Source organism: Aplidium turbinatum, chromosome 5 (genome assembly GCF_918807975.1).
Source record: "Aplidium turbinatum chromosome 5, kaAplTurb1.1, whole genome shotgun sequence".
Lineage (NCBI taxonomy): Eukaryota > Metazoa > Chordata > Ascidiacea > Aplousobranchia > Polyclinidae > Aplidium > Aplidium turbinatum.
The window spans coordinates 37802511-37874599 of record NC_137476.1 but is presented as its reverse complement, the minus strand read 5'-3'; the positions used below and the strand labels follow the sequence as shown (position 1 = coordinate 37874599).

The following is a 72089-nucleotide window of genomic DNA, read 5'->3' as shown; positions in this document are numbered from 1 at the left end:
CATGGAATTTGGTTAATTTTAAGCGATCTAAGAACAGTGAAAAGGGCTATAAAAAGTGTGCAGGTTAAAATTTAACTGAAGGCCGATCTGTTAGTAGCAAAGTAATCGCAAGCATAAGTTGATAGTTCGAGTCGTAGTTAATAAATATAGCCTTTGTGCATATTTTGTGCAATTTTGAGTTACTTTTGTGCTTTTGTTACCATTCAAATAGCGTACTTTCGGCACTTGTGGTCGAAGTTTAAAAACTGTCTGGCAACACTGGTAGTTGGAAGAAAATTTAACGTAAAATTAAGAGTTTTGCACTGATTTAGATTTCAGTGATCATACTTTACCAAATTGGATTCTCAAAACTATCATTTCAAATGGATGTAAAGTTAAATTAGCTTCAAGTTCAAAGTCGAAACTACCTCGGCTTTCTGTCACGCCTCTAGTTCGCACGTAGGCAAGATAAATAACTTGACGAGTAAAGAATGAATTTGACATTAAGTGAGTTTTTTTCCTTTTTGCTTAAGACAAGTTTTCCTATGATAAAATCTAAGTCTAATCTACAGTATTTGTATGTTACTCCCTATGAGGATGAGCATTGTCATGGTGCGAGAAACGTCAGTGAAGCAATAAATCAACCTGTTTGTTGTTGTTTTTACTTTCACTTTCATCAAATCAACGTTGCGACTACTGCTACAAACGAAAATCTATGTCTGTAGCTTATTTGGCCCTACCTGGTTGGTTGTTTGGTTTTGAATCTTTATCCTGGGACCGACAAAGCCTTGATAGGTTATTCCTGGTAGTTTCGCATACTTTTAGAGGCTCTTGATGCAGGGCCGGTTACCGAGATAGACAGAGTGAAGTTTCCGATTGTTGAAGTATTGCTGCCGGAGAATTATTCAATTCACTAGGTGCCATTGAATGGAGAGCAGTCCTGAAATGCGTTGCTCAAGCGCACACCCCGAGAGTCGAACAAGTGCCGAGTGATCTTGAGCCAGGCGCGTAACCACTGAGCTAACGGGGCGGACAGTGTGACCTGTGATTTCTACTTCTAAAAGTGACTACAGTGACTACCTGTGATTTACACTTTTAAAAAAGTGTAACTGGAATAAATAGCAGCCTACGGAAAATGGAAATCACTACACACTACAAAAAGATTAAATATCATTGTAGAGCTCGGTCCACCTACAAGTAATGATTGACGTCCCCAGGTTAATAACCTCTGGATTAGAGCGAGGAACGACATACCGATTGGTCGGAATCGTCGTCAGAGTAGGCATTGGTTTAACAGCATGCAATAGTTAAATCATTCGATGAAGAATCATAATCGATTGTACAGAATTATTATACTCCTCTGTATTGTATTACTGTATTATCAAAATAATTTGCTGCAATTACTAAAAGAGTACAAAAAAGGATGCAATCATTGTATTTTCTGCTACAACATTTCAGGCAAAGATAGTTTTCAATAATTCAATTTTTTTTCCTGCACATTATCGCGGAAACAACACATATCAATTCAAGTATGCTAGAAAAAGGTAGAAGCAAGAAAACACAAACGGACGTGCTTGAAACCGCAAAAGGAAAGCAAGCTAACAATTTGGCCATTGTCCTAACACCTTCATCTAGTCTATTGTACACCACAATGCAAATGAATGTTACTGGGCTGCAAGTATAAACCTCAACTAACTCCGTTTACATGGTTATATACTTGGTGATTGCAGCATTTGTTATCTCATAACATTTTGTTGCATCAAATAGCTCAAACAATTCTTTGATACATGCTTTCAAATAACTTTAATAAAAAAACATCAGCGCAATCTCATTGCAAAGTTTATATTTATAAGATAAGATAAGCCACGCAACATATGATGGACATCGTTGAATGCGACACATCAATAGTGAATGGAGGCACGGAAGAAGTTACACACATCCAGACAAACAATGCGCCTGAAATTACAAGTTTTGTTTGCTGTTCCATAGTTAGTAACTTACTCATCCTTGTATTGACGTCTGGTAGACTGCTTATTCTAGGTTAAATATTCTAGTTGTTTGCAGAAATGGGCATTGGGCATCCCCTACCTTACTGTAAAGGTAGCGTGCTACCACCTACCGCTACTCGGTTAAAGTAGCTTCTACTACCGCTATCCGCTATTAATCAATAAAAGGTAGCGTGCTACCGCTACTTCTCCCGCTACTTTTGTCCCAAACTGACACATACAGTAGAAAACAGTTTATTGTGACGTCAAAATGACCTTGAAAATGAATGATATCATTCTTGTGCACTGCCATTTGAACCTCGTTATAGAAAACACGTTCTAGAAAAAGTTTATTGTTAACCATCTTTCGAAGACACGAGCATTTAGAAATGGGAGTCGCTGAGTTCTTCTGCATGGGCGTCAGCACGTCTTTTCCAGCAAAGAAAGGTCTCTAGACCACATCACTGGAAGGAATGGGGAGTTGCATTTAATGAAGAGACGTTTTAAATCAGCACTGGGAAAGCTCAAGGAATTGTTTCTGTCTCAAAAAAGCCTCCACAATTGACTTGTCTTTCCGTACCGACGGTTCATGCGATGGTACCAATACACCAAAAGTTCATCCTTGGATTCGTGACTGGTTGTGGACTAAGCATGGACAATTTTAAAATAGTGGCTTCGAATCTTAAACTATTTGAATAATTTGAATCTAAAAATAGGATCTGATATGTGGCCTATTTCTTCTTTTTCACATCACATTTACGTTATTTATCACTGATAGACTGAACCAGCTCAGTGGCTGAGTAGTTTTTCCATCAGCTCTGGTACTGGTAAATCTGAGATCGATTCCAGGTCGGGTCAAACCAAAGACTTTACAAAAGGTACCAATCTTGTTCTTTCTCGCATAACACAGTGACAATAAGTCGGGTAATAATGTGATGACATCGTACTGATATAAAATTAAAAATGAACCCTGTGGTTAAAAGACCTTAGCTGTTGTAGAGCGACAATAAATAAAACCACCCAGACAGCAAATCAACTGTTTTTTACATCTGCAAACGTTAAATCAATGAAAAAAATGGTTGGTTTACTGTATTCAGACGAAAACTACGTTTACTTTTAAAAAGATTAAAACAGAACTTTTTGGGAATCGCGAGTTAAACAAGCAACTAGCCAAGATATATCTTTTGCTAATTAATATAATACTGTTAATTTAATTAAATGAGACCAACATATGATTATCGTAATGTAACGTATAATATTTGGTCTGTCTGATCAACACCTCAGCTGCAATCATTGGTACAATAATCCAACATTGCGCAATTATTGGCATTGGTGCGATATAATCATTTGGTTCACTAACACTTTAACACCAAAATTAATCTGTATTTTTCTTAAGTGAGATCTTAGATAGCAAAAACTGTACTTTTTATCTTCTTCCAACGTTTGCAGGCGGTAAATCAACATGAAAACCGTTGTCTGTTGGTTGGTTTCACTTTGTTTTAATAACTAATTTAGGCCTATAAAAGCAAAAGAAAATCTTGTCAGTAGAGTCATCATGTTAATCGCAGGGATACTGAAACAGCGACTGCATTGCGTGAGTCTTCACATTGCTGGCTTCCACTGCAGAGTTAACCTCCATCACATTGAGACTACTTTTAACAGAAATACGTTTGGAAAGCTGTGAACACAGCACAGCATATATTTCACGTTTTAATGAACATAATTTGTGCTCCAAACAATACTTTGACTATATTTGGCGTTTGAACCATTTTCTTTGACAAAAATATTCTAAACTGCCATGGAATATAGAACTATTCTAGCCCTTTCATTCATCTTGTATCATATATGATACATTTTTCAAAGTCTTGTTCTGCAGCCCCTTATTATTTTTTATTTGTCAACTAACTTGGTATCATGCCTGAATGAGTGTGGGAATGAAATTCAATCAAGTGTGACGAGTGATTTCCTGCTTGGCAAGAATTACTGGTGGTCAAAGTACAAGGTTGTTGACTTAGGCTATGTGCATGTCAACTTAGCCCTGTATTTCCATCTGTACAGCTTGAAATGTTTCGATTTGTAGTGGGGGGACATTAGAGACTTCGTACCATGTTATTTAGCAGGTATTAGACTAGATTCTCATAAATTATTGGTACTTTTTGAGATGTGTATCAAATATGATACAGAATGACTCAATGGTTGTGGAAAATAAAATGAAAGATACTTGTTGCACATCAAAATTTTGCATAAAATACATGTTTGAGCTAAAATAGAAACTGTTTTCATCACTTCCATTCATTGTATATCTAATGTGTGTATGTAACATGTTTGTTAGGATCATTTTCTGCTATTTGCTTTTTTTTTGGGTAAGCCAAAGGCTTTTTAGCCAATGCTTGGTAAAATTTTGGGGGAGAGCTGTCTGCAGGGGGGGGTTGCAAAATGCAAAAAAACATGTTATAATGTCTTGCAATTTGGTAGTAAATGCAATGTAAGCTTTCTAAGCTATAAATATAAGCTAAAATGTTATCATTTCTTACATATCCTGTGTTTTGTTGTAAGACACAATTTTGTCATTTTGCACCCATGTAGTCATATTGTATCATATATGATACAAGCAATTTCTGCCAAAGTAAAAATTTTTGGAATACAAAATGTGGTTAATAATGTTCAGTGTACTCAATTTACCTAGAATTACACAAAAAATAATAAAAAAAGTGAAAAAAAATAATTCATGATTGAAAGGGCTAGCATAGATTCGAATCTTCAACTACCAAAAATGCCCATCTCTGAGTGTTGGTGTCACTCTTGTTGGTATCAACGTGGTTTGATATTTCCTGCAATAATCAAATGATTTCTGCTTTGATTTTTTCACGCTTTGTTTTCATGAAAAATTTCTAAAAACGAGTCATTTTTTTCGCTTTAAATTGGAAAGTATAGCGTGTAGCGGGAGTGCGATTGAAAGAAATGTAGCGCCTCTGCTCCATCGCTACATAGAAAAAAATTAGCGCCGCTACTGCAACCGCTACTTCAATAAAAATGTTGCTGCGCTACTTCTACCAAAGAAGTAGCGGCGAGTAGCGCGCTACTGCTCACCTCTGGTTGTTTGGCCATTTAATTTCGACTAACTTTTATATTTGGGCAAGTTTTCTAAGCAATGTTGTTGGCCTGGGCCGTCTCACACAATTCTAACTTCCAAACTGAAGTAGAACAAGTTGAGTCTTGTTCCATTTATAAGCAAACTACCGACACTAAGTCGCACGTTCATTGTTGACATCAACAAATATATTTTATTTGCTTTCACTTGAATATCAACTGATGAAAAGGCTTCCACATCTTTTTTAAAATAATTTAGATAAACATCCAAGCTTTCGCTACCGTTGCAGTTTATTTCAATGTTTCGACACCAAATCACAAAATAAATTTGCTTGTTGGTTTGGTCGAGTGTTTTGTTGTGGTGTATTTGTTTCAAAACGTTTCAACCATTCCACAGAAAACAGAAGCAAAACATTTAAAGTTATAAATTATTCTGTGCCTTGACTTGTGTTGCAATACCTAAAGTCGACTGCATGACACACAAAGTATTTGAGATTTACTTTTAAAGGAAATCATGTACATGTAGCCTATAGGAAATCGATCTAAATCTTAGATTCCACGTGCTGAAGCGTGGCGCTTCCGTTTGACAAGACATTAGCTTTAGAGTTTTATTGCGGTTTCATTGTTTATTTCAGAGGTTCACGTTTTTCAGTTGAACAAAATTAACATTTAGTAACAGCTGTTACCAATAACCTGACCAGTCGGCAAAGAAGAATTTTAGTTGGTTTTGAATCTTTGTTCTCGGACTGGCAAAGCCTTGATAGGTTATTCCTGGTAGTTTCACGTACTTGCAGAGGTTCTTGATGCAGGGCCGGTTACCGAGATTGGCAGAGTGAAGTTTTCCGATTGTTGAAGTGTTGCCAGGGAATAATTCCATCTACAGTATTAGGTGCCTCTGAATTGAGAGCAGTCCTTAGAATGCGTTGCTCAAGCGCATATCTGGAAAATCAAACTAGCGTCGCTTGATCTTGAAGCTTTTTCGTTCACGAAATCACGCGCTAACCCCTGAGCTACTGGGGCGGACCGATAGTTCATTTGGTTAACGCGATGGATGTGCAGAAATTGAACATGTAAATTATATTTGAAGCTTGAAAACGAAGACATGAACTAACCCGTCCAACGATGTTAGACACAAGATGCAGCACATTGATCAATTCAAAACTTGCTAGTAAAAAATGTATGGATTTAAAATTTACATTTCTAGTGATTGTGTTGGGTATGTTCCAGTGCTTTTAGTAATTCGCAACAAATGTTTGATTGAACAATGGGCGATCGATCGTTGTGGAGAATCACAGTAGCTGACACCTATTTAAGGTATAGGGCCGATGATGATGATGAAATGTTTGATAGCGCTGATGAAATCTCTCCAAGAATATTTCACCGTAAGGCGTAGGTTATATATAGTCAGGTTGTGTTCACAAAACTTTTGGATTTTATTTCGAGCTATCTAACTTTTTTTGGTTACTATTGCTCGCCGTTCCATACCAGTTGTGAAGCAATTCAAATGTTGAAAGTTTTTTTTTCATAAAAGAGCTGGAAATCACAGCCTGAAGGTTGGCTTACCGATTAAAAATATCTGGCGATTAAGCATGTTAATCCGAGGATAATTTTTTTTGTTTTGCATTAACCGTAATCCTCTGATTAGAATCCTTGATTATTGTTCCACCGATAAATTGATTCCCGATTAACTAATCAGATAATCAGCTTAATCGGCCGCTTAAGTGAAACGCTGCTGATGCAATCAACTCTTCGATCATAAACCTATTTTGTGGACTCGTCTCATCAGATTCTTGCTTTCATGCCATGGGTGTTGTTATCACAACAGCAGGACTGTCAATATCTGTTTATGAGGCCGCACTTTGTGGCTCATTGGAGGTTGGTGGATTTCATGCATAGCAATTTTTCATTTGCATAGTTAAATACATTAGGTCTAAATGTAGCGGCGATTACTCTTGAAATACTCTGAAGTTTTCCACTAGTAAATAATGTGACATGTTCGACTGTAATTTTATTTGCCTTTTACTATGTCGTTTCATCGTCTACAATCCTGTAAGTCAAACCAGTCCACTGAAATGCGTGTAAAATTTTAATATTCCGTAACAAACATACAAGTATGATGTACTTTCATCAGAACACTATGCACTGGAAAAAGTTATTTAAAGTCTTGTGAGCCTTGTCAGTGCTGAAATAATTTTTGTATGTTTAAAAATTCACACTTCTGAAAAATCGTGTGGGGTTTGATTATTATGAAACATTATTCTTCTACATTTTATTTTGGGGTTGTAGTTTCATCTCAACTTTCTTTATTGCAATCCCATGTCCTCCCCAGCCATTCCATATTATTCCTGAGTAATAAATAGTACCAACCCCTTTCGGAGCAGATCTTCCGTTCAAGCTGGATCTATAGCAATTTTTGTACCACCATGCTCCATTACTGTTCACCGCACAAGATCCATTGTCCGAGTCATTGTCTTGGTCTCTTGTACTGAATTGTTGATCATTGTGATAGGACAAGCCATCACCTGCGATCGGATTTATATTACATCTGTGACATCATAAACATTTATCAAGTAAATAGCTACAAACGAAAAATAAGCCTGCTGATAATGTCGCTTCATATGCTCTATTATCACTTGATGTGTCACAAACAAAAAGGCCCCTGTGTATTTAATGGTCACAATTTGCTTTCAACATGTTTCACCAAATAACATCATTTTTGTAATTTTTGCTTGATTATGCCTTAACTATTTGTTCTGTAAATGTTAACTTCAGCTACTACTTACTAATAAGATCATCAGAAAGTGCTTATTCAAATAGAATCCATAAATGTCTGTAAATGTAATTGATGCCACAATTATACTGACAGTAGCCCGTTAAGATGACTTGGAAATGTTTGTTTTGTACATTTTGATTAGAATATTTGGAGGAGCATTGTGATGACAAAAGTTAAATATAGCTTGGTGCATGGCGGTGGGATGGCGCAGCGTGTAAGGCGCTCCCTTTTCAATCATTCAATCCTGGTTCGACTCCCGGCTTATGCTGGTTGTTGACAAACACTGCTCAGTGCTCACCTCTACCCAGGGTGTAATAAATTGGGTAGGCGTAGTTGCTGAAGCAAAGGCGGCCGAGAGAAAGGAACTGGCCACCCTACTCTCCTTAGTGCCGAATACTTAGTATAATGAGAACCTTATCTTCTCATCCCCGGATCCTTGGATCAAGTATGGGACTCACCTTTACCTGGTGTATTGACAATAAGATTCAAGTAGACAAAAAGATTTCAGTGGGTAGAACATGCGTGTCATAGAACAACAAACAATTACTATTGTGACGCTATGAAAATATATATCAAATAACGAACCTGCTGTTCCGCTATACCCTCCAACGCTCAACCGAAAGTTAGAGTTGGAATTTCCAACAGAGAAGGTGCTGAAATGAACATTGTGTGATTTTAAAAAAGTCAGATATTTTGTGAGCCGCCCACAATTACTCCCAACACTCGATAGCACCAGAAAGCGAGCAAGCGAACTTCAATCAGTTTAACCGTACCTGTTACTGGCGTAGACCATATGGTCTCGCCTCTGCTAATTCAGCAATTTCACATAGAAGCAGTTACGCTAGAAACCTGAGATTTCTTGAATTTTACTTTTTTTCTTGCCCTAACTTTTAATCCCGATTATGTTGGTATCGGATAATTGTGAAGTTGACAATAAACCTTTTGTCACAGCCAGTTATGAAATGCAAGAAATTTCCTGATATTTAATAGCTTGATTGACAGTTTACTATTAATTTGCGGTTTCATTTTGTGTTTGTCACTGATATAATGATTGAGTTTATTTCCTTAGCTTGCGAAAAACGCTTTCAGCCATGCAAGTCAATGAAGAGGTTACGTTGATTTAACATCTATTAATGTCAAATTTACCTAAGCTGAGATTTTTGACTAAAGAATTTCGCTATCGCCTATCCAAGTCGAAAATAATTGCTACAGGGTTATGTACAATTATTCGACATTACTTCACGTGGAATCGACGTAAATATGTACACCAACCCATTAGTTACTTTCACATATGGCATTTTACGACAGTTCAGACGTGTGCACGCTGCATGAGGAGAGACCGCGCTTCGAATGAGTCATTTTTTGCTGGCAGACAATAATTAGGAAAGTAATTTGTTATTCGCGCAAATTGCTTTGTAGTGCAAAAAGTGCATGGAATACTGTTTGCACAGAAACGTAAATACAAAATTGATGAAATTCTGTGTTCAATGCAAGAAGACTTTCAAAATAAACTGTCAACTGAGAAATTTGACTAAGAAATGGCGAAAATAGGTCAAAAACCGAGTCTTTATCACCTATTCTACCTAAAATACACAATCACGAATATATTTTGCGAAATAAATTGATTGAAGTGATAGATAAGGCTTTTGACCAACGGCATACTTTTTCCCGTTGTTATTTGATATAAGCCGACGGAGTAATTAGCAATAAAAGAGACGTAGACCTGATGGTCTCGGCCAGTGACTCTTGCCTCTAAAAGGAAGCAGTAACAGATACGGTTAAAGACAATATAAACTTCTCATTTATCGCTTTATGCTTTGGCCAAATAGTATTTCTTTGGCTACGTGTCAAATTGTAGTAGAACACATCTGTTTGTATTGACTTCCAAGGCTTTAATAAACAGTTTGTAAACTTAACTCTACAGAACAAGGAAAGGTACAATAAAAATATTGCCCACTCTTTCAAACTACAGTATGTAACGCTTACAAACTAGTGCACAAAAGCACTACAGGGAGAATTAAATGTAGCAGGGTGCATTCAACCATTAAATTGGACAGAATTAAGCTGTAGCTAAACAGCTGTATGAATAGCAACAGAAACGCAATAACAACGCGATTCTACAATACGAAGTAAGCCCATTTATATTCCAATTTACACGTTGTTATATTTAACCATTAAGTTCATTGGTAGCCTGATTGGGCAAATATTATACTGTTTTATGGGATCATTGAGCAATTAACTTTACTAATTTTAGATACCGTACATTATTATTTGATATTAAAGCTATGGTAGAGAGTTTGCTATGTTGAACCATAGAGAAATAAAACAGAGTAATCTTAGCGGGTTTAACATACTTTTTTTACACACAAAAATATAACATCCTTAAAATGAACTCAAACGTTTTCGAAACGTACGTGTGTCCTCATCAGCAATTGAATCTGCAATATACATAAAATGAAAATCGCAAGATAAATTTGACTTTGCAGTACAACTGCAACGACACTCTGGACTGAAAAGCACAAACTGAACAAATGACACAAAAATGACCACGCCTAAACAATGCGGTGGAAAATAGATCACGTGAGGTGTAAACTACAGGCATTGGACAAACAATTAGAACACACACAAAAGAAACGATGAGCCACAGGCGAATAACTGCCGGTTAAGAGATGGATTGTTATGTTTGATTCTTATGGCTTTCATGATCTTAGTCTGAAAATCAGATCTGCCTCGAGAGATGATTTTAAATTGGTCGATCGAGACATTGTCTGCGCACGTTTCACAAGAGGCGATGTGCTCTTTAATTGCAATTTTAGTTGTTAGGTTTTTCAGACTAAGATCATGGAAGCCTTAAAGGTGCACTGCAACGAAAATACATTGCTTTTGTATTTGTAGATCTTTCTGAAATAAAACTTTTTTCAACAATTTTTTTATTTTTTGTGTTACCATTAATTAAAAAACCTAAAAAAAACTTTTTTAAATTGAATGATTCTGATTGGTCAAAATTATTGAGGACGTCATTGGCTGACAAAGGTCTACTGTTTTGCGTGCAAACACAAGGAACAAATCGCGTAGGTTCCGAAACAGCGAACAATTTTGTGCTAAGGGAGTTTTTAGGCCCTTAAAATAGTGGCTTCTTGTATGGCTCCCGTTTGTACTAACCGGGGAATCGTCAAAGGGATATCCTTTCATCGTTTACCTCTGAATAATGACGATAAGCTGAAGAAATGGATCTCGGCGATGAAACTCAAAAACCCACCTGTAAACAAGCACTGCCGTGCGTGCAGCAATCATTGTCTGGCCAGCGATTACCAACGTGATCTACAGACAGAGCTACAAGGCACCAAGTCCAGACACCTGCTCATCCCTGAAGCTGTTTCTTCTGTCTTTGATTTTTCAAGTTATGTGAAAACCACTGTCAATGCAGTACCCACAAAATTCGATCAACCTAGGTACAGGTCTGTGAGTACGATCGGGCGTTTGGATCGAATAGCAAAGCGAGAAAACAACAAGAATTTGAAACAGGTCAGTAGGACAGTAAAACATGGGCAGGGTAGGCAACTCTGAATACATAGGCTACTTTTAGTTGATATAAACCACTTGGTTCAAGCAAATTATTTTCCTGCATTTTTTTCAATGCAAATTTTCCATCCGACTGCTGTCCGAACTGGTGTTGTCAGAGCACAAATCAGAATGATGTTCTTCGCTGTCAAGTCGCCGTCTTTTTGGTTCAAAGAGAAATCCTTGTCTAGTTTCAGACATCTTGTTTGTGCTGACCTTCTATTACTCAATATACAATGACCTATGCTGCGTTTCTAAGGCAAATGCGTGAAGCTGTTTAGTTGGCTGCCCGCCTATGACGTCACAAGACACATAGCGCAATCAGTTGGCCGATTTTCAGTTGGTTTTATCTCCCAAACAAAAAGGCATATCAAAAATTTTTTTGAAAAATGTAATAGGCTACTTAAACACTAAAGAATCATCAAAAAAAATTTAATTTTTCATTACAGGTCCCCTTTAAGAATCCAACGTAACAATCCATCTCTCAACCGGCAGTTATTCGCCTGTGGCTCATCGTTTCTTTTGTGTGTGTTCTAATTGTTTTTCCAATGCCTGTAGTTTACACCTCATGTGGTCTGTATTCCACTGTATAATTTACTCGTAATCATTCTCGTATCATTTGTTCAGTTTGTGCTTTTCAGTCCAGAGTGTCGTTGCAGTTGTACTGCAAAGTCAAATTTATCTTACGATTTTCATTTTATGTATATTGCAGATTTAATTCCTGATGAGGATACACGTACGTGTCGAAAAGGTTTGAGTTTATTTCAATTATGCTTTATTTTTGTGTGTAAAAAAAGTATGTTAAACCCGCTAAGGTTACTCTGTTTTATTTCTCTATTTGATATTATACATTACATTGAGCATGCTGAAGGGATAAGCATCGCAGTAAAGTTAAATCAAATTTTGTTGATCGTTTAAGTTTGATACCTGTACTCAGCATAAGCAGTGTTGCCATTCCAATTTTCAAGATCAACACGAAGTTTATATGAAGCAGAATTTGTGATGGCGTGAATGTTTTCAAGTCCTTCAAAAAATGTTTATTTTAAAATCTATCCTGTTCCTCAACGCAGCTACACTTGCTATTAGTGTGTTAAACATAAGCTATTTTAAGACGTTTTACCTAACCAGAATTCGTTGTCTAAATTCCCAAATCCATTCCTGTACGCTTCCCAATCCAAATAAAAGTTAACTTCACCGGAAAATCGTTTTTGAAATACCTGAAATGAAACGTATGATCCCGAAGTTTGTCAAGTACGCCAAAACACGTTTATCTGTTTGTTATAACTGGTAGATTCACAACCATTTAAGATGTATACTTGGATTTATGAATTAGTTTTGGATTCATAATCTGATAACGACAAAATAACTTGTCAGTTGTCTGTCGAGATCAAATTCAAACCTGTTTATTTTGAACTTCAAGAGACATTACAAGCTTTTCGGACAAACATAAGCTGATATGTTTTATTTGCTATTTATCAACGAAGTGTAAGTTAGCACTTCAACTGATTTCAGTAAAACTACAAAACAACTTGTTTGTCTTTGTTTGCACTTTTGCAACGAGTGCTGGAAACGATACTTATCCTGATGAAGACCTAATTTTTTTTAGTATTCAAACTGAATATTTTCTCTATTTTATTTTCATGAATAAACCAGCTAATAATAGCTTCTTTACAGAATGTTGTTTTAAAATTTCACATTAGGAAGACAGTAATCAAAGAGGTGAGAATGAAATGCAGCTTATGTCACAATTTAATTAAATAAATTTAGAGCACTTCAAGCATCTGTACGAGGAACGTTGAGCACATTGCCAAGATATTTGCACCTAAAATTGATATCTAAGTCTCCAAATGCACATTTTGCGGTGTATATATTTTGCCAGGTTTACTAAGGTTCACGGTATAATTGCTGACAGAGCTCTGAATGTACAGTATGTTTTTCAAAATGACTACTGATTTGAGCACTTTCCGTTCTCGCCACTTCAATTGATACAGTATTGTTAAACTATCTTTGCATCTAGATAGGACAATTTGCTTGATAAAAAGCATATGCACGAGTGTATGTACACTGGTTCCTTACAAGCCATCTATCTTCGCCGTCAATTTCACAATAAACATTAATCAGCCTTCCATCTATAAACATTGGATTGATTCCTTCAGTCAAGCAGCCTTCCCATGATGTGCCGGTGCTACTGGAGTTGATTCGAGCTAAATTTTGTACTAGAAAGAAAAACAGAAAATAAGAACAGAACAAAAATCAAACTAACAAATCAGCGAGATCTCGCATTTGTCTGAAAAAAAAAAAGATAATTCAATTTCCACCATGGCCTTTAGAGTTACGGCTAGCTATGCCACATTTTGTGAGCAATTTCTACAAGGCCTACTTTTGTTTTCTTGATTTTTTCAAAAGTAAAGAGCTATAATATTTGTTGAGGTTACTAACAGTGTGCAAAAATAAAAAAATAAATTTTGTACACAACCAGCACCAATAGAGCGCTGCATGCAGCCGGAGCTCTGCAAACTCAAACAAACCTGAACACTATAATGCAAAACTATCAATTTACCGTACGTGGTTAAATAGAAATTTCAAAAGTTTTAGACGTAACTTTCAATTTTTTTCACCAGAAGTCTTAGAATATACCGTTGTATCATAAAAGCAGGGCTAAAGTTGCACTTAAAAAAAAAATACGATTAGGCTACCCTTCTTACTTTAAGTGTAGATTCACTAAAAATTGATGCGGTCTTTAATTCATAAAACTGATGCCGTATCCTAATATTTAAGTGCGATATAACATAAGCATGACATAAAACTAAAATGCTACAACAAGTTTCCCAAACTGTTTGCAACCTCAACAAACACTACAGTTCTTTACTTCTGGAAAAATCAAGAAAACAAAAGTAGACGTTTGAGACATTGCTCGCCAAAAGTGACATAGCTAGCCATTACTCTAAAGGACATGTTTCCACTCACATTACTTCATAGCAAACTAACACGTTATTATAACGAAGTCTTATATATAAACTAGGTTAAACAGGTTTTTACAGTAATTGTTAGGTTACACCCAAATTGACAAAATATGATTTAATATAAAACACAAAACAAACATATTTGATTCATTTTTTCGTCGAGGTTAGTCACTCGTTCTGACAAGTTGGAGATTTCCTTTGTACTTTTGGTTTGGTTGTCGCATCTTCCTGTCTCTCCCATTTCACCTACAAGTAGAAAATTTCAATTAATCGACTGTCTATGGTCAATGTATCTAAATCACTCCACATCCGCATGTGCGCATGACCAAAAACTGTAAAGGAAGTGAAGCAAACGGAAATGTTCTTTAGAGGCTAGAGCAAAAAAGTTTGCATCAGATGCCAGAAAGTGGTTCCAGATGAACAGATGACCTCTGTTCTGTTGAACATCCACGGTAATGACATGGCAACACATTACAAAGATGCAGGTTAGTAGAACCGCCAAAAACACGAAGACTGATGCAAAATTCAATTGTCTTAGTGTCAAAAAAAATCCACTGCATGCTCATCCTGTTGTTGATTCGGCGTAGTCTTTATGACATCACCAACGAAGCATACTCACACCGAAGGTTGGGCAATTGGGCATACCAACATTGCATTATTTAGTGATAAAACAAATCATCCGATGAAGCAGCTAATTTTGGTGACTAATACTTCCAAATGCACTAGCCGTATCCCACTGATTAGAAATCTTTATTGGTGATCTGCCATAAACTATGCGCAAGCTGATCTTTGTTTATCTAATGAGACGATTTCCTTCACCGGTTGTTTTAAAAATCTTTCGTTTGTGTATTTGACCTCTAATTACAAGCTTCAATGTTGAAAGTGAAAAAAAGCATTCATTTTAAACATTTCATGTGTTTAGGTTTAAAAGCAATAATACCAAAGTAAAGTAAAGAGGTGAGCTTGTCAACAACCAGCTTAAGTGGTATCGAACCAGATTATCATTACCGGAAAGCCATTGCATTATCCGCTGCTTTCCACCGACAATTTTAAAGTGTTTGTACCACACAAAATACACAAGAAAATTCTGCTCCTGCAAGTCACAAAACCACCTCAACTTCACCTTTCATTCCGGTTGCTCCAAGTTTCCCAAGAATACCGGGAAGTCCCTTCTCCATGACGTCATTATTACCACATGATAACGTTACTTCATTTGAGCAATGCACAAATGCAAACGACAAAACTAACCAATAAAAAGAGATGTCCATCTATTCAAATGCAGTTGAAGCTTACTCAATAAAAGATTATATTGTTCTACAATAATATATGAAAAAAAGAAGATGAAATATCTTCTGACAGGTGTCAAACCCACAACGATGCTTGATATAAATGACTCGGTTACATGTCTAGTAATACAAACGAATTTATTTTCAAACGAATCAGTTCAATCATAAACAGCTAAAAATCGATTTCGATCAGCTAGCAGCTTGATCATTGTCACAATCAATGTGCAAGGTCTCGCGTCGGGCTGCTTTGTATCTTGACAGAGCGTGCTGTTTTCATTATAGGATTTTTCAGCGATGTGTTATTATCGGTTATTGACCTGAAGTAACTTTTGATTGCGAAGCTTGTATTATTATGTAACGTGTTTCCAGAGCATTCGGGGCATTCATTCAGAACAAATCTGGAATGTTCTGTTGTTTTTCACAATTGCCGAGTGACGTTTGTCATGACGTCATAAGGATGTTTACCAGTAGATGTCCGATTGCGAAATATTTATTATGTAAGAATCTTCTACCTACGTGACATTCTTTAAACTTCTGCTTGTTTACGTTTAATGCAGCTTGACAGAACAATGTGACATCACGTAACCTTCTCGATGTTACTAGACCCAACAACCTTCTATAAATAGTGGTGTAATTTGCGTAAATTATTATTATGAATTGATTATTATGAGAGTTGTGTTATGAGTTGTAGATTGGTAATAGGTGCAGATATTATTGTTGATTGAGAGTCGAAGTAATTGAATAAAAGTAGATGAAAATTGGTGCTGATATAAATTGTGTTCGAAATTAGAGTTATTTGAGAAGCCGTTCGTTAAAGTCCTTCAAGAAGTTTTATTATCATTTTGCTGGTAGAACTATCCGACTATTTAATTGGCTGCATTTCGGTTATATCCCATTAAACTACGTCATTGAACCTTTCCAAGCCTCTTTCCTGGTATGAGATATAAAGAAACTGTGACAATCATCTTCAGCTAAGCTTATTCAAATAGAAACAATAAATAAGCTTAACTGAAGATAATCCAGCTCAAGCAGCTGATCGAAATCGATTTTCAGCTATTTATGATTGAACTGACTAGTGTGGAAATAAATTCACTTCTAATACCGTATGTGTAGAACAAAGCAATCTTTATAAAGATTGAGACATAATATTCTCACCATCCTAATAAGCCGTTGGTTACTTTCTCAAAACAATTCTTTTTCTATCAAGTCTTCTAAAGTTCGTTGGCACACCATAGATCGACACATTCTCCCGCAACGGAGTTATACACTGACAGGTCCCACCTACTGCACCGAGTGGCACCTGCTGCGAATTCTACTAAAACTTCTAAAGAGAGATTATACTATCTCAAAACAATTGAAACTATCTAACGTTGCAGACTACAGACAAGATGATTGTAATCGATAAAATTGGAATATAAGTCTGTCGAGTTTGCAGTTCTGCTTGCAACTGAAATGTAAATCACCATGGCCACCTAAAGATACGGCCTGATTTGTCACATTTTGCAGAAATTTCCAGGTTTTTCTAACTTTGGGCAAACGTTTAAATAAATTTTTCTAAAATTTAGATTTTTACGCTTTCTTTTCTCTTTTCCCAGATGACACAATAGGTTTTAACATCCTCACATGTTAAAAAACAAAGAAAATTTGATTTCGAAGATTTTAGTCAGACTGTTAATTTTTCAATGACAGTCTGATTTAGCGTTTTTCAACTTACTTTTTCTCATTTGCTACTGCTTCCCCAAGGCAACAAAAAAGTATTATGCCATTAGGAAACCGCAAAAACTAAAAACATCTCAAAAAATGTCAGTCAAACACTAGCAGTAGCTGTAATCAAAATCTGCAAAATGTGACAAATCAGGCCGCATCTCCAGGTGGCCATGAAATCACTAACCATCTCTTAACATGATAAAAACTGCTAATCAGTAGGAGAGGAGCAAACTGGTAAAGCTTCTTTCGGCCAACAAATCTAACACTGTTCGTCTTCATGACGCCATTCTTAACAGCTTTCCTGTGTAGTCCAGGAACATCCTCGATGTGGGGTGGTGAAAGGATAGACTCTCGGCCCGAAAGGCTCACACAACGAAGAAGCACGTCATTTATTTTGAATTCTTGAGATGTCAAATGCATTTCAGCGTTTTGTAGTTTTCTGTGTTTTGCGAGAGAGTAGGTAATAGGTATGCCATAATCAATTTTTGTTACACAATCTTGAATGTAACGTAAATGTAACGTAAGTACACTTTCAAACTGTGCGTCTGGTGTTCACTATTACACAATTATGATAAAGTGGAACTGTCAATACAAGAACTTAGTTAGTCTTACTCAGGAATTGATAAGCTGACAACCAAGATACGATAAAAGAGACGATGACCAGTGTAAACCAGGTGCTTTCCGCTGTATTAAAGTTTCTTCATAAAAATTCAATATTTTTCAAGTGAATGTTCATCTTTCAAATTCATTGATAAACTTTAAAATGTGACTCAATTGCTGTAACCAAGACAACTTAATGCTTCGACAAAAGCTCTAATCTCTGTCGTATGTTTCTTTTCTGCCCAAATTTGCTATTTTGAGATTTATGTTTTGGTTTAGGCCTGGGGTGTCCAACCAGTGACCCGCGGGCCACATGTGGCCCGCGAGAAGATTCTTAGTGGCCCGCGTGGTATTTTTCGAAATGACATATATAATCAACTCAATCGTCTACGTAATTTATGGCGATCTTACATTTCGAGAACTTGGTATTTATTGTTTGCTTTCTTTGTCTATTATTCTATAGTCCCTAGTGCATGGGGTGCGCAATTGTTCAAGTTAATTTTATTGCATCACGATGCACATTGTTACGCATCACATTTTCCACACTGTTGCGTCCACATTTTTCCACACAATTGTAGTCGTGGTTCAAGAGTCAGTCAATCAGTAATATTTCTTGTTTTAAAGGGAGAAGTTCAAAACTTTCTTTTTCTAGAATTTTACGAAAAATTGTCTCTCAAGAAAAATATCAGAGAATCCATAGATTGATTGACATCATTATTCGGCAGCACATACTTGTGCGAGTAAGTTTTTTCGCGGATGAACCATGTCAAATCCACTGAGTGATCACTAATTTCTGACAGCCATATGGAAAACTCGCTTTGCATTGCTATATCGTCCATTTCACCGCACTTGGCCTAACTTGTTAGAGAAAAACAGTGCCAAACTTCACATGAAAATGTCGACGTGTAGTAAAAACTTTATTGACTTTACTATATCTTGGTTTGTCTATTGTTCTCATAACTGTAAAATAAAAATAGTAGACATTTCTAAGATTAAAATTTTGGTGTGAGAGTGTTAATTAGAAATTATAAGACAGTCATTTTTAAGATTACAAATTAGCAGTAAAAACTCAAGTGGCCCGCGCAATCATTCGTAAACTGCATGTGGCCCTTTGGCCAAAAAGGTTGGAAACCCCTGGAGGCCGATCTTATTGTTACTATAGTTTGTTGTAAACTCAATTTATTCGTACTGGGAGTTCTTTTAACAATAAATTATCAACTTTTTCTGTGGTTCTTTCTAAGGATAATTTCAACGTTATATGTGTTTAAATTGCTTTAAGTAAAGTAAAGGTCCCATACTCAGTTTTTAGCTTGAGATAATAAGCTTGAGGGAATGAGAAGATAAGCTTCCCATTATACTCAGCCTTCGGCACTAACTAGAGTAGGGTGGCCAGTTTCGTTCTCTCGGCCGCCTTTTCTTAATTTTATCATCTTTAGGGCCACCGTCAAGAAACGTTGAAAAAACATCAGACAAGACAGAAAAAATGGTAAATTTACGCTGTTGGAAAGTAGCCTGCTGGTTTTAGGCATTCACTGTATTCAGTTTAACCTCTAGGTATCTTGTTGCGTGTTTTAACTCTGATTCTTACTGCTTTACTTTATTCATTTTATCAGTACGTTTTTGTGTTATGCCATCATTGCTGAACAGTAGGGTGGAGTGAAAATAACTTTTTTGCGAAATTCAGAAACATAGCCCCCTAAAAAGTTGCTTTTGTTTATGAAAAACACATTTGTGAAAAAAAAAAATAAAAAAATAATGTCTTGATGAAGCTCAATCCACAAATCAAAGATGGCCGCCAACTTTGCTTGAAAATACACTAAATTCACGATAACTTTGCCAATACTTGCCCAATTTTCGTCATATTTCAACAAGCTTTCCTCATTCATGTCAGAAAACACTAGAAATACATATGATGACAGCGTGAGCAAATTATGACGTCACCAAATCCCATATGGCCGCCAAATTCAGTTTTTCACATTTCTTATCCAAGTTACACACTTCTTTTTCGATTTGCTCCAACGCTTGACAGTTATATGGTTATGTTGTCTTCTGTCGTGGGTACGATTGTTCCTCTTGATAGTAGTAAATACAGATGAAAGCTTTATTTAGTTTAGTATTCATCTAGAAATTAAAAACACCTTCAATAATTGCAACAGAGTAGGATAGGACGTTTAGCCGTTAAGCCCTTAGAATTAACGTTGACAGTTCACGCCACGTGGAGGCAGTCCTACAGGTGAACCTTTTAGCGGACAAACCGGGGATGGAATACGTTTGTCGCCCAAGGGCATTCTGGGAAGTCCAAGGGATATGAATTTCACCCCAGAATGACCTGTTCAATGTAACCTTCACTGAAATTCTAAACTTTGAAATCAGCCTTGCTCTCAAACTTTGACATTTTGCGCCTACAATTAATCAAGCCATCTTGCTTGATTAATTGTACCAGGGCATTTGAGTGAAAGGTCCAAGGAGCAACAACCTTTGCTAATAGCCAGATAGATTTCAAACAGATACTTCTGATCGGTGCTTAAAACCCATTCATGGCCGGTGTCCTTTTAAAAGGACATCGTTTTGAATGCATCAGTATTGCATCATCTTATTTTGATTGAATCATTTTGGACTTGCTAGTAGTTGTTTAGGGTCTGTTTTGGAAGGTGTTGATAAATATTTGCGAACAACGTACTTTTTCTGAATTTTGTGAAAGTTTGAAAATTGTTGAAAAATGAGAAGAGCCGGATGACGTGAAGTGATGAGGTACATGCATGTTTTATTGCCTATCAGTAATAGATATGAATTATGTCTCTTCATAGTTTGACACTCTATAGTATTGTGCTTCCTACTACACTCTAATTTGTGTAAAGTTATGCTTCTTTTATTTGTTTATTTTGCTTTATGTTTATTGTTGCCTTTTAAAAGGACACCGGCCACATGGCAACATTTTTTTGGCTGTTTGTAACACTGTCAAAGAATATTCAACATCGTGTAAAAGCAGCACATTGTGCCTATGGAAGACTTAACCATCGTGTTTTCAACAACCATGCTATATCTATTCGCACAAAAATTATGGTCCTCCGGGCAGTCGTTCTATCCACCCTTCTCTATGCTTGTGAAACCTGGACATTAGGCTATACCGCCGTGACATCAAACGTCTTGAAAATTTGCAGCAGAAGAAACTGAATCAAATGCTAGGCACTCGTTGGGAAGATTGTCTCACCAAAGATGCAATCCTTTATCGCGCTAGGTTGCCCAGTTCAAAAGCCACCATATTGCAACACTGCTTTCGCTGGCCAGGACATGTCATGAGAAGGGACAACGAGGAGGGACAGCTAGAGACAGGTAAAAGCCCCCCCAGAAGACCAAAAATGAGATACAAAGATCAGCTGAAAGTCTCCCTCAACCATGCAAACATTGATCTGGATTCATGGAAAAACCTTGCTAGTGACAAATTACTCTGGAGAAAAAGATCTAAGGAAGGCACGGAAATTTTCGAAAAAAAAAGATACAAAAAGCCCAAGAAAAACGAACACTAGATCTAGAAAAGCTAAAACTACACGTCCCTCCCTCCATACAATCCATACCCTCCATACAATGTGACTTTTGCCCACTTCTTTTCCATCATAGACTGGCCTCCAAAGCCATATATGACATCACCATCTAAAGCCAAATTCGATTTGATGACGAAACCAATGCTCGGTCACGAGCTGGAGCCGACGACTGTCAGTGGCGTATAGCTATGGTTTGTGCTGCCCGCAGCGGACCATGATTTTGCACCCCTGAACGCGTAAAGTGGGAATCAGCAAAATAAAATTCGAGCCAAATCCGTTTCAAAAAAGATTTTTACTATGCTTTTTCGTTTACGTTTAAAAATATTCTGCCACCACAAGCCGACAGGGGGGGGGGAGACTGCCTACTGGGGGGGTCACCCTCCCACTAGCTACGCCAATGGTTACCGTGAATATAATATGTTCATACAATAACTTTGAAGCGTCCTTCAAGAAAGATCTGACAAATTTCTACCGAAACAAACACCTTCTTATGTTAAGGTATGGCGAGATTTACATTTGACTATGTGGCCGGTGTCCTTTTAAAAGGCAAACAAAAAAATGCATTAAAAAAGCAAAAACCATCAAATTTTTTTAAACTAATTAAAAAGTTATGGCTTTACAACTTTGTGGCTGAAATATTTCCTAAAAAAAGCAATGGGAACTTGTGGCGGCTTTTAATGGGTTAAGTCTTTGGGTTGCAGTATGTGCTCTAAATCACAAGGTATTTTGTCAAAATTTACCAGTGGTTGACGGTCACAGGTATGAACGACTTTGCCGATTGGTCCTGCAAATCCATGGGGGCCAGTAGTTGGACCATCTATCTTCTGAAAAAGATACCTGAGAGGAATCTCATTTGCATGCAACAGGCAGATACACTATTGTAATGGTCTACCTAGTGACTCTTCAATTAATTGAATGACTCCCTTCTTTACACCAGTATTGATGACTGCTCCATCAGTACCAATTACATTGAGTTCATTTGCATCTACCCCCTTTTTTCTAAATAATCTAACAACTTTGAAGCTGTCTCAGCCCCTGTCCCATTACTTGCACAAACATGCCCACAGTAAGATGATCCTGGTTCTGCTATAATTGTTATGTGTTCCTCTGATATTATTTTACGGTGAAATTTGCCATCAATCTCTTTTGTATTAAACATTGTCTTATCTTTTCGGCCATCAAAATATAAACCTGTAATCTTTGTGCTGGCTTCACCTGACAAAGCTGTGCGTTTCTTTATCCTTTCCCTGCGAACTTTGCTTCTGTCGATCACCAAGGAGTTGCCGCCTTGAACATCAGAAAGAACAAAACTCGCTATGGCTGCTGCTGCCCTATCTGATACTCCATATCTGTCACAAATGGTTGCCATTGTTTGCAAAGATTTGAGGAAAACCTTTCTCTTCTTTAGACAGGAAGCATCTATATATGTACCACTATTGTTAGGACATTCCATGTCACTGTTACTGTCACTATGATAAACCTGAGATGATGCAGACGACTGAGTAGCACAACTTCTTGGGGTCACTTCACAATGCTTTAACAATGTTCTCCTTTTGTTTCTTTTTTCTAGCTTTTGTGTTTCTGCTTTATCAATACTACCAATAATCATTTGCCCGGCATTTCTTTAATCTATCAGAAATTCCTTTTCGACATTAGGCAATTTACACTCTTTCTCACACTTGCAGTTATACAAGTTAGCACACTTGCAAGCCGAAACGTCAAATAGATGGTCAGCTTTCTCCTTGAACTTGCAAAGTCTTTCTTTGTAACTATCCTTGTCTTTATCTCGCTTATAGTTCTTCAGAATAAGCCTGTATTCCTTGTAGATTGAGTCCATCACTTGTTCCATCCTAAGATACGTCACAATAGGGATTGATGCCTTGTGCCACAAGTAGAAGTGGAAAAAATGCAAAAAAGAACATAATTTGGCGGCCATATTGGATTTGGTGACGTCATGATTTGCTCACGCTGTCATCATATGTATTTCTAGTGTTTTATGACATGAACGAGGAAAGCTTGAGAGAGAGAGAGAGAGAGATGTTTGTTTATTTGCCTTTCTAATACGAGTCGAGAAAAAGAAACACAATTACATACAAATCAAAATATAGCAATAGAAAGGTCTGACAGCACCGAACAACCTTGCGGTTAACCAGTCAAGGTGCTGCCTGACATCATACATTGCAGCGTTGGACATTACAAGTTATACGTTAGCTAAATCAATAAACAGCATGATTGAACAGTAGCTTCGAAATCGAAATGAAACATATGAGATTTTGTAGGAAAATGAATCAAGACCAGCTAGGAAAACATAAGATTAATAAATGAATCATATCGGGTAATAACACAAAGTACACAAATACGAGGTTACATGTAGATAAAATAATTAAACTGAACAATTTTAACTATTTAATAAGAATTTAACAAGGTAATATTATAATGTTTTTTAAACAAAGCAAGGTTTTTGCTTTTTATACATTTATCCAATTCACTCCACAATCTAGTACCCCGATGTGCCAACAGATTGTGTGCCACGGATTCGTTTATTTGTGGAAGAAAATACTTCATTTTATCTAATTGTCGAGTGTTGTGCGAGTGAATATTATCAAGTTTTATAAAACGATCTTGCAATACAGGTGGTAGATTATTATTGGAAACTTTATGCATAAATTTGGCAATTTCGAGTTTGTAAATATCTTCACGTTGTAAAATATTCAAAGATTTGTATAAGTGAGTGACGTGACTGAATTTTGTACTTCTAGTGATTGCGCGAATAATATTATTGTGTCTGACGTCTACTTCCTTGATTAGCGTTTTACTTGCAGTACCCCATATAGTAATACCGTATTGAACACGACAATATACTAAACTATAATATAACATAAGCAATGTTTCTTCTAATACATAGTTACGAAGGCGATAAAAAATTCCAGAAGATCGAGCCAACTGCAGCGACAAATGTTTAATGTGTGACGACCAGGTTAGATTTTCATCGACATGGATTCCCAGATACTTAACTGTTTTAACTCTTTCTATCACTGTTTGGTTGATACACAACCTGAAATTAGTTTCAACAGTACGCTTTGGCACTTTGTTTATTAAAATGTAGCTTGTTTTAGAGTAGTTTAAGGAGAGTTTATTTCTTCGTAGCCAAGCATCAATTTTATGTAGTTCAGAATTGGTTACTGTTTGTAAAGAATCCAAATCTTCACCACGTAAAGCTAGATATGTGCCGTTCGCAAAAATCACGGTTGAAAACTTAGACATTAAGGGAAGATCGTTAATATACATTAAAAAGAGAAGAGGTCTCAATGTTGGACCTTGAGGGACTCCACAAAGGATTTTTTTCATGCTTGAAGCAGAATTAGACAATTTGGTATATTGGTATCGATTGGTAAGGTAACTTTTCATTAGGTCAAAAACAGTGCCACGTATTCCGTAGCAGTGTTGAAGTTTATTTATCAATAAGTTATGGTCATCTGTGTCAAACTCCTTTGACAAGACAAGAAATATGCAACAGGTATACAAATTTTGGTTCACATTGTTTAACAGATCGTCACACAGCGTGCTTATTGCCATTGCATTGGATGAAACAAGCTTGTTGAAATATGATGAAAATTGGGCAAGTATTGGCAAAGTTATGGTGAATTTAGTGTATTTTCAAGCAAAGTTGGCGGCCATCTTTGATTTGTGGATTGAGCTTTATCAAGACATTATTTTTTTATTTATTTTTTTTCACAAATGTGTTTTTCAGGAACAAAAGCAACTTTTTAGGGAGCTGTGTTTTTGAATTTCGCGAAAAAGTTATTTTCACTCCACCCTACTGAACAGGTTGTGTTAACCTATTTTAGCCACCTTGATAAAGTCAGTCATGCTGACTGACGAAACGTCGGAAATACAAAAAGCTAGTTATCATCTTTAACATCAGGAGGTAACCTAGTAAGTAGTCACCAGAAGAACGCAAATTACTTTAATTATCAAATGCCTGGTGAACAGTCTCTCTCTGTTTTTATGAACAAAATAATTTGATGTAATCACTAAAAGAGTACAAAAAAGATTGTTTTTGAGACGCAATCACCGTATTTCCTGTTACAACATTCCAGGCACAGATAGTTTTCAATAATTCAATTATTTTATTTCTGAACATTATAGCGGAAATAACACATGCCAACACAAATACGCTAGAAAAAGGTAGAAGCGGTAAAATACAAAGGTTAAGACGTGTTTGAGACCGAAATAGAATAGCAAGTTAAACAAGTGTTCTGGTTGTATAATTAGTGCTTGCAGCATATGTTATCTCATACCATTTTGTTGCCTCAAATCTCTCAAACACTTCTTTGATAAATGCTTTCAAAATAATGGTAAGCAAAAAACATCACTGCAATCACATTGCAAGGTTTATATTTTGTTTATATAGCATCCCCTGATATTATTTTAAATAGGTTGCAAAAGTACTTGAAAAAACTTCTAACGTCGTCATCGTAGTGTGAGAGTCTGGGGACCGAGGGTCTATCCTTTTACCACCTCAGATTCACGATGTTCCCCGATGATGAACTTCTAACGTGATAAAGTATCACGAAACACTTAGTCGTTTCATGTTTTCAGTGTTCATGCTTGTCCATCATGTTCCAAGTGGTAAAATATTATTGTTTGGGTTTTGTTGGTTGAATTTTCATTGTAGATTTCTTCATTGAATGATTGATCCCTCTCCATGAATACCATGTAATTCCTTTGTACGCCCTATGATTTTCCCCATTATTGAAGTATTTTCCATTCAAATTTGAGTAGCATCCCTTATACCACCATGCCCCGTGGTACTCTTCCGCATAATCTGCAAACCCTTGATCATTATCTCGATCCTTTGTGCTGAATTGGCTGCCATGGTGATGAGCCAACGAATCACCTGTAATGATCAGGAATTGCAAGTTAAGAGAAGACTGATTTGTCATGCAAAGGAAGCAGCATAGCGTGATATTAGAACCAGATAATAAAACGTTTTCAATAGTTGTTATGACATTTTGTTGAAAGAAAATACTGTGCAAAAAGCTAACAATAGAAATAATTGTGTGACTAAAACAAACATAATAACAAACCTGCTGTCCCACTGTATCCTCCAACGCTCAGCTGATAGTTAGAGCTGGAATTTCCAACCGAGAAGGTGCTGAAAAAGTTAATCGTTTAATTGCTAAGAAGTTGAGCGTTTTCTAGGATCCGCAGAATTATTTCTAACACTTGCATCACACATAAACCCACACATCAACTAACATTAGATTTTATTACCTGTACTCAGCATACTTAGTGGTCCCATCCCAGTCTTCAAGATCAACACGAAGTTTGTAGGAAGCGGAGCTTGTGATGGCATGAAGTTTGTCCAGTCCTTAAATGAAATAAGATTTTTGTGCTTTAACAATTTGCGAATGAATTACAGTAGATAAAAGTGGAATGGTGCGCACAGCTCATATGCGGTGGATTTGGCGCTTTAACCATTGTTTAAAAATGTTGTCACGTGCATGTAGGCCTACTGCTCCATATCCGCTACAGATTCTGATGGCTGGGCAATCTTTGACCAAGTGATCGACGTCGTGAATCCTGGATTCGCAGGATGAGCATCCAGGGCTGCTGAGTGCTGAAAGTGCTGCACCTCCTACGTAGTGTTTACAAAGTTGAGGCTTGTTTGCTGATGATCCTGTTAACTGTTTCCCACTCTTGTCTGTTGGTTGTATGGAATCCTGGAAGAGCTGTTGTTAAGTCAGTGATGACGTCTTCTCCTTTTGGCAGGTCTGCGTGCCAGTATTGATTCCATTCATGATGCGGATCGAAATTGTTGTAGTTGGTAATTTGAGTATAAATGGGATTTCGCGATATCAATGGATTGGTTTTGGGGGCTTGTGCATTTAACATGAAGTCTTTTGATTGTTATTGCTGTTGCGGCTTTTTTTCTGATATGCACTGGAATCGTATTGCTCATAGCAGAAGGCCATTGCATTGGTGTAGGATTGAGATTTGCAGATATAATAAGTTAATTTAATTTAAGTTAATTCAAATGATTTATTCTACAGATTAATGTAGATAAAAAAATATGTCTAGAGTGAAGATTTCAATGCAATACCACATTTCATTCTTCTTCCTACCTAACCAGAATTCTCCATTCAAATTCCCAAATCCAGTCTGGTATGCTTCCCAACCCAAGTAAAAGTCAACTTCACCCGAATATCGTTTTTGAAATATCTGAAATTTTTTAAATGCGCTATAAACGTTGACAAATAATACCAACTGCCTGGTGAGCATTTGAATCTGGTCATTGAAATCTTCTCCACTCGATCTTATAGATGAAAAGAAGGAACAACTTAAAATATGCTAAGAGCGAAACTCAATCTATCGCACAACTTAAAATAAATAAACTCAATAATAGTGTAATGTAATATGTAAACAGCCTGTTTTACAATACATTGAATCAAATTAAAACCTTTATATGTATACGCTTCATATTTGTTTTACATAAAAAGTACATTTTAAAAATTGTTTTATGATGAAACAGACGATTGAAGGCACAGGTTATATCTCTTAGATTGAGAGACAAATGTACACTGGTTCCATACCAGCCACCTATCTTCTCCATCAATTTCACAATACACTTCAATCAACCTCCCATCTATAGACATTGTGTTGATTCCTTCAGTCAAGCAGTGTTCCCATAATGCACCGGTGATGCTGGAGTTAATCCCGGCCAAATTTTGCACTTGTATGAAACAAAAGTATCTTTATTGCGAATCATCATAAGCATATCACTGTAGATAAGTTCCATAACTCTCAGCAGGGCAGTAGGCGCTTCTCTCTAGAGCAGCATACTGTTTATAATCATGAGAGAAAGCAAGGGTTATTAGAAAATTATTATTCAAGTGCTTTTAGATAAACGAACGTCATTAAGTAATGTACAATTTTTTTATATCTATTATCTGATGGTTACCTAGAGATATGGCCTGATTTGTCACATATTGCTGAATTTTCCACACTATTCCAACTTTCATGACTGTCTGAACATTTTTTTTTTAAATTATATTTTAACGTTTTTTTAATGTCTTCACCAGGTGACACAATAGGTTTTAACACTATCAGACGTTGAAAAAAAAAGACAATTTAATTTCAAGAACTTCAGTCAGACTGTGAAGCGATTTTAACATTCTGATTGATCGTTTTTCAACTTGATTTTTCTCAGTTTCTACTGCTTCCCTAAGACCACAAAAAGACTTTATGTGATTACGAGTGAGCAAAAAGTAAAAAAAAACTTAGGAAATTTCACTCAGACATTAGCGGTAATCAAAAATGTAAAATGTGACAAATCAGGCCACATCTTCAGGTGGCCATAATTATCTTGATTCAATGTTGGTTTTTATTATTTTCTTTTATCATGAAATGCTTTCTATTGACATAAAATAAGTCAATAAAAGTAAAGATTTATATCTTATCATTTTGTCTTGACATAGGATAACGTATGAAAACAAAACACACATAGTTGATTCATTTTTTCGTCGAGGCTGGTCACTCGTTCAGACATTTTGGAGATTTCGTTTGTGCTTTTGTTTTGGTTGTCACATCTTCCAGTTTCTCCCACTTCACCTACAAGTTGAGGTGTCAATCATTAATCAAATCCGCAATACCGTTACTGGTTGTCAGTACTTATTCATATTTTTTTCAGATGTAGTTAATTTGTATGTATATTATTCCTGAAGAGGACATCTTGTGATGTCGAAAACGTTCGATACTTAATTTGTTGCGTAGTTTTATGTTTATGTAAATGTAATAAACTTGAAAATGTTAAACTTGATCTCGTTGCTCGGCTTCGTATGCCTATGGTTCAACAGGACAAACTTTCTACCGAAGCTCTATTATTCATAACCACATAAAAATTGACATGAAACACCTTCAAAAGATAACATTGTACTCAACAGAAATTGTTGTAAACTTTTGTTGCTGAAATGTTTAATCATTCAGTTTGCTGATAGTCAGTTTTTTTTAACAAATAAATGATAAAATTAAGTATCAACTGCTGTAACGTTAACCTTGTACAGTCATTAAAGCACTCCATGTTTGACTTGATTAGTTAACTGTTATAGATGGTTAAGGGGAGGATAAAATGAAGTTTTACAACAAGAAAAAAAAAAAACTTTAAAGGATCAATTTCGAAACTCACCTTTTTCTCCAGTTTTTCCTAGTTTTCCTGGAATCCCGGGAGGTCCTCTATCTATTGCGTCATAATTATTGCACGACAATGTTACTTGATTTGAGCAATATGCAAGTGCCAACGATAACACTAAGATATAAAACGTGACACCCATCTGAACAAATCAAGTTGAACCACGTGATCCACTATTTTAAATGAGTCACCTTCTGGAACAATGCAACTTGCTGCTTGTACCATCAATGCATCTCAGTTGGATGATCATTGTCGTCTCCTACAAACTAATGCCATAACCGAATGTAAAATATTCCAAATATTCCATAATATAAAATATTCCACTACATTGGTTATTCTAACTCTCGATCTATCATAATATTATACTGGGTCTGTTATATTTGCAAATATAACTTAGTTTCTGGATCACCTGAATACAATATGAATGTTACAAAGTGAATAATCTATATCCAAGAGAACTTGTGTTGATTCTAACAATATTAAGCTTTGGTTTACACTCCAAGCACAACACGCATGGAAGACGAATAAGCGAGTGTCATTATCAATCAAGCACTTTAGCTATCAGACATTTTCAGCATGGAATTGATAAGCTGAATGGCTTTAAGCGACTAGAAAATTTTTAAGAATTTCAGTAGGTAGTTTCTTCCATATTTATGTTTTTGAAGAGTTTTTCCCAAAAGACTGTTTCTTCCCAAAAAAAAAATAATCCTTAAAATGAATCTTCTGATAGCATGAAGAACATGCAACAGAATAAAACAGAATTTTAAACAGGTGATGGGAAATTGTTGAATTGAATATTCTATATAAGGATTGGTTTAAACCATTCACAAGAGGTCATAGTCTTGACTAAGATTTTATACTTGTTCATTGTGACGGTGTCTTCTGTCACAGTATGATGCAAAATTGTGAGACCAACATTGATAAATGACAAAAATGTTGCGACGCGATTTCTAAGGAAACCAACCGCTCCAAGTTCTGTTTTGAATTAACGAAATTAACGAAATTAATTGTTATTAATTTATGTATTGTAGCTCTACAACAGCCAAGCTCTTTTAGCGACAGGGCTCATTTTTAGTTTTATATCAGGTTTACGATTTCATGACATTATTACCCGACTTGTTCTCACTGCATTATGCAAGAAAGAACACAATTGGTACCGCTTTTAAAGTCTCGGTATGACCATCCCTGGAATCGATCTCAGTAACCATTCGGTCACTGAGCTGATGAATTGACGTCATATCAGTGGTTCTGATCTTAACTGATTGAAACACCTTGTTACTGCTCAAAAGGCCTAATTTCGATTGCATAGCATGAACGGTCTAATTCATTTGTGATGCTTGAAACAAGGCAAAGCTTTTAATCATGAAAAACGACATTGCACAAACGTCGCAATAGTTAAATATCATTCATATAATGAGTAATAACCTTCATTCCCAACAATAATTACTGCGCTTAAAAAATAAAAATTGTACTTTTTGCATCGTTTCATCGCCACCAGACGTCTGCAAACTTGTGTTTGGTGCAAGATTATGCAGTGCTGGCATATCTCACCGTTCTTGATTGGGAGTGTTCATCCTGACAGCAGTGCTGCTTTTCATGTGCTGGTTGGAATATTTGCAGATTGCTAATCTGACCGAGGTATGTCCAACTTTCTTCACAGCTACTGCACTTCCGAAACTTCTCACGTATTTCTGCCAAACCATATCTGAAGAATTTTAAAAGAAGTTGCTACAAAGGAAAGCAAGAATCCAAATGCGTTATAATAAGTACATCGGCGTGGGAGTAGCCTGTTGCTCCTATGTCATTGATAACATATCGAGAAAAGTTCTTTTAGAATTTAAAAAAACGTAAAAAGAAACATTGTTATTCCAATACCACATTTTAAGTATATGATGTGTGTTTGTTCACTGAAAACCTTATCAGTCTGTTTCACCTAAATAAGATTCAGAAGGAACTTATCAGAAGGAATTTATTCAAATAGATTTTTTTTATGTTATTCGCTCTGTTTGGCTTTTCGCTTAGCATTGAGCCCTTTTGTAGTATTAATAGCATTTATTGTTTAATGTGCGTTTGTTATATCACGCTATGTTCACTGTGCTGCCTTCAGTGCTCTACAAAACAGACATTGTCAGTGCAGCCGTACAGTTGTACAGTTGAGTACATTATAATCCTGTGTTCATTCCTTTGCTGATCGGCTAGTAGAAATAGAAATCACTTTTTATAAAGTCTTGAATGAAGGTATCGCAGCGGCAGTAACGATCCAGAGCTGAATACTTCATCCACTGAGTCGTCAAGCGATATAAAATACTTGTTAAAATTGTAAATGTGACATTGTTCCGGCGGCAAATTAACTGACCATTTATTCAAACAATCACAAACAATCAAAATAAGTGTGTGCAACAGAGTTTTACCACATAAATAAAATCGATGGAAAAGAAGATAAAATCTGATGATTAAACAATAAAATACTATAGATAAGAGTATTCAAAATGTTTGACTTTTAAAGCAAATCACCAGCCCTTGTTATAAGAACACTGCACGACTGCGAAAGGACTGAAGAGAGAGAATAGATGCCAGCAGGCCCAGCATCGGAAGTTGCGTCGATTACAATGTAATCCATGACACCGACTACTCTACTGTGAAGTTGTCGAGTGAAAGGACGTGGGATCGACACCATGCTGCACGAAGCGTTCTTAACCTTGTGTAGCACCAACTGTTAATAGACAACCAGCCTTGGTATTGTTTCAGATGGAGGTGGTGTTGTGTATATTTGTGTTCACGTTTTTACTGGTTCAATCCTCGGATGTGACTTTGTCATGCTGTGGCAATGACGTCACAAACAGAGGAATTCAAGGCATTTCTGGAAAACATAGAAGAACAGGAGCAAAGGGTGAGTTTAGACAAAAAGCTTTGTTTGTGATCAGATGAAAGTCTTCATGTTTTTTGTCGCGATTTCCGAATTTTATGAGTAAGTGTAATAGTGCAACAACTTTAAGCAATTCCAATTGCAAGCTGCTAAATATAAATACTTTGCTGCAGCTCTGTATATTAAAACTGCTATTTTTTTGTAATGTTGCGAAAGCAACATGTGAACGTTTAAGATTACTGTAATTTAAATTAACTATCAACATTAAAATATGATAAAAGTAATTTGCGTTCTTCTGGTGACTATTTACTAGGTTACCTCCTGATGTTAAAGATGATAACTAGCTTTTGTATTTCCGACTTTGTATTTCCGACTTTTGTATTTCCGACGAACGTCGGAAATACAAAAGCTAGTTATCATCTTTAACATCAGGAGGTAACCTAGTAAATAGTCACCAGAAGAACGCAAATTACTTTTATTATAAAATGCCTGGTGAACAGTCTCTCTCTGTTTTTATTAAAATATGAATTGTCATTTTTCTGCAACACTTAATGAAAGTGACGTCACAATGTCAGGAGAACGAGGATTGAAAGGACGGTGCGACCAGTTCGAAGAAGATCGGAAAGGCATAAGAAGATTATTAGCTAGAACGAAGAACTTGAAAATTAATATAAAATTTTTAAGTTAGTTGTGAAAAGTTTTAGTCCAAATTATCGCTTTTGCAAAATAAGTTCCTTACAATAAATTTAATATTTAATTTTCCTTTTCCTTTTTTATCACGGAGCAAAGTCTTTCCCGAGTCAATTCCACAAGAACTGAGGTGTCATGGAAGAGTTGTGTAATCGAAGGAATTAATTTACTCTTGATCAATGGAAAATTAATTAAAGTTTACTGTGAAATTGATGGTGACGATAAATAGATGGTCAGTGACTTATTTAAATGTGTGATAAAACTTCGTAGACAATGCTAATTTTTAACAAAAAACATTGACGTCAACTAACCACAGAAAGAATACAAAACAATTGAAGCAGCAGAATATAGCTGTCATATCAAACGTGAAAGCCAGCGTTGATTATACATTTGATAAATATTTAACTCATAATCCTCCAAAATTTGTTTTTAAAATTAAGTTGTTTGGAGATTATTTATATGCAATGCATATTTTAAACTTTAAAGATAACTTAATTGATACTTGTGCAAAGTAGCAGTCAATACAGATGCAACTCAGCAGGCATGTGCGCTTGGCATGTGTCAACTATCGACATCAACTTCTACACTGCATTCAAGAAACATGTTGCAATGAAACTGAAAAATCAAAAGCCCTAAAATAATGCAATTCAATTGATATTGCATTATTGAAGCTTTACATACTTTTCTAGGTATTTCAAAAACGATATTCAGGTGAAGTTGACTTCTATTTGGGTTGGGAAGCATACAAAACTGGATTTGGGAATTTCAATGGGGAATTGTGGTTAGGTAAAATGTGCCATTGCAAAAGAACTTACACCATATACATATTTTTTGTCTAATCCGTAAATCTGTAAAATAACTTCTTCAGATTAATTCTCGTGATTTTCAAATGACTAAACTACAAGAATTTTATTTCATTCAAGGACTGGACAACATTTATGCCATCACAACTTCTGGTTCCTACAAACTTCGTGTTGATCTTGAAGACTGGGATGGAACTAAAAATTATGCTGAGTACAGGTAATAAAATCTAATGTTGGTTTATGTGTGGACTTATGTGTGATGCAAGTGTTTTGAAATAATTATCTGGGGTATAGCTTTAGGAAAGAAGTAATTTTTAAATACCATAAAGAGATGACTGACAGTAATCTCAATCCCATTAAGTTACTGTCAGTCATCTATTCATGGAATTATTTGTGGATCCTAGAATACACCCGCTATCTTGGCAGTGAAACTATTTACTTTTTCAGTGCCTTTTCAGTTGGAAATTCCAGCACTAACGATCTGTTGAGCGTTGGAGGATACAGCGGGACAGCAGGTTCGTTATTATGGTTGTTTTAGTCACACAATTATTTCCATTGTTTACTTCTTTGCCAAACAACACTTTTGTTCAACGAAATGTCATAACAAACTGTTGAAAGCACTGGTTTTAATATTTCGCTATGCTGCTTCCTTTAAATGACAAATTAGTTCCCACTTAACCTACATTTAATCATCATTTTAAAGGTGATTCGTTGATGTTTCACAATGGCCAGCAATTCAGCACAAAGGATCGAGATAATGACCAAACCAGTAAAAATTGTGCTGAGTACTACCACGGAGCAAAGTGGTATAAGGGATGTTACGAGTCGAATTTGAATGGGAACTACTTTAACCTATTTACGGCCGGTGTCCTTTTAAAAGGACATCGTATTGAATGCATCAGTATTGCATCATCTTATTTTGATTGAATCATTTTGGACTTGCTAGTAGTTATTTAGGGACTGTTTTGGAAGGTGTTGATAAATATTTGCGAACAACGTACTTTTTCTGAATTCTGTGAAAGTTTGAAAATTGTTGAAAAATAAGAAGAGCCCGATGAAGTGAAATGAGGAGGAACATGCACGTTTTATTGCCTATTGATAATAGATATGAATTATGTTTCTTCATAGTTTGACACTCTATAATATTGTGCTTCCTACTACACTCTAATTTGTGTAAGGTTTTGCTTCTTTTATTTGTTTATTTTGCTTTATATTTATTGTTGTATTTTAAAAGGACACCGCTCACATGGCCACATTTTTTTGGTTGTTTGTAACACTGTCAAAGAATATTGAACATCGTGTAAAAGCAGCAGATTGTGCCTATGGAAGACTTAACCATCGTGTTTTCAACAATCATGCTATATCTATCTGCACAAAAATTATGGTCCTCCGGGCAGTCGTTCTATCCACTCTTCTCTATGCTTGTGAAACCTGGACATTATACCGCCGTGACATCAAACGTCTTAAAAATTTTCAGCAGAGGAAACTGGGTCAAATGCATAGGCACTTGTTGGGAAGATTGTCTCACCAAAGATGCAATCCTTGATTGCGCTAGGTTGCCCAGTTTAGAAGCCACTTTATTGCAACATTGCCTTCGCTGGCCAGGACATGTCATAAGAAAGGACAACGAAGAGGGACAACTAGAGACAGGAACCCCCCCCCCCCAGAAGACCACAAATGAGATACAAAGATCAGCTGAAAGTCTCCCTCAACCATGCAAACATTGATCTAGATTCATGGGAAAACCTTGCTAGTGACAGATTACTCTGGAGAAAAAGATCTAAGAAAGACACGGAAATTTTCGAAAAAAAAGGATACAAAAAGCCCAAGAAAAAAGAAACACTACAAAAGCTAAAACTACCACGTCCCTCTCTCCATACAATCCATACCCCCCATACAATGTGACTTTTGCCCACGTCTTTTCCATCATACACTGGCCTCCAAAACCATATATGACATCACCATTCAAAGCCAAATTTGATTTGATGACGAAATCAATGCTCAGTCACGAGCTGGAGCCGATGACTGTCAGTGGCGTATCGCTATGGTTTGCGCCGCCCGCGGCGGACCATGATTTTGCACGCCTGAACGCGTAAAGTAGCAACCAGATAAATAGAATTCGAGCCAAATCCGTTTCAAAAAATATTTTTACTATGCTTTTTCGTTTAGGTTTAAAAATATTCTGCCGCCACAAGCTTTTGTCGGGCCTCTAGTTCGCACGTTGGCAAGATAAATAGTAAACAATTTTATGATTAAAGAATGAATTTGACATTGAGTGAATTTTTTCCCTTTTTGCTTAAAACAAGTTTTTCTATGACAAAACCTATGTCTAATCTACAGTATTTGTATGTTACTCGCTCTGAAGATGCGCATTGTCATGGTGCGCGAAACGTCAGTGAAGCAATAAATCAACCTGTTTGTTGTTGTTTTTACTTTCGTTTTCATCAGATGAATGTTGCAACTACTACTAGAAACAAAAATCTATGTCTGTAACTTATTTGGCCCTACCTCATTGGCTGGTTTGGTTGGTTTGAATCTTTATCCTCTGACTGACAAAGAATTGATAAGTTATTCCTGGTAGTTTTGCATACTTGTAGAGGCTCTTGATACAGGGGAGTTACCGAGATTGACAGAGTGAAGTTTTCCGATTGTTGAAGTGTTGTTGCCGGGAAATTAATCATTCACTAGGTGCCGCTGACTGGAGAGCAGTCCTGAAATGCGTTGCTCAAGCGCACACCAGGAGAGTCGAACCAGCGCCGAGTGAACTTGAGCCGGGCGCGTAACTACTGAGTTAACGGGGCGGACAGTGTGACCTGTGATTTCCACTTCTATAAAAATGTAAATGGAATAAATAGAAGCCTACGGAAAATTGAAATCAATGATTGACGCACTCCTAGGTTGATAACCACGGGAATAAAGCGAAGGAACGACAAAACGATTAGTCGGCATCTTAGTCGGAGTAGGCATCGGTTTAAAAGCATGTCATGGATAATAGGGTGGGCCGTCAATGCACTTTTTTTGTCAAATCACTTAGCAACTCGGCTCAGATAGGAGGCTTAGGTCACAAACAATTAATCTAAAAATTTTTTTTAGATCTGGCGGCGGGAAGACGCCGCACAAAAAAATCAATATCACCTAAATACAATAAAAAACGTTTTTTTTTTCCCAAAAAAAAAAAAAAAAAGTGCGGTAATTAAAAAAGTAAAAAATACACAAAACGACGTAAACACAGTCAAAAACAATCACAGAACGTAATCTTTCTTTGACTCAAAACGTGAACGCTGTGAGCGAGCAGCAGTTCGCGTCAGAATGAGTTCATGTCTGCGGTCATGGCCGATGACTTCATCGCTCACTTCGGTGACGAGTTTGATTGCGCGCTCAACTGCTTGTGTGCAGCACGGAAAACTGTCAATCGATGTAGGAAAATCGGTCTCGACGAAAAGCTCTGTGAGCTGTTGGATGCTGAAATCGCGTAAAATTGGTGGCTCAGTGAGCTTCTGCTCGCTCCACCGGAGCAACGAGTTTGTTGTCAAGTCTGTGTACTCAAAGTTTATTTTGGGAATTTCGAAACAACGTATCCCACCCGTGTAATCGTCCCTTGCTTTCTGGATCCGATGAACTGCGAGCTTACGCATTGGCTTAGACTCGTCATGCAGAAGAGCCAACACTACATTCTCCGGATGCGCAGCGAAGGCGTTTGTCTGTAGGCAACTGTCGACGACTTTTTTTAATTGGCCTGTCAGATAGCGAGTCAGCTTAACCAACCGAAGGAAAGACCGAGCAGCGAAGTGAATCTTATTGTTTCGCTTGATAGTAAACCACATGGGAGCGTAAACTTTAACGATGTACTTCGTCATTTCTATCAGCGTTGGTTCTGGCTCCGAGATATAAAGTCGGCATATCCTTGAAGCGAGAGTAAGCCATCGTGCATGACCCTGTTTTCCTGGATCACGGAATCGAATGCTTTCTGGAGGCAGACTTCCCTCGATGACCAACACGATATCGAGCAGATACTTTTGATCGCCGCTAATATCCATCACCTCATCGACTTCTGTCAGGTTGGATTTTATCTTCTCGAACTCGACGACTGCAAATTCTCCCATTTTGTACTTATCATTAGCGACGACACGGCCGATAAATCCTTTGAAGGTTTGCGGTCCTGATGATTTCCCGTCCAACTCGCCGAAGAGATGCCGAAGCGGGAGTTCGTTGAGGTGAAACTGGCAAATCGACCATTGTACCGCACTCCCGATATGTTGCTCAATGCTGGTGATGGCTCCTGTGTGCTTACCTGTATTGACGGCAGTTCCGTCGCAGCCAACGACCTGAATGCCTTTCACGTCAATTCCCTTGACTTCAAGAGCAGCCAACATCGTTTTGGCAATGTTGTTTCCAGTTGAACGCCCTTGAATGGAAACGTGGTCGATATATTCACCTCCTGGGTATTTCAGCATCACGTAGTGGTCTTCGATTGATTTTTGACGATAGCCAGTTATGCCATTCAATGTAAGGGCTTTATCCTTTCTGCCGTCAAAGTAAAGGCCTTCAACTATTGTGCCGAGCGAAATTGAAGCAAAGTGATTCATCTCTAAACGAAGCCGTTTTCGTGCACGAACGAGCTTGTTTTTATCCACTACCATCATCCGATTGAAATCATCTTTTGTGTCCAGTAATGTTGCGGTGGCGAGGGCAGCTGCTGCTCTACTCGAAATTCCATACCTTTCCGCCTCACGCGCAACTGTACGAAGATCGAAAGTACATCGCTCCTGCTCTTCTTCGATTTCTTCTCTGCCGATCGAGCACTCTGAAGGGAAGCGCCTTCTAGGAGTTTCTTCTGTATTGTCGTCATCCGAGTCTTGAGTACATTCTTCGCGTTCTTCCCGCTCTTTTTCTCGCTTCTCTCTCAAAAGCAATTGCTCCTTCCGCTCGTCCCTCTTCTTCTCAGATTTTTCCGCCTTCCAATCGACGTTTCCAATGAAACCAATGCGTGCACCGCGTTGGTCTTTAACAAAATCAACCTCGCGTGAATGCAGCGATTTGTCGTCAACGACGTCGAAAAGAGTGTCGAGGCAAAGACTGGCCTTCATTGAAGCTTTCCATTCAGCCGTCTTTCTCGCCGTGGGGATTTTATTCTTCATCTTAACCATGGCCCATTGCTTCAGAATCTTCTTGATCACTCCCTCACGCGTAATGATCGCCACTGTGGCGAAATTGTAGATGCTTGTTATCTTAGTCGCCACTGCTTCCGCCATTTCGCGCAGCCCCATTTCCTTCTTGCAATCTCCGGTGTCCTTCTTCTTCATGATTTTGTATTGTTCTTTCACTTGGGCGCAATATCGGAGAACGTCACCACTGGTGGGAAGAACCAGTTCATTCATTTCTTTGGCAAAGCCGAACACCGGATCAGCAGATCGAGTATATGCGGCCATGTTATAACTATTGCAGACCAATTAACTGCAATTAATTGGTAAACTGCCACCGGTAGCCTACTGATCACTTGTATTCAATCAATCAATGTAAAATTCGACGTAGGCTACCGCCACCACTACGAATTACTGTACTGAATACCTGTAATAAATTGCGAATTTTGTTTTAAATTTTCCTCCACTATTGTGAATAAACTTTTCACTGAAACAGAACCCAATTATACTTGCTTCAGTCAGTAGGCCAATACCCTACCTGTTTGCCTTCTCTGAGCACTAATATATACCTGATACCTGAGTACTGTGAGTAGTCCATATTACCTTGCCTTCACTTTTATATCTACCTTACCTGCAATGCTCATACCATGCCTTCACCTTTTATATAGGCTACCAAGTAGCCTACTTACTTGCATACCCTGCCATCACCTTTTATGTAGGCTACCAAGTACTTAGGCTACCGTACTTGTATACGCCTTCATCATCTTAGGCTATCGTACTTGTATACGCCTTCATCATCACCAAGTAGCCTACTTACTTGCATACCAAACCTTCACCTTTTATATAGGCTACCAAGAAGCCTACTTACTTGTATACCCTGCCATCACCTTTTATATAGGCTACCAAGTACTTAGGCTACTTGTATACCCTGCCTTCACCATTTATATAGGCTACCAAGTAGCCTACTTGCATGTTTAACTGTATGATGATTGATGAATCAACCATGTTTGATGGGTGTGCGGCACACAAACTCTGAATATACGCCACTGCAATATCTAGGGTTGCCATCGACATGAACCCCAAAATAAGGACAACAGAAAAATTAAATTTTCATACAAAGTAAAACAAACGTTTTTGAACAAACCTCAGCATTTATACGAGCCATTATATATCACATGCCATATTGTTTGCCAGAAACAATGTGTTCCAGCAACTCATTGTTCGTAAAAAAATACTTTGTGCATCTCAAGACAACTCAGGTCTAGGTTTACTTTTACTGTAGTAGGGATTTGGCTGTCATTCCACTAAGTTTATTCACTAATTGTTGAAAATAAGACAAAATAAGGACTCAAGTCAAAAAGAAGGACATTTCCTAGCAATAAGGACAGTAATATTTTCTAAGATAGAGTTCTTCAAAATAAGGACAAATCTTAGAAATAAGGACGTTATGGCAACCCTGTCAATATCCCTGGAATGGGGTGATTTACCGATTAGGGCCCAGTTGTGCGCCGTCTTCCTGGCGTTCAATTAAAAAATGGTTTTCGATTTCGCCATTTACTCGACAAACCTCCTAAGAAACTCGAGTTGCTAAGCGATCTGTTTCCGACGGCCCACCCTAATGGATAATCGTTCAATGATGAATCATAAACGATTGTACAGAACTATTACACACTCATCTGTATAGTATTATTAATGAAATAATTTGGTGCAATCACCAAAGGAGCATAAAAAAGATGTTTTGGTGATGCAATCATTGTATTTCCTGCTGCAACATTTCATGCACAGATAATTTTCAATAATTCAATTTTATTTTTGAACATTCTAGCGGTAACAACACATATTAATATTTTCTAGAATATAAGTTTGCTAGAAAAAGCTAGAAGCAAAGAAAACAAAAACGTTAAGTCGTGTTTGAGAGCGAAATAACACAGTAATTTAAACAACTTAGCCATTGTCCTAACACCTTCATCTAATTTACTGTACGCCACAAGGCAAGAGAATGTTACTGGGATGCCAGTATAAACCTCAACTAACTCTGTTTGGCTGATTATATAGCCTACTTAGTGATTGCAGCATATGTTATCTCATAACATTTTGTTGCATCAAATAGCTCAAACAATTCTTTGATAAATGCTTTCAAATAACTTTAGTAAAAAAACATCACCGTAATCACATTTCAAAGTTTATATTCATATAGCAACAGCTTGCTATTATTTTAAATAGGTTGCAAAAGTTGAAAAAATGCGAACTTCTAGCGTGATAAAGTATCACGAAACACTTTGTCGTTTCGTGTTTTCAGTGTTTATGCTCGTCCATCTTGCTCTACGTGGTAAAATATTATTGTTTGGGATTTGTTGGTTGAATTTTCATTGTAGATTTCTTCATTGAACGGGTGCTTCCCCTCCATGAAATCCATGTCATTCCTGTATGCGAGCCATGGTAATCTCCATTATTAAAGTAGTTCCCATTCAAATTCGACTCGTAACATCCCTTATACCACCATGCTCCGTGGTAATATTCAGCACAATTTTTATTGGTTTGGTCATTATCACGATCCTTTGTGCTGAATTGGCGGCCATTGTGATGAATCAACGAATCACCTGCAATGATCAAGAAGTAGAAGTTAAGAGAAGATTAATATTACATGCAAAAGAAGCAACATAGCGTGATATTAGAACCAGACAATAAAACGTTTTCAACAGTTTGTTATGACATGTTCGTTCAACGAAAATGCTGCTTAACAAAAACGTAACAATAGAAATGATTGCGGGACTAAAGCAAACTTAATAACGAACCTGCTGTTCCGCTGTACCTTCCAACGCTCAACTGATAGTTAGAGTTGGAATTTCCAACTGAGAAGGTGCTGAAAAAGTAAATCGTTTAACTGCCAAGAAGTTGAACGTTTTCTGCGTGAACTGGATGACGAATCAATTAATCAATCACATAAGCCCACACATCAACCAACATTGGCTTTTATTACCTGTACTCAGCATACTTAGTGGTCCCATCCCAATCTTCAAGATCAACACGAAGTTTGTAGGAACCAGAAGCTGTGATGGCATGAAGGTTGCCCAGTCCTTGAATGAAATAAAATTTTGTGCTTTAGCAAATTGCGAATGAATTGCAGTAGATAAAAGTGGAATGGTGCGCACAGCTCATATGCGGTAGCTTTGTCGCTTTAACCATTGTTTAAAAATGTTGCCACGTGCACGTACTACTCTAAATCCTCCACAGATTCTGGTGGCTGGGCAATCTTAAACCTGGTGAATGGTGATCGACGTTCTGAATGCTGGATTCGCAGCGTGAGCATCCAGGGCTGCTGAAAGTGCTGCACCTACGTACTGTTTAAGAAGTTATGGCTTGTTTGCTCATGATCCTGTTAGCTGCTGTTACCCACTCATGTTTGTTTGTTGTGTGGAATCTTGGAAGAGCCGTTGTTGGTCGGTGATGAAATCTTCTCCTTTTGGCAAGTCTGAGTGCCTTGTCAGTATTGATTCCATTCTCGATGCGAATCGAAACATTTGTAGTTTGTAGTTTGAGTATAAATAGATTTTCGGGATATCAATAGATTATGGGGGCTTTATAGATTATAGATTATGGGAGAATTTATTTTTCGCATGAGAGTGTTTTTTTGGTAAAACATGAAGTCTTTTGATTGTCTTTGCTGTTGCGGCTTTTCTTCTGATATGCACTGGAATTATATTGCCCAATGCTCATAGTAGAAGGCCATTGCATTGGTGTAAGATTGAGGGTTGCAGATATAATCCGCCTTGTGGCATTGAACTGAATGTATATTTTGAGTTGTGAGCGCTCTGATGCCATGATGATGTGGGGTATTCAGCGGTGCTGTAGCATTAACCCAAAGCAGATGTTCTAAGTTAATCCAGGTGATTTATTCTACAGATTAATGTAAGTAGAAAGTATCGATATAGTGAAAATTCCAATGTAATACCACATTTCATCGTTTTTCCTACCTAACCAGAATTCCCCATTCAAATTCCCAAATCCAGTCTTGTATGCTTCCCAACCCAAATAAAAGTCAACTTCACCTGAATATCGTTTTTGAAATACCTGAAAATGTTTAAATTAATCATAAACGTTGACAAACGATACCAACTGCCTGCTGCGCACTGAGCAGTTAAATCTGGTCTTTGAAATTTTCTTCACTCGAACTTATACGTGCAACAGAGAAACAATTTAAAATAAACAGCCTGTGTTACAATACATTGAATCAATTTGAAGCCTTCGTATGTATACGCTTCATATTTGTTTGGCATAAAAAATACACTTTAAAAATTGTTTTATGATGAAACAGACGATTGAAGGCACAGGTTATATTTCTTAAATTGACAGAAAAATGTAAACTGGTTACTTACCAGCCACCTATCTTCGCCGTCACTTTCACAATAAACTTCAATCAATCTCCGATCTATTGACATTGTGTTGATTCCTTCAGTCAAGCAATCTTCCCATGATGCACCAGTGATGCTGGAGCTGATCCCAGCCAGGTTTTGCACTTGTATGAAACAAAAGCAATCTTTATTGAGAACCATCATATCATTGTAGATAAGTTCCATACCCCTCAGGAGGGCAGTAAGCATTTCTCTCTAGAGCAGCATGCCGTTTATAACCATGAAGAGAAGTCAAGAGCTATTAGAAAATTATTATTCAAGGGCTTTTAGATAATCTAAAGTCATTACGTAATATACTTATATATTATCTGATGACTACTTAGAGATATGGTCTGACTTGTCACATTCTTCAGAATTTTCCAAAATTTTCCAACTTTTGGTGATTGTCTGAACAATTTTTGTTTAAATTATGTTTTAACGTCTTTTTTTTAATGTCTTTTACAGGTGACACAATAGGTTTTAACATTATCAAAGGTTGAAAAACACAAAAAACAATTTTATGTCAAAAAACTTCATTCAGACTGGCGATTTTAACATTCTGATAGAGCGTTTTTTAACTTGTTTTTTCTCAGTTTCTATTGCTTCCCCAGGGCCACAAAAAGATTTTATATGATTAAATACAAGTAAAAAATAAGCTTAATAAATTTTACTCACACAATAATAGCAGCGGTAATCAAAATCTGCAAATTGTGACAAATCAGACCGCAGCTCCAGGTGGCCTTGATTTTTAAAATGTTCTTTTATCATGAAAAGCTTCGCATTAACATAAAATAAATCAATATAAATAAAGATTTATATCCTATCATTTTGTCTTGACATAGGATAACGTATGAAAACAAAACAAACATAATTGATTCATTTTCTCATCGAGGCTGTTCACTCGTTCTGACATTTTGGAAATTTCGTTTGTGCTTTTGTTTTGGTTGTCACATCTTCCAGTTTCTCCCACTTCACCTACAAGTTGAGGTGTCAATCACTAATCAAATCCGTAATACCGTTACTGGTTGTCAGTACTTATTCATAACCACATGAAAATTGTACCTAAATACCTTCAGAAGATAACATTTTACTCAACAGAAATTGTTCTAAACTTATGTTGCTGAGACGTTTAATCAGTTTGCTGATAGTCAGTTTGACAAATAAATGATAAAACTAAGTGTTAGCCCTTTGAAGGTTGGTGGGGGGCTGTCAATTCAACTTTTTTGTATCAAGAGTTGTATCTCTAAAACCACTGAGGCTGCAACTACGAGATTTCTTGACTTTTCCTAACTTTTATTTACCTCTATTGAGCTGAAATTTTTAGCGAATAAAAGTTATAAATTGAGAGATATAAGGCATTTCTCAGCACATCCTCTGAAATATTTCATATTCTATTTATATGTTGATTTGCATTATTATATTATTTTGCATAAAAATATGGATTCAAATTGAGATTATCTAAAAAAAATTTAATCACAACATTGCAATGCATGTTTTTCATTACTCTACCAAAAAATAATGTGTAAACTCATGCTACAATTACAGTCAAAAATCACCTCAACATTTCAACGTATATGAGCAGTTCTAAAATTCACATAGTTTTAATTTTCGGATATGCTCAGCGTAAATAATTTTACAAAGTGAATCCCAAATTTTGAAATTGTGCCTTAAAAAATAACAGAGATATCACTCCTAAAGCATAAGAAAAATCGACAGCCCCCCCAAACTGAGCAAGACTCCAGGAGCCCAACCTTCAAAGCGTTAACTACTGTAAGGTTAACCTTGTACAGTGACCAAAACAATCCAAGTATTAACTACTATAAGGTTAGCCTTGTACAGTCACCAAAGCTCTCCATGTTTACCTAATTACTGTTATAGATGGATAAAAGCAACGTTTTACAGCAAAGGAAAGCGAAAATTTCAAACAATTAATTTCGAAACTCACCTTTTTCTCCAATTTTTCCTAGTTTTCCTGGAATCCCGGGAAGTCCTCTATCTATTGCGTCATAATTATTGCACGACAATGTTACTTGATTTGAGCAATGCGCAAGTGCAAACGATAACACTAAGATATAGAACATGACACCCATCTGAACAAATCAAGTTGAACCACGTGATCCAGCATTTCAATTGAATTACCTTCATAAACGATGAAACTTACTGCTTGTTTCATCTATGCATCTCAGTTGGATGATCATTGTCCTATCCTACGAACTAACGCCATAACCGAAAGTAAAATAACTTTAAATTAGATATTGCGGTCTAAACTATCCCACTACATTGGTCATTATAACTCTCACTCTATCATATACTGGGTCTGTTATATTTGCAATATAACTCAGCTCCAGGGTCACCTGAGTACATTATAAATGCTACAGAGTGAATAAGCTATATCCAAGAGAACTTGTGAATTCTAACAATATTTAGCTTTGGTTTGCGCTTCCAAACACAACATGCATGGAAAACGAATAGGCGAGTGTCATTATCAAACAAGCACTTTAGCTATCAGACCTTTACAGAAAGGAATTGATAAGTTGAAAGATTTTAAGTACCTGAAGAATTTTTAAGAATTACAGAAGGTAGTTTCCTCCATATTTATGTTTCTGAAGAGTTTTTCCTAAAAGACTGTTTCTTCCCAAAAAAATAAAAATTCCACAATATAAATCTTCTGATAGCATGAAGAACATGCATCAGAATAAATTGGAATCTTATAGAGATGTGAAGAAAAATTATTGAACTGAGTATTTTATATAAGGATTGGTTTAAACCTTTCACAAGAAGGCATAGTCTTGCTTACGATTATTCTTGATCATTGTGAAGGTTTCTTCTGTCACAGTATGATGCAAAATTGTGAGACCAACATTGATAAATAATAAAAATGTAGCGTCGCGATTTTTACGGAAACCAACCGCTACAAGTTCGGTCTTGAATTAACGTAATAATGTTATGAATTTATTTATTGTAGCTCTACAACAGCCAAGCTCTTTTAGCGACAGGCTCATTTTTACTTTTATATCAGGTTTGTTTTATATTAGTCCTCCCCGATAGCTCAGTTGGTTAGCGCGTGACTTTGTGACTAAAGAAGCTTCAAGATCAAGCGGCCCTTGTTCGACTCTCGAGGTGTGCGCTTAAGCAACGCATTCTAAGGACTGTTCTCCATTCAGTGGCACCTAGTGAATGGAATAATTCCCCAGCAACAAGACTTCAACAATCGGAAACTTCAAACTGTCTATCTCGGCAGCCGACCCTGCGTCAAAAGCCTCTACAAGTATGCGCAACTACCAGGAACAACCTATCAAGGTATTGTCAGTCCGAGGATAAACATTAAAAACCAAACCAAAAACCAAGTTTACCATTTCATAACGTTATTACCCGACTTATTCTCACTACGTTATGCAAGGGAGAACACAATAGGTACCGTTTTTAAAGTCTTTGGTATGACCATACCTGGAATCGATCTCAGTAACCATTCGGTCACTGAGCTGATGAATTGACGTCATATCAGTGGTTTTGATCTTAACTGATTGAAACACTTTGTTGCTGTTCAAAAGGCCTAAATTCGATTCCATAGCATGAAGGGTCTAATTCATTTGTTATGTTTGAAACTAGGCAAAGCTTTTAATCAATAATGAAAAACGACATTTCACAAACGTCGCTATAGTTAAATATCGTTCATAACATGAGTAAATAATTATTCTTGTTGCATCGTTTCATTGCCACCAGATGCCTGCAAACTTTGGTGCAAGATTATGCAGTGCTGGCATATCTTATCTTTCTTGATTGTGAGTACTGTGAGTGTTTATCCTGACAGCAGCGCTGCTTTTCATCTGCTTGTTGGAAATTTTGTAGATTGCTAATCTGACTGAGCTATGTCCAAAGAGGAAAGCAAGAATCCAAACGTGTTATAAGAAGTAGCTAACCGTTTGAACAGGCTTTTGGTCTTTTGTCATTGGGAATATATCGATGAAAATGCTTTTTCAGGGTTAGAATAAAAAAAAAATGTAAAAAGGAAGATTGTAATTCTAACACCACATTATAAGTACATGATGTGTTTTTGTTCACCAAAAACTTCAACAGCCTGTTTCACCTAAATAGGATCATCAGAAGGAACTTAATACTGAAAAGTTTGGGTGTTCATCAGGACAATTATCGTTTCTAGCACTAGTTGCAACGTTCATCTGATGAAGTTGAACGTAAAAGTAACAACAAACAAGATGGTTTATTGCTTCACTGACACTTCACTTCACTTATTGCTTCATCTGAGGATGCGCATTGTCATGGTGCGCGAAACGTTAGTGAAGCAATAAACCATCTTGTTTGTTGTTACTTTTACGTTCAACTTCATCAGATGAACGTTGCAACTAGTGCTGGAAAAAGAAGGAACGTATTCAAATAATTTTTTTTGTTGTAATCAATTATTAAATTTTGATATAATTCATTTTGTTTGACTTTTCACTTAGAATTGAGCCCTATTTGCAGTATTAACAGCATTTATGAACTACAAATTATTTATAATATACTTATTTAATATAATTATACATAATATACAACAAAATGTTTGACTTTTAAAGCAAATCAGCACCCTTGTTATAAGAACGTCGCGCAACTGCGAAAGGACTGAAAAGAGAGAGTTGATGCCAGCATCGGAAGTTGCTTCGATTATGGTGTAATCCATGACGCAGACTACTTTACTGTGGAATTGTCGAGTGCAAGGGCGTGGGATCGACACCGCGCTGCACGAAGCGCTCTGAGCCTTGTGTGGCACCAACTGTTAATAGACAAGTAGCCTTGGTATTGTTTCAGATGAAGGTGGTGTTGTGTATATTTGTGTTCACGTTTTCACTGGTTCAATCCTCGGATGTGACTTTGTCATGCGGTGACAATGACGTCACAGACAGAGGAATTCAAGGCATTTCTGGAATACGTGGAAGAACGGGAGCAAAGGGTGAGTTTAGACAAAAAGCTTGTTTTTGTGATCAGATGAAAGTTTTCATGTTTTTTGTCAAGATTTCTGAATTATATGAGTAAGTGTAATAGTGGAACAACAAGTTTAAGCAATTTCAATGGCAAGCTCCTAGGTATAAATACTTTGCTGTAGCTCTGTATATAAACACTATTTTTTTTGTAATGTTGCTGAAGCAACAATTGCACCTTTACGATTACTGTAATTTAAATTAACTGTAAACATTAAAATATGAGTTGTCATTTTTCTGCAACACTTAATGAAAGTGACGTCATAATTTCAGGAGAACGAGGATTGAAAGGATGGTGCAACCAGTTCGAAGAAGATCGGAAACAAATAAGAAGATTATTAGCTAGAACGAAGAACTTGGAAGTTAAAATAAAATTTTTAAGTTGGTTGAGAAACGTTCTTATCAAATTATTGATTTTGCAAAATAAGTTCCTTACAATAGATTTAATATTTAATTACCTTTTCCTCGTTTTCACAGAACAAAGTCTTGACCGAGTCAACTCCACCAGGACTGAGGTTTCATGGAAGGGTTGTCTGGTCGAAGGAATTAATTCACTTTTGATCAAAGGGAAGTTAATTGAAGTTTATTGTGAAGCTGATGGTGACGACAAATGGATGGTCAGTTACTTATTCAAATGTGTGATAAAATAGACAATGCTAATTTTTAACAAAAAACATTGACGTCAATTAACTACAGAAAGAATACAAAACAATTGAGGCAGTGGAATATAGTTGTCATATCAAAAGTGATACTCAGGGTTGATGGTACATTATATAATTATTTAACTCATGATCCTCTAAAAAACATTTAAAAATTAAGTTGTTTAGAGTATATTTATATGTACTGTATATTTTCAACTTCAAGGAAAATTTAGTTTTTATTTGTTCAAACGCCTGTAACAATCGATGCAGATGCAGCTCACAGCCATGAGCACTTGTCATGTGTCAACTATCGACATTAACTTTTACGCTAAATTCAAGAAACATGTTGCAATGAAACTAAAACATCAAGAGCACCAAAATAAAGCAATTCAATTGATTCTGCATTATTAAAGTTTTACATATTTTTCTAGGTATTTCAAAAACGATATTCAGGTAAAGTCGACTTTTACTTGGGTTGGAAAGAATACAAAACTGGATTTGGGAATTTGAATGGGGAATTCTGGCTGGGTGAGAAAAACAATGAAATGTGGTATTGCAAAAAACTTTCACCATAGACATATTTTTTATCTAATCTGTAAAATAACTTTTTAGATTAATTCTCATGATTTACCAATTGTTAAACTACAAGATTTTTATTTCATTCAAGGACTGGACAAGCTTCATGCCATCACAACTTCTGGTTCCTACAAACTTCGTGTTGATCTTGAAGATTGGGATGGGACCACTAAGTATGCTGAGTACAGGTAATAAAATGTAATGTTGGTTTATGTGTGGACTTATGTGTGATGCAAGTGTTGGATAGATTTATATGGGGTATAGCTTTAGGAAAGAAGTAGTTTTACAATATCACAAACAAATGACTGACAGTAATCTCAATCCTATTAAGTTACTGTCAGTCATCAGTTTGTGGAATTATCTGTGGATCCTAGAAAACACCCACTGTCTTGGCAGTGAAACGATTTACTTTTTTAGCACCTTCTCAATTGGAAATTCCAGCTCTAACTATCTGTTGAGCGTTGGAGGATACAGCGGGACAGCAGGTTTGTTATTATGTTTGTTTTAGTCACACAATCATTTCTATTGTTTGCTTCTTTGCCAGATAGTAGTTTCGTTCAACGAAATGTCATAACAAACATTTGAAAGCACTGGTTTTAATATTTCGCTATGCTGCTTCCTTTGAATGACAAATTAGTCTTCACTTAACCTACAAATACTGATCATTAAAGGTGATTCTTTGAGGTATCACAATGGCCAGCAATTCAGCACAAAGGATCGAGATAATGACCAAGGCAGCAGTCAAAATTGTGCTGAAACCTACCATGGAGCATGGTGGTATAAGGGATGTTACGAGTCGAATTTGAATGGGAACTACTTCGATACTGGGGATTACCATAACACGTTTAAAGGAATTACATGGAATTTATGGAGAGGAAGCGGCCGTTCAATGAAGAAATCTACAATGAAAATTCAACTAACAAAACCCAAACAATAATATTTTACCACTTGAAGCAAGATGAACGCGCATGAACTCTGAAAACATAAACGACAAAGGGTTTTGTGATACTAAGTATTATATCTGCCTAGAGATGCGCCGGATTTGTCACATTTTGCAAATTTTTGATTACCGCTACTACTACTGTCTGATAATAATATAAAAGCTTTTTGTTGCCTTAAGGAAGAAGTAGAAAATGGGAAAAAGCATCTTGAAAAACTCTCATCAGACTGTTATTAACCGTATCTGTCACTGCTTCCTTTTGGCGTCAAGAGTTACTGGCCGAGACCATCAGGTCTACGTCTCTCTTATTGCTAATTGCTCCGTTGGCTTATATCAAATAACAACGGGAAAAGGTATGCAGTTGGTCAAAAGCCTTATCTATCACTTCAATCAATTTATTTCGCAAAATATATTCGTGATTGTGTATTTTAGGTAGAAAAGGTGATAAAGACTCGGTTTTTGACCTATTTTCGCCATTTCTTGGTCAAATTTCTCAGTTCACATTTTATTTTGAAAGTCCTCTTGCATAGAACACAGAATTTCATCAATTTTGTTTTTCCTTTTCTGTACAAACAGTATTCCATGCACTTTTTGCACTACAAAGCAATTTGCGCAAATAATAAATTACCTTCCTAATCATTGTCTGCCAGCAAAGAATGACTCATATCGCGTCAAAGACCAACTTCCTACCCAGACAGCAAAATCGACATTGAATCAATGTAATAATGACGGATTTTGCTGCCTGGGTAGAGAATAGAATTTTAGCGCTGTTGCGTAATGAACAACAAACACAAAATGAAACCGCACGCTAATAGTAAATTGTCAATCAAGCTATTGAATATCAGGAAATTTCTTACATTTTATAACTGGCTGTGACAAAAGGTTTATTGTGAACTTCACAATTATCCGATACCAACATAATCGGGATTAAAAGTTGGGGCAAGAAAAAAAAGTAAAAGTCAAGAAATCTCAGGCTTCTAGCGTCACTGCTTCTATGTGAAATTGCTGAATTAGCAGAGGGCGAAACCATAAGATCTACGCCAGTAACAAATACGGTTAAAGTAATTAACAGTCTGATCGAAATTTTTGGAGTCAAACTTGCTTTGTTTTCACCGTCTGATGATGTTAAAACCCCTTGTGTTACCTGGGGAACATTTTTACTTTCAAAATCTGCACCGTTTCAAACACTTTTGCAGCGTATCTAAGATAACTACTATTGCTGGCCTACCAGGTATATAGTCACCTACTGTACTGTAGATGAAATGGAAACTTCGAAAAGTGATTGCAGTGATGATATTATGGTGAAACTATTTGAAAGTATTTATCAAAGAATTGTTGGAGGTATTTGAGGCAACAAAATGTTATGAGATAACATATGCTGCAATCACTAAGTACATAACCAGTCAAATGGAGTTAGTTGAGGTTTATACTTGCATCCCAGTAACATTCACCTGCATTGTGGTGTACAATAAATTAGATGAAGGTGTCAGGACAATAGCCAAGTTGTTTAACTTACTATTTTATTTTGCTCTCAAATACGTCTTAACGTTCGTATGTTTCAGCTTCTACGTTCTTTTAGAACCGCTGTGTGGCCATGTGTTATTATCGCTATTATGGTCAGAAATAAAAAAATAATGAAATAACTCCTGCCTTTGGAATGTCACTGCCGAAAATACATTGATCGTTCCACAACAAAATGTTGGATTTTTGTATTATTCTAGTGATTCTATCAAAGGTTGATGAAAACTAGTTGATAATATTTTTGTACAATCGTTTTTAATATCTCAGTAATGATTAAATTTTGCTAAGTTGTTGCCGGCTCTGCTTTGTGGGAGCGTTTTGGATTATTCTTTCAAAATGTCCAGTTTTGTAGCCTCTTTGTTAAATTCAAATATTTTCAATGCGCTAGATGTCATAATACCTTTAGTGTATATCAATGTTCATTTTTCCACTATTTTTAGTAGTTTCCCCTGCCATTAAATCAGTTTCCTAATAAGTCAAAATGAAAAATGTAACAGTAAATGAACAAGCTTGACAAAAAATCATATTAAATGATTCCTAGAATATTTTTTACTTCGCCAATAACTGAAGTAATACATATCTGGCTCTACAAGAAGCAACAGAAGCGGAGAGATTTTCGAGGGAAATGTATAACGAGTTGAGTGGCCTGGCATTTATGCAAAAAATCATGGAAAAAGTTTGTTGATTAACAGCTCAGCAAAAAAAAATTCAACGCTTTTTAAGGAGCTGTTTGAAATATTCATGTATTAATATTAAGAATACCTGATAACCGCTTGCAGACAGACATCCTGATTTAGGGAGTTTAGCAAAGTCATCATATTGTGATAGAGCTAGTATAAAAATATTTCAGAAAAAAAAGTTGATCAAGTGAACGCTTTTTAAATCGATGAAAATATTTAGAAATCTGGTTACAGTTTGATGAATTGCTTAGGCTACATTTTAGGGGCTTCCCCATATGGGTGGTTTGCGGGAAATCTTAGATCGACCAGCCCAGACGCAAATATTGCTACCGGAACCGATTGTCACCGCAGTTCAATGGGAGACAATCATCATACGGTTCCCGCCAATGTGTGAAACAAGGATGAAGGCTTTTACTTGTTTCAAGCCTGCCTCGTTGTCGATAGTATCAACGTCATTGGGCTTTGCTTGGTCCAGGTTCAAGTTTGAGACAAAGGCTAGTCGCTCATGATTGTGTAAGGTGGTCTCGTGAATACGCGAGAGCTGCGCACACATTCGTGGCCAACTCCACTACCGCCAAACAAGGTCGAAAGGTGTATGGTTTCAAAACTGGTTGTAATGGCTCGCTTTACAGAATTCCTGCTCCTCAGGCATTGCCCTCTTTCGCTAAAAAGGATTTTTTTTGGGGATTTTTTTGGGGACTTCTACGTTTGCCCATTAGCCCCAAGAGTTGATAGGAATATGCTTTCAGTCTGAGTTCACCTCTATATCGTGTAAAGGCATCTCCATATCGCCTCCCTAAACACTCCGATTGAGATAAATGCAATGGAATAAATGGATAGAATAAAGGAGTAACTCGATAATGGAATACAGATATTGATTGAGTGTTTCACACTTTCGAGAAATATCGAAGGTTTTGGTTTGGTAAACTTGTTCGAAAATTGTAAAGCCACATTTCCAAGTATCTGATTGATTGAATTGACCTTTATCCTCGGACTGAAAAAGCTTCTTTTGGAGCTTAATCCTGGCAGTTTCGCATACTTGTTGAGGCTTTGAACCACTGACGCAGGGCCGGTCGCCGACTTTGACAGAGTGAAGTTTCCAATTGTTGAAATGTTGTTGTCTGTGAATTATATCATCCACTTGGTGCCTCTAAAATCTAAATAAAGAAAAAAATTTGAAATGCGTTGTCAAGCGCACACATCGAGAGTCGAACCCGCGCTACTTTATCTTGAGCCGGGCACGTAACTGTGTTTTTGCAATTTATTTTATTTGTGCTATGTTGTCCACCAGCTGAATTGCACTTTGAGAAGGTTTATTGGTAACACCAAATTCCATGCCATGAAAAGACTTCAAACATACTTTAAAATACTAACTATAAATTGCTAGTTGACGTAATCTGATCAGTTTCAACGCAAGTCGTACTTCTTTGAGAAACCATTAAAATCATTTGTGGCTTTGTGTAAAGTGGCAATCGTTGTCCATCTTGTTAGTGAAGTGTTCGTTCTATTCACATCACGTGCTTTGAGATGGTTTTTCATTTCGCCTCCGTCTTTTTACCAATAATTGAAGATTTAGATCACGTCAAAAAGAAGACAAGGATGGAAATCTTCATGTCCACAATTAAGTAATCCATCAAACGCCTTTTCGTGTAATTGTTTGTTTCTTGTCCGTTGGCACGACAAGTTTGATGATTAGTGTAATGATAGAGTTCAGATGGGAAACATTCATTGCCACATCTACGTCAAACTGTTAGTAAAGTGTTAATTCCACCGTATGCAAGCACCGTTCCACACACGTCAAAATCAGCCCCTTGCACGGAAACAGTGCACCAAGGGCAACATCTCGTATCCACTACAAATAAAAATAAAATATATTAAACGTAAATATTGCAAAACTTGTACAACCTAATTGGCGATTGAATTCTTGCTTAATTAACCCGATGGGTCACCAAATGACAATTTATCAAATATTGTTCCGGAGTCTCGTTTGTCTCAACGCAGTCGCAGCACCGCTTGTTGACTCTTGGTATAATTGATTGTGCTCGCGTCTTGCTTGCATGAATTACTCTTCTCAAGGAAAGATAACCCTTTCGTGTTTGCCAGATCAGTGCTTTGGGAGATGTCGTAGGGACGGCTGTGACTTATGTTTGTTCTTTCGGTTTTCTAGTTGGTAATCGAAAAAGTTGCTGTAAAAATCTAGTCTCAGTTCGGTGGAGAAAAGAAAACAAAAAATAAAGGAACTTGATGATGGTGAGGAGAAATCTGCCTGAATGTAATGAGAATTAGAAGACAAGTTATCTGAACGTAGCCTACAGATGTCCTTCGACAACATTTGAGGGTCGCTGTAAATATAAATTGTGTCCTACAATTTACTGAAATGAGGTTTATCGTAAAGAATACTGTTATGAGAGCGAGATTAGTTTTACACAGTTTTTCTTTGCATAATTTCTCGAAATGCAGCTTCGTTCATTGTCTTTAGTTTTATAAACTAAGAGAAGTTAAGGGACAACTCGAACGAGTTTGCCAAATTTAGCTGCTAAACCCAAAAACTGGTACACATTGTGGTTGGAATAGTCTGCCACTGTGAAAATTTACAAGCAAAATAGTTTCAACTTTCATAACAATTGTTTAAGCAAACATATCATTTGTGTGATGTGACACTCCCCTAACATGGACTACCTTCTCCTGAGTGGCATTGAGCTTGGTCTAAAAAAATTTTGAAAACTATAATAAATTAAATAATGTTCTTATGTTGTCTTTGAAAAGTGACTTCAAATTTAACTTCATTGTTAAATCAAAACATTTACGCCCAACTTCTATAGAAATCTATTTTTGAGCAAGCACTATTGGGACACAAAATAAGCAAAATTACACTAAAAATAGATAAAATTTGTCAACATTTTAAAAGAAAAGCTTATAGATCTCCAACTGATGTTTTTGGGTTTCAACTCTATCACTTTCATTTTTTTCATAACTCTTTTGCTAAAGTTGCCCAGAAACAATCCAGAGAAGTCTCATCAATCAAAAGCGACTTTGCGGCGAAATAATTCCGTGCAGCAATGGCGCAAAAGTCCGCAGAGAAGGGTTAAACTTATATGACTCGTTGGAAATGTGAATGTGCCACATAAAATTTGTTTCTATTACTGCTGTTACCAATGTTTAATTGGGCAATGTTTAATTGGGCAATGTTTAATTAGGCAACTGATTCCTATCAATCTTAAAGCTTCTATTAGCATTGCCATAACTTTTTAAACAAATAATGAAAACAAAAAGCTGAAGCGTATCACCTGTTTCCGGGACATTGGATGAATGCTTCGAATACGCAGGAGTTTGACAATACTCTCTGGTTGTAACCATGGACTGCGCAAACGGGATTATAAATGCGAGGACATACTCTGAAAGAAAACAACATTTCATCTTAGTAGCAAAAAAATGTTTCTTAATACGTTTTATATTGATAGCAAAGTTATGCTGTTGTTTGAAAAACGTCATTATAGATTTGTTCCATAAACATATCCACTAAATTTCCAATGAATGATACGAAATAATTGTTTTAGCTGCACACTAAAAAGTTTGTCGATTTGTAAACAACTTTTCACTAGCAAAGATATACTACACATAAAAAATCTATCACTTCTTATTTTTTTATTCAGCATGCTTCAAACGATCGTATTTATGCCACTTGAGATGGGTGTAACGAGTTATTGAATAGAAAAAACTTTAAAGCTCGAACATGGCCGGGTTAAGAGCAAGGGTTGGAAAATATCTTAAACTTCAAGAAATGTTCTTGAACTTCTTGTCAAAACTTAAAATATCCTTGGTCTTAAAAAATATTTTCTGTTCTTCTTTTATTTGCTTCTTGGTTTTATCGTACGCAGGCTTACACCCAGTGGTTGAAGATTTAGTTAAGTGGACGAGAAAACCAATTCTAGTATCTACTTAAAAACGTTTGCAATTGAGTCTCCTACAAGTAAGCAGTTATTAACTCAGCACATGGCAGTTGAGCAAGTGACAACTGAGCTAGCAACATTTTAGCAAGTGGCTGAAGTTGGCAAATGATGAAACTGAGCAAGCCACAAGTCAGGAAATACAGCTTAGCAAGCGATGACTGAGCAAGTCCGATGCTAGTTAAAAATCTCATTTGCTGACTTGAATAGTTGCTGAAAGTTACTTGCTGAGTTGTCACATGCCGAGTGGTCTGACGACTTTGCGATTAATTGCCCTGCCAAAGATGCCCTTTTATGGGGTGTCAAACCTGTGTCATTCTAGCTTTCACCACTTTACTAATCAATCAATAAAAAGCAAATCTATTTAAAAAAACACAATGTTTCATTACACATTAAAGCGTGGCAGCTGAGGTGGGATTTTCCAAAGCGAAAGTTCAAATTAACAACTTAAATTAACCACATTACTTGTAGTTGTTATCTGTATAGAATAAGTCAACTCTTTTTGTCTCGAGCAGTGTCAGCAGTTTACTTATATTTACTGACGATTAAATACATATGTGCGATAACAACAACCATTTAAAATTTGAATTTTAAATCAATTAATTTAGTGCCTCCACAATACTGTGCCTTGAGACAGATGCCTCCGCACGGTTTAAGCTACAACACTACATAGCCCCTCCACACTTTCGCATTAGCATTCGCTGCATAGCCGAATGATTCGATGACTCTGGTTCGACGCAATGGCGCCAGTTGGACACCGCTCAAAAGTATATGCTGTTGTGATTTTGGGCACTTCTTGGAATGTCTGAATGTAGACACAAACATTTTCTCTCTTGCCTTCCAAACCTTTTCATCAAAATTTTTAATCAAGCCTGGTTACGTCAAAAAAATCTCACGTAATAATAAGAATACTTGTTTTTATATAGCGCTGTATCCATCGCAGAATGAATGCGTTGCTTCTCAACGCTTTACAAAACAGACAGTGTCAATGCAGCCGTATAGAAGCGCAACTGAGTACATTATTACCCGAATCCATTACAGTGTTCACTGCTCAGTGCCAATCGACGGGCACTGGAGCCTAATCATCTTCTCCACCACAAGATCTCTGCCTTCCCAAGCGGGCACCCCCGCCGACTGAAATCAAGACACCCATTCGTGCCAGCCGCTCGGCTTCTGATCAACGAAGCTGATGAACAAGACATCTCTGCGGCTACTTGGGCGGACCATAAATGGAATTCTGAATGGAGGTCAAGCACCACCAGACTCCATTCATTCATCCCCGACGCCAACACACGCCCAATCGGCCTGACGCTGCGGAGACAGGCATGGGTGCGCCTCAACCGTCTCCGTACGGACGTCGGCCTTTTCCGCTCAACCATGCACCAATGGGGAATGGCTTCTTCCTCCTCCTGTGAATGTGGTGCCGAGGAACAGACCGCAGACCACATCATCAATGACTGTACCATCTTCAAGCCACCTAACGGAGTGGAAGGTCTGCGCGTCATGGATGATGAAACTAAAGACTGGCTGCTCTCTAGCAGCCTTCCAGTGTAGTCCGGGAACATCGTGAATCTGGGGTGGTAAAAGGATAGACCCTCGGCCCCAAAAGCTCAGACGACGACGACGAGTGCCAATCAGGAATTAGATTCAGTACCATTTAAAAAAAGTTTTTGGTATGACCTGACAAGGTATCGAACCTAATGCCTACCGGCTCAGAAGACAATCTTCTCCATTTGATGACGCAATGAATCCAAAACAAATCAAAAGCGTTACCAATGCAACAGTCTTCATTGTTCGATACAAGAAATGTTTTGTCAATTATTAAATTAAACAATTCTTATGAAACGGAAGTTTTCTGCGTGCAATGGAAGCAGTGATAGAATGAGAGCAGGTCTTGCTTGCTATTTTTGTTAACAAGACTTGATTAAGGAAATGCTTATCCTTGGACTGAAAAACCCTCTGAAAAGTCATTCCTGGTAGCTTCACTACAGAGATTTTGAACCACTGACGAAGGTCAAAGAGATTGACAGTGAAGTTTGCACATTTTTTTAAAGTAAGTTATTTCTACCTGTAAATTATTCTATTCACTAGGTGCCGCTGAATGCATAGCAATCCTTCAAATGTGAAGCTCACCCCAAGGATTGAACAGTCGTTCTTTGATTTGTCATAAAATGGAGCAATGCAAGAAGGTGGATTGTGGAAAATATTTGAAAAGTCAACCTCTAAATTTTGAAAAATTGAACTTGCTTTTACGTAATCCCACATGTTTAAGAAAGACCAAGATTTGCAACAACATAAAAGTAAAGTAAAGTAAAAAGAACAATTACGTCAATTGACGGGTTCAGTTTGATGAAACTTACAAAGATTTTTTGAGCCAGCTATAAACTAAACTTTGCAATTATAAAAGTCATATTATTATTTTGAATCAAGGAAAAACTCACAAACAGGTTTGCACGTTTTGCGACATGCGCGACAAGCATTGTTTGCTTCAACGTGCTCTACATGCACGTGTTTGACACAGAGCAATCGTTAGTGGTCCCACTTTGCATGATTTAGCAGAACACAATTGTTACATGTTCTAGATTGTTACTTTCTTTTTGTTCCAGTGTTTTTGCAACACGAGAAGGTCTCGTGGATCTGGTAGATTAACCCTATCTGTAGCGACACGGGTCTTAATGAAGATGCCCCACTCTAGTAGTGAAATATTTCACAGAAGGAAATATGCTAGAAATGTGAAATTTCTTGACTTTAAGTTTTTATTCTTTGCAAATTTTCTAAACCTAAACTGTTCATTTTTTTACCTTCCTGCCCTTCACAACAAGCATTCCGTCTCAGGTGGCTAGACATTTTCGTGCAATGCTATAGTTATATATTTGTTAATGTAAGTGCAATATAGGGGGAAAGTCGTGTAATATGGACCACTTAAAAACATATTGCAATTACGCATGAGGTTGATGCACAAACTGAGAGTTCTTGGTCAGGTTTATTCACCACTTCCGTGAAGGTCTTTCACCACGAAAATCATATCAACACAATCACCACCAAACATACAATCCAAATTAAAAATTATGCGCCATGGTGGTCCATATTACACACCACATGTGTAATATGGACCACCACATGTGTAATATGGACCACAAGCATGAGTAGTTTAAACTTCAAATAAATTACACAGAGGTAAACCTAAACAATGCAAAGATATTTCAGACAAAAAATGCGTTATTCTCCGAGTGATATGGAATGTCATTTGCTTTTTAATTAACGTTTTCATATCAGTGACTATTATAGCCTACCTAGTGAAGCAGGTCCAAGAACTAAGCAATGTAAATCACAAGTAAACAAGAACTAGAAAGAACACTATAACACCAGCTGTAACACATGGTCAAAATCAGTTGTTTACAATGTTGCTATATGGAACAGTGGTCCATATTACACACCACCACCTGTTCCATATTACACTTCACTAAACAAAAAAATCTTAACAACCTCATGAAATAATCAAAAGAACAAACACGAAAATTTCTTCCATACATTGACTAGCAATAACGTCACTATACGACTATAACCCTTCCTTAGTCCTAAGTATCTTTGAACTTACACAAACCTTAATCACATAAACACTGTAAATAAGATAGAACAGACCCCTTTCAAGTTTTCCCTCGCCATGCCTTCTGAAAGCTGCACTAAGAAATAAATTTTCCGCCATTATCCTTTAGTTCAACTCTTATTTCAAGCTGTTTACGAAGCATATAGTTTTCGAATTTTTAAAAGGGCTAAAACGTGCTGTTCCATATTACACGCTGGTCCATATTACACGACTTTCCCCTAAATGTTAATGCAATTACTTTGAAATGTAAAAACGCCTAGAAATGGCTTATATTTATTAGAAAAAGTAATTTTTTGTTTAGTTTAACATTACTTTATGTTATCATTCAAAAATTTCAATTTTGAAGCTATTTTCGGGAAATTAGAATAAAAACCGACTCCCTGAAGTTTTTTCATCTCAAACAATTTATTTCAATAAATTTATTGGATAAAAGTTTAATTTCTAGACACACAATACATATGGCTATTATCTTGTAAAATATTTTGTCTCTGTGATTTTCATAGCTCCCGTTATTAGCGATTAATTAATAATTAGCACGGGGCTAAGATTGCCCGCGACATGCTTTTCGCATACGAAAACAGCTCGTATTAAGATCAGGGAGTCGAACCGAACCCGAACCGGATTTTTGTAAACCGGTTTTGGGGCGATTTTGTCTGAACCTTGACCGGAACTGAACCGAAAATTTGAGTTAGCTTAAACCCTAACCGAACCCGAACCGGTTGAAAAAAGCGGTTCACTCGAGCATTACGTCATTGTTCGCATTGTGGTAAGTGAAGTTGTACGTAGCATGTTGTTATCTTGGAGGCCACATTGTACGGATGAATTATAGCCTATTCCGTAACACACGATCCACTATCATCGATGCTTTGGAGAGGAATTTTTTGAGGTAAACAACTTCTGTTCTGTGACATCATAGTGTTACGGCCAATCTCTGTACAAATCAAACGTCATATAAAAACCGTTCAAGTCTACTGAATATTACGTCATGGAAATTCCTAAAGCATGTGCCAAAATTGCACCATCGTTCATAAGACCTGTTTGGACCTGTTTGGGCCTGTTTAAACAGGAAATATTACATCAGCTTAAACACCTGTTGGAATGACTTCATAATTGTCTTTCATTTATTGCGTCACAGTTACTTTCTACGTGAATTTGATATCTATTCTGGTCATTCGTAAAATGATTGTTTGAAAGTTGGCCGCACATTTAACTGTTGGCTTAGTGCTTGCTAGCTGGACAAAAGTTCCGTCTTTTATCCAAGTAATTTGTATTGTAGTGACAGTTTTTAGGTGTACGGCGTTGCACCAGTCATTTCGATAGCCTCGGGCTAATTTTACTGGAATACACTTTTGAATAGATGTTTCGAAAGTGTGTTTATTTTTGGGTCATTGCATGCAGACGAACGGATTTGGGAATCTTACGTTACAATTTTCCCACGAAGAGATTATGGTTTACCGCTGTGACCACATAGACAATATAGTTTGATTGTAACTTGTGCAACAAACAACAAAGGCAAGTTAATTGAGCAAAGCAGTGTTGAGTCAGTGTTGCCAACCTTGCGGTTTTCACGCCCAATTAGGCTAGTTAGTAGTTGGGCAATAGTAGGCCTAGGCCTAATTTTATCGGACCCGAACCGGAACTTATAAAACCGGTTTTAAGTTTCTTCGAACCTGAACCGGAACTGAACCAAATTTTGAAACAATCTTTGAACCAGAACCGGACCCGAACCGGAAAAATCAAACGGTTCGACTCCCTGATTAAGATAGGGTTAATGTGGTCAAAATTTGTTCATATTCTTGTTAAGCTTCCTCGCTTGATTCGCTCTCTCAACCACATTTCGTTCATCTCGGCAATACTGAGCATGCATAACTAAGAAATAAAGGAGTGAAAAAAAAACAATAAAAGAATGCAATATTTTTAATGTAAACACTGCTCAGCGCTCACTCAAATAACCTAGTAATTTAACAATTAAATAGATAACTTTACGTGGTAATCGAGGTAGGTTATGAAATGAAAATGTTGTCTGTGAAGGGTGGGAACACCTCATGTAAAATTTTCGAAGTTCTAGCCTTCTGAAAGGCCACACTACTCTGGGCTATACAAACTTTCAAGAAATAAATTATAAAAATCTTTCTGTGGTCGTGAATAAATCTTCTTTTGGAATGGTGGGCTAACTTAAATTTTGAACCAAAACCGTCTACCTAAACCCAAATATAATTTGATAAATTTGATTATATGCATTTGCATCGGTATAATCTATAAACTATTTTTTTCCAGAAAATTTTAAAAGTTGTTTATTCTTGGCGAAAATAATGAATGTAAATTTTTTACCCAAATTGAAAGAATTTGCGGCCCTACCCTCTTTATTGTCCTAGTTTTAAGAGCGGTCACTAAACATAGGGGTCTACTAGTGGAATTCGGGGAGCCCAAGATGATTTACACACGACCATGGGTGTATGTATTTCAACTTGTTAAGACCTCTGACGTCACGTCATGTACTGTACTTGATCCTTCTGGCTAGATAGTGCTGTAACTTTTTCGGTAACTTTTGACCCCAAAAACACTAAATTCGATCAGAGTGTATCTCTCCCAATAAAAAAATAAACTCAGGAAGTATATTGGAAATATAGAGTATTACAGAATAAGAATTGCAAGCATTTAAATATACAAACACGTAAATTGACGTGCTTAATCCTTCTAGTGTTAAAACCTGTTTCAGTTATTTTCTTGGCTGAGACTTTGGTAAGCAAGTAGCCTACCTCGCTTTCTCCAACTACTTTTAATCTTGTTTGAAAAACAATCAGAATTATTTCAAGCTATAGGCAACACTTTTTTTGCTTACGAGAATTTAGTTCTTGCCCTGAAAAGCTGCATTGCGCTTTCAAAGCTACTGGCTCCCAAAGTTCCTCAATCACAAGCATATTACGTCAAAGACCCACATCAATAACTTCCCCACACGCAAAGATGTTCGACGTTTTTGGTTCTTTAAACTCTTTGTAATAAACTGTTTGACAAATATTTTTCCTTAAAAAGATGGCAGATATTATTTAGGCGACCTTCGTCAAATAATTGCTGTAGGGTTCGTGATTTTCTAACCTAAAATTGACTAATTCACTGCAAGTAGACACATTTTGAGTAGTCCAAATAAAGAGTCTGACGAATTTAAATTAACGAACAATGGAGAAATCGAAAGCAATGGGCATGTGTACTGTAAAAGTACAAAGGGTACCATGGCCTTAACTCTAACGGAAGAGCTTTTACTGCAATCCGGTTAAATTAACCTCGGTAAAAAATTGCTTTTCCCAAGCAACGAAGCTTCTTTGCATGTTATTCCTTCCTGCTTCTTGCATACAAACTTATTTCTCGAGAATAATTCATTTTTTTCTCATTCAAATGCCATAGAAGACATAGATTATTTGCAAAATAAACGTTTTTAAACTTTCAAGAACATAGTAAATTGTATCATCGATTTTCGATTATTAATGGACAAAATTAATGTGTTTATTTTTATGTAAAATTTGTCAAAATATCGAAGATACCATTGCGTTCTGTTTTGAAAGAAAAGAATCTAACGAATGTAATGTTAATTTACTATGGAGCATAATTTTAATAAAAATAATCTTATGTCAGCATAAAAGCTATATCTCCTAGGTGAAGCTTCTGTAGCTTCAACGCGACAATGTGGCCGTATTAGTGACATCATTTTTATATAGCGGCAGTACGTCATGGATACCACGTCATAAATTAGTCGTGAGAACTCGCCGAGAGGCGAGTGAGAATGTTTTGCAGCGACAAACGAGTTCACATTGTTGTTGCCTTATTGTTGCATAACTACGCAGCAGCGGAAAGAGCCAAAATATTTTGCAATTAACTCCATCGGTTCGTCAACTCAAGAGTCGGCATAACTGAGGTGAACAAAAGTTGTTGTTGCATCACAGTGAAAAGATTCGTCTGTCCTTGTGATTTGTCAATCATCAACAATCAATTTTGATTATACCATGGCCACCTGTAGATGCGGCCTGATTTGTCACATTTTGCAGATTTTGATTACAGCTACTGCTAGTGCTTGACTGACATTTTTTGAGATGTTTTTACTCTTTGCGGTTTCCTAATGACATAAAACTTTTTTGTTGCCTTGGGGAAGCAATAGAAAATGAGAAAAAAGTAAGTTGAAAAACGCAAAATCAGACTGTTATTGAAAATTAACAGTCTGATTAAAATTTTCGAAATCAAATTTTCTTTGTTTTTCAACATGTGAGGATGTTAAAACCTATTGTGTCATTTGGGAAAAATGGTAAAGAAAGCGTAAAAATCTAATTTTTAGAAAAATTTATTTAAACGTTTGCCCAAAGTTAGAAAAATCTGGAAATTTCTGCAAAATGTGACAAATCAGGCCGTATCTTTAGGTGGCCATGATTATACAGATAATAAAGTAAACCTCACATTGAGGGTGTGGTCTGTCTGTCCATCGAGGTCGAAGTCTTCCTCTCCGCATCTCGCGATCTTTTGAGTTGGGAGATTCCATGGGCTACAAGGTCACGCTTAACAACTTATTCGTATGACGTTCATTTGCTTGTGGCGCATCGAAATTTATGTTTTAACAATAACAAAAACACTCGAATTTGAACGACTAAACCTCTAAACAAAATGCTGGGATGTTTGAATCCAGTCTTTTGGCTTGTAGCCATCTACGAGTGCTCAGTTGGCAAGTCAGTTGTTGTTTACGTCTATAGCCAATTAAAGAGCTAAGCTGGTAACTTGTTTAAAGACAAATCTTCACATTATATTCAGCTCCATTATCTAACTAAAAATGTGTATTGCCGAGTGGAGAGAGCCCTGGAACAGCAATCGAAAAGGCGCCGGTTCGACACCGCTCAAGAGCATGCAGCTGTGTCTTTGGCAAGACACTTGAAGCCATGCCTGAAGGTGGTCACGAAGATTGGCTTCCTTGCCTTCCGGTCCACTTAATCTAAATCTTCAACCACCGGATACGACAAACACAACTATTTAACTAACAGTTAAATAGCTTTTACAACATTGATATATTGTATAACTAAGGGTAAATCCTACTCCAAGAACGAGGGAACGCGTAGTCTTGCGATATTCTTTTTGATGATTTAATTAATAATATTCACGATTATTTATCATGTTCAAATGCAAAAACATTTTTAAAATCTGAAGGAATCAAACTTTTGTTTCTAACGTTTAGAAGACGTTTCATTTCGTTTCTTCTGAAATAAATTATTATCTCAATATTATCCAAACCAGCGGTGGGATGGTGCAGCGGATAAGACGTTCGCTTTCCAATCATGCAATCCTGGTTCGATTCCTGGTTGTTGACAAACACCGCTCACCTCTATACCCAGGGCGTAATAATTTGGGTGGGCGTAGTTGCTGAAGGAACGCCGGCCGAGAGAAAATAACTGGCCACCATCCTTCTCTCGTTAGTGCCGAAGGCTTAGTACAATGAGAACCTTATCTTCTCATCCCCAGATGCTTGGATCAAGTATGGGACTCACCTTTTTACCAAAACTCTATCGTCACTCTACGACCAAGAACTAGCGCAACCAAGTAAACCTACCCAGATGACAAAACTCGCCATTTTTACATAGATTCAAGATCTGCAGACGTTGAATCAATGTAAAAATGGCGGATTTTTCTATCTGGGCACTAACAATAAATCGTTGTGATGTTTAAATTCAGATTTACGAGAAGTGAAAAGTGAGTCTCTGCTCCGATTGCAGAAAGCGACATCAAAACACACGGCGGCATTAGTGTGATGCCAACAATCGTGATAACACAATGCAAAGCAATAAAGGTGAAGTCGACACTTTGTCATTTTTATTGTTGACGCACCAACAACATTAAAATTATTTTCAGATTAAAACGAGCAAGTTATTTGAGTTCAGCAATCACCTAAAGTTGGTTGTCAACATGATAAAGGTCAAAGGTCATAAACTAATCTCATGACAGGATGGTAGTCAATAACCAATTATAAAGCAATCAGCGACTAATCTTGATTGGGTAGTTTGACCGATTGATTATTGTCAAATCTATTACATCTGCACATTTGTATAGATCAGGGGTCACCAACTGGCGGCCCGCCACGCTGTTATGTGCGGCCCACGGAAGGTATCAGCGCACAATTATAATCAAACATAGCCTACTTTTCTTGAAGAGTTAAAGAGCATGAAGGCAAAAAATACTTTCCGAGAAGCATGTTTTCACTTTGCATACGATTCCACCGACCGACCAATCAGATTGTAGTTCTAGGTGGGGGCATGGCCACCTAAAAATACGGCCTGATTTGTCACATTTTGCAGAAATTTCCAGATTTTGCCAACTTAGGGCGAATATTAAAATAAATTTTTCTAACAATTATATTTTTACGCTTTCTTTACTGTTTTCCCCACATGACACAATAAGTTTTAACATTCTCAAATGTTGAAAAACAAAGAAAATTTGAATTCGAAGATTTTAGTCACACTGTTAGTTTTTCAATAACAGTCTGATTCAGCGTTTTTCAACTTACGTTTTCTCATTTGCTATTGCTTCCCCAAGCCAGCAAAAAGCTTTTATATCATTAGGAGACAGCAAAAAGTAAAAAAATCTCAGAAACTGTCAGTCAAACACTAACAGTAGCTGTAATCAAAATCTGCAAAATGTGACAAACCAGGCCGCATCTCCAGGTGGCCATGCTGGGGGTTGCTTAAAGTTATTCCAATGCGACGTCCAGCCACACTGTCCCAGTGGTTGATTAAAACGTCTGTTTTCGAAATTGTTTGTGAGCGTAGAGTTTCTTATTTTAAGTTTGTAAATATCGTGTAAACACTAGTTTGCGTTTCACCGTTATTGTGTTTCACGAGCAGTGTTCCCATTACGCAAGTTTTTGACAAAATAGATCGCTGTGCCAACTCAATTTATAATAAATTGGAAAAATATTATACAGTATATAAATTTGAAGACTTTTTCTGGTTGTATTATGAAAATATTTAGCTTCGTAAACTGCAAAATGTTAATCAACAATTCTTGCCATGCTGATAAGCGCCGCAAGGAACAGTTGTCAAATAATTATCAAAGAAAGACGGTTTCATAGACTCTTACAAAAAGGATGAAAAACCAACTCATTGCCGTTTTAAAGGGAACACTGTTCATGAGTTACCATAGAAACGTTTTTTCGGAGATTTCCACAAGCGTTTGTTTGCCTGGTTTCTCTCTCCCTGTTATTAAAGTCTATTTTTCGCTGATATGTTTGCAGGTCACGATTGTTGCCTGTATCGAGATGTGTCAAATATTTCCTTGTTTACTGAAACTGTTAATTGCAAGATATTTTTTGTGAAGCGAAGTGACAACACCATTCATGCTGGCGATGAATATTCTGATGAAACCCTCGCCTCGCTATAAGTGCGCAAAACAAGTGGCCTCGTTTATTAGGCATTGTTAAAAAAGTCAAAAATCTTGTAAAGGAGCTTGGCTTGGCAGTAGCGTTGTTCGACTAATTTTGTTGCTGCGGTATTCTAAGATAAATATGAACAACATGTAACGCTGAATACTGGGTGCGAAATGCGTTCTTTTCTAGCATAAGAGTCAACCTACCTAAAATGTTATTAGTGCGGCCCGCCACAACTCTCCTTAGTGCCAAAATGGCCTGCATGCAAAAAAGGTTGGTGACCCCTGGTATAGATCTATGGCTGCAAGGGCCGCACAAACCACTGCATCTGCGAAACAACAAATATGACTGCTTCGAAACCGGAAGTTGATTGCGATCCAAGACGTGACGCTAGTTTTGGGAAGGAGCGTAAATTGTTCAACAAACAAACAAGAAAGAACGAGCATCTGCAAAGCAGCTGTGCTCCATACCAAGTGAAAGGCCACTTGACCAGGCCTGCTTACTGATTGTAGGCCTTATTTCTTTACTAAGCGTCTCTGCAAGCCACAATTGCTGTACATCGGCACCCACCACACGACTGGCCTGGTGGCCAACTTTTACGATGTTGGTTGTCAAATGAGATTGACACAGATTATAAAAATCTTAGAAAGTTTGTAAATTTACACAAATCATGAAAATAGACATCAACAATATGTTCATGTAATCATAGCGATGAATAAACACGCGACCAACAACCATTCTTCACAGACATCTTCTCCATCCCCACAATAGGCCTTATAGGTGACCCTTGCCTTGGTCTCAAGCATTCTAAACATATGAATTTTACATATTGTGTATAGTATAACGCATTGAAACAATTAACGTGCAAGGCTGTGGCGGACGAGTTGGCATCAATGGCGTCACGTTTATCAAGGCAACATTTTATTCATTTGTTTATTCATCTTCCAATGCTTGTATCAAGACATACTAAAAATAACACGGCTCGTAATACTTACCACGTACAACAAGATAGGATTTGCTTCAGAAAGCAAGAAAAACTTCAAAGTCTCTCAAATAATTCCCATATTCTTAGCATGATGGAGTCACTAAAAAGTGAAAATATTGATCTCAAACAACTGATTTATGCAGGATACAGACTTTACTTTTTTTTTACTATAATTTCCTAGAATTTTACAAGATGTTGTGCCACTAATACATTGATTCCAAAGCTGCTACTGCAGCTACGTTTGGTTTTAAAAACTCAAAACCAATAAATTGTAGGTTAGTTTTTGCTTTTTCCTAATCAGGATTAATTGAAGTAGGCGCCGGTTCGACACCGCACAAGAGCATGCGGCTGTGTCTGTGGCAGGACACTTAAAAGGCATGCCTGAAGGTGGACACGAAGATTGGCTTCCTTGCCTTCCGGTCCACTTAATCTACATCTTCAACCACCAGGTGTAAGCCTGGATACGGCAAACAATTGAAATGGGAAACAATAATTTCGAAAAATTGCAAAATAGCAGAAGCATAAAAACATAATCAAAAAAATTACTTGAACTTCAATGTAGTCATGGTAACCGATGTCAAAGTGATGACGATGCAAATGACCAAGGCGACGCCGAGAAGAGTAGCTTGATAGTTGACCTGGATCCACAGCAGATTACAATTCATTGAATAACGAAACTGATTCGCTTTAAACATGAACCATATGAAACAACTACAGTAATTTAAAATGCGGATGTGATGCCATTGTTGTGTTTTTAACTCATTCAACAAAAGTCATACAAAATATTTCTACTTGTAGCCTACCCAAAATTGCAAAAAAAAACTATACTTTCAAAAAAGCGTGCACCCATGCTGGAAACAAAACGAAAAGCGCTGATTAACAAAAACGCAAAATACAGTAGAAGACCTAAAGGAAACGAAAGCAAGAAAAGAACGAAAACATTGTTTCAACAAAAACAAATCAAAATACACAACAGTTGTTCTTACATTATTTGTATAATCTCGCAAGCCGGCGTATTTATTCACAGTGGTCGTCGTTTCTTTTTCAGATGTCCTGTCAGCTTCATCAACAAAAAGACAGGTTTGGCCATCAGACGCTAAAATTCGTTCATTCCGACAAGAGCAGATCACTCTGTTGGTGAGATCATCACAAACTTCCTCACATCCTCCATTATCTCTCCTACAATCTTGAAATTCTGAGCAAAAGTTGTAGCGAGTAATTATCTAGACAACAAATCAACCGTCTGCAGACGTTGAATCAATGTAAAAATCAGTCGATGTTGTGCCTGTCTAAGGATAAATGATACCACTAGACGAGGACAACAAGAAACGATACGTAATATGAATGTTCAGTTGTCGGTTTTCACAGTAAAAACATCTGACAAAGGAATGGCGTATCTGTTATTTAATGTAAACCAAAGGTCACTAAAATATGGCAATGTGAGTTTTTCTGTTGGCAGCACTGTGCTGCTAATGATGTGTTACCGAACTGATGTTTTTATTATTATGAACCAAAACGCCATTACTCAACAATGTGGGTATACCCAGGCTCGCGATTGTCAATTATCACAGTCATGTCTGGTCCACAAAAATTTTGATGAAACGTCATAGCTGTCTGATTACAAGTAAACGTAACAATGATTTTGCTTATTTTATGTTCCTTGTCTATGCTTCTTAATAACAACTCAACCTCGTTCTAACAATAATCGTTGTTGAATTCTATCCATGGCTATACAATAATGTGTTTTCAAATTATTCTCAAGTATGTCGTCAATGTTTGGAATGGTTCATGTTTGTAAACAAACAATTCTAAACATGAAACATGTGGAGTAGGAACTTCCAATGAGATTGCAATAATTCCAATTTTGATGACATTTTAAAAGTTAAATGACAATTCGTTTGACTGCTAAAATTATTTGTAAATGTAAAATATATTGTTACAATGCTGCTCCTGTTGTATTGTTGTGCCTTGCCTGTCTGCGGTGCAAAAAACGAACTCTCTTCCAAAGCAATAGTTTTATAAATCGCACTCACGTTTTAGTTGAACTCATTTTTGTATTGTCTTCGTTTCCCTAATAGGCTAATAATAGGCTGAAAATATCGGTTCTTGCAGGTTCCCCACCCTTTATGTAAAAGGATTAGTGATTCTTGTATAAGCAATGGCTTACCAACTTCTTTACAGACTGGAAGAGATGCTGGTGCAAATACCCCTCCAATACATTCCATTGCATTGCTCCCGACAAGCTCGTAACCGTGATTGCATTGGTAGATGATTTGTGAATTGCAGATCCTCCAGTACCCGTTCAAAAGATCCCTTGGTATTCCACATGAAGCAACTAACATTATAGTTTCTTTTAATTAAAATAAAAATATGATAAACTAGTTATTTGAAACTTGCATAAAATAATTTAATCCTGATTTGTTTCCGAAATTTTTATTTGAGTTTTGTTTTCATTTCTGAGCATCGCAGAAAAAACAATTCATGCTAAACACAGCAGAGATTTAAAAGAATATGGAACCTTTTATGTTGTGAGGATGACATTGGCATTTCGACCCACTACAGGCAAAGCATGTAATTTAGATATAGTCTTTATTACTTGTTCGTGCTTGTGTTAGGTAATAATGCATTTACGACAGTTCTCATGGTACAATTTGATGATCATGATGCTGCAATGAAAACAATACAAGAAAGCTTTATGAGGCCACAAGCATCACACAATTCTTGTCCAAGGCTGTGCAATTGTAGGATTAAAATTACTGCGTACTCAAATTGAAACGAGCAGTTTAATTCGGTTCAACATCACCTGAAGTTGACCGTAAACATGACTATAATGTCAAAGGTCACATAACAAGTGTATAACAGACTGCGAGGTTATGGTCAACTATAAAATCATTCAGCGACTGATTCATATTGGGTGGTTTTAATAACTTAATCTTTTTGAGAATTCTTTTTTCGTGCTCAAAACATGCTTCCGTGTGAATGTATTTCGTAAAAAAAATGACTTTTCTGCCCCATCCCATGCAGAGTGGTTAGCTATAATGTAGCTTTGCAAACTTTATTAAAGTTTTTCAAAATCTCTCTTTCGTTTTTGTTTACTAAATTAACACGTTGTTCGCAAAGTTATAGTGTGATACACATACTTTAGTAAAACTTATTAATATTAGAGGTTGTTAGAAAATAATAACTGAAGTTGATTTACTTTACTCAACTTATAATTTTAGTAGTGAAACTTTAGTAAAACTGTAACTTAAAAAAAAAACA

General features: G+C 36.8%; 5 protein-coding genes across 5 annotated transcripts in view; 1 reads left to right on the top strand and 4 right to left on the bottom strand.

Annotated features, from left to right (window-relative positions):
- Positions 1-7199: 7199 nt before the first annotated feature.
- Positions 7200-15559, bottom strand: LOC145770504 (ryncolin-1-like). The gene is made up of 7 exons (XM_082582169.1): positions 15475-15559; positions 14490-14597; positions 13465-13604; positions 12509-12605; positions 12316-12412; positions 8413-8480; positions 7200-7576 (listed from the first exon to the last, which is right to left on the bottom strand). The coding sequence occupies exons 1-7, from the start codon at positions 15527-15529 to the stop codon at positions 7317-7319; spliced, it is 825 nt and encodes a 274-aa protein (XP_082438295.1). The 5' UTR covers positions 15530-15559; the 3' UTR covers positions 7200-7316.
- A 10081-nt stretch (positions 15560-25640) lies between these two features.
- Positions 25641-29819, bottom strand: LOC145771245 (fibrinogen C domain-containing protein 1-like). The gene is made up of 7 exons (XM_082582980.1): positions 29675-29819; positions 28993-29100; positions 28083-28222; positions 27615-27711; positions 26764-26860; positions 26577-26644; positions 25641-26386 (listed from the first exon to the last, which is right to left on the bottom strand). Exons 1-7 carry the CDS (start codon positions 29817-29819, stop codon positions 26127-26129), a joined length of 915 nt encoding a protein of 304 aa, XP_082439106.1. The 3' UTR covers positions 25641-26126.
- An 11287-nt stretch (positions 29820-41106) lies between these two features.
- Positions 41107-48243, bottom strand: LOC145771244 (fibrinogen C domain-containing protein 1-like). Its single transcript, XM_082582979.1, has 8 exons — positions 48151-48243; positions 45514-45658; positions 44436-44543; positions 43554-43693; positions 43152-43248; positions 42158-42254; positions 41973-42040; positions 41107-41777 (listed from the first exon to the last, which is right to left on the bottom strand). Exons 1-8 carry the CDS (start codon positions 48241-48243, stop codon positions 41515-41517), a joined length of 1011 nt encoding a protein of 336 aa, XP_082439105.1. The 3' UTR covers positions 41107-41514.
- A 128-nt stretch (positions 48244-48371) lies between these two features.
- Positions 48372-50900, top strand: LOC145771243 (fibrinogen-like protein A). The gene is made up of 7 exons (XM_082582978.1): positions 48372-48513; positions 48815-48922; positions 49019-49158; positions 49614-49710; positions 49850-49946; positions 50176-50243; positions 50430-50900. Exons 1-7 carry the CDS (start codon positions 48372-48374, stop codon positions 50693-50695), a joined length of 918 nt encoding a protein of 305 aa, XP_082439104.1. The 3' UTR covers positions 50696-50900.
- A 17626-nt stretch (positions 50901-68526) lies between these two features.
- The window catches only part of LOC145770636 (thyroid peroxidase-like), an 18313-nt gene continuing 14750 nt past the window's right edge, over positions 68527-72089 (bottom strand). Inside the window, exons 17-21 of the mRNA XM_082582330.1 lie at positions 70996-71163; positions 69815-70023; positions 69375-69466; positions 68839-68928; positions 68527-68650 (exon numbers count right to left, since the gene is read on the bottom strand). Coding sequence (XP_082438456.1) covers positions 68883-68928; positions 69375-69466; positions 69815-70023; positions 70996-71163 — 515 coding nt within the window. The 3' untranslated portion in view covers positions 68527-68650; positions 68839-68882. The remainder of the gene's footprint in view (positions 68651-68838; positions 68929-69374; positions 69467-69814; positions 70024-70995; positions 71164-72089) is intronic.

Coding starts and splice junctions, on each gene's coding strand:
- LOC145771245 (XM_082582980.1), bottom strand. CDS start 29,819: ATGGGTGTCACGTTTTATATCTTAGTGTTATCGTTGGCACTTGCATAT. Junction 26,861..27,614: donor GAATGGAGAATTCTGGTTAG/GTAGGAAGAAGA, acceptor ATTTCATTTAAG/GACTGGACAAACTTCATGCC. Junction 26,645..26,763: donor ACTAAGTATGCTGAGTACAG/GTAATAAAATCT, acceptor TAACTTTTTCAG/CACCTTCTCGGTTGGAAATT.
- LOC145771244 (XM_082582979.1), bottom strand. CDS start 48,243: ATGGATTACACCATAATCGAAGCAACTTCCGATGCTGGCATCAACTCT. Junction 42,041..42,157: donor ACTAAGTATGCTGAGTACAG/GTAATAAAAGCC, acceptor TTACTTTTTCAG/CACCTTCTCAGTTGGAAATT. Junction 41,778..41,972: donor AAGGTACAGCGGAACAGCAG/GTTCGTTATTAA, acceptor TGATCATTGCAG/GTGATTCGTTGATTCATCAC.
- LOC145770504 (XM_082582169.1), bottom strand. CDS start 15,529: ATGGAGAAGGGACTTCCCGGTATTCTTGGGAAACTTGGAGCAACCGGA. Junction 14,598..15,474: donor TGGAGCAACCGGAATGAAAG/GTGAAGTTGAGG, acceptor TTCTACTTGTAG/GTGAAATGGGAGAGACAGGA. Junction 13,605..14,489: donor CGAAAAAATGAATCAAATAT/GTTTGTTTTGTG, acceptor TTTTCTTTCTAG/TACAAAATTTAGCTCGAATC.
- LOC145771243 (XM_082582978.1), top strand. CDS start 48,372: ATGAAGGTGGTGTTGTGTATATTTGTGTTCACGTTTTCACTGGTTCAA. Junction 48,923..49,018: donor AGTTAAAATAAAATTTTTAA/GTTGGTTGAGAA, acceptor TCGTTTTCACAG/AACAAAGTCTTGACCGAGTC. Junction 50,244..50,429: donor AGGATACAGCGGGACAGCAG/GTTTGTTATTAT, acceptor TGATCATTAAAG/GTGATTCTTTGAGGTATCAC.